The sequence below is a fragment of the Pieris brassicae genome, unplaced genomic scaffold (genome assembly GCF_905147105.1).
Source record: "Pieris brassicae unplaced genomic scaffold, ilPieBrab1.1, whole genome shotgun sequence".
NCBI lineage: Eukaryota > Metazoa > Arthropoda > Insecta > Lepidoptera > Pieridae > Pieris > Pieris brassicae.
This window is the reverse complement of record NW_025576172.1, coordinates 7882-79970: the sequence shown is the minus strand read 5'-3', so window position 1 is coordinate 79970 and position 72089 is coordinate 7882. Positions and strand designations below refer to the sequence as shown.

The 72089-nt window shown below is 36.6% G+C and overlaps 3 long non-coding RNA genes across 8 annotated transcripts; 2 read left to right on the top strand and 1 right to left on the bottom strand.

The window, feature by feature from the left end:
- The first annotated feature begins 44298 nt into the window (after positions 1-44298).
- On the top strand, positions 44299-45221 carry LOC123719665. Its single transcript, XR_006755735.1, has 3 exons — positions 44299-44479; positions 44560-44934; positions 45162-45221. It is a non-coding gene; the product is annotated as an uncharacterized LOC123719665 (long non-coding RNA).
- A 406-nt stretch (positions 45222-45627) lies between these two features.
- LOC123719664 lies at positions 45628-48770 on the bottom strand. Of its 3 annotated transcripts, none has more exons than XR_006755732.1 (4): positions 48404-48770; positions 47877-48013; positions 47603-47727; positions 45628-45732 (listed from the first exon to the last, which is right to left on the bottom strand). It is a non-coding gene; the product is annotated as an uncharacterized LOC123719664 (long non-coding RNA). The 3 variants fall into 3 exon arrangements; XR_006755733.1 differs by having other exon boundaries at positions 47629-47727; XR_006755734.1 differs by lacking the exon at positions 47603-47727 and having other exon boundaries at positions 48404-48769.
- Positions 48771-48919: 149 nt separating this feature from the next.
- On the top strand, positions 48920-51576 carry LOC123719663. 4 transcript variants are annotated; one of them, XR_006755731.1, is made up of 6 exons: positions 48920-49003; positions 49156-49390; positions 49599-49737; positions 50115-50429; positions 50875-51057; positions 51495-51576. It is a non-coding gene; the product is annotated as an uncharacterized LOC123719663 (long non-coding RNA). The 4 variants fall into 4 exon arrangements; XR_006755730.1 differs by having other exon boundaries at positions 50102-50429; XR_006755728.1 differs by having other exon boundaries at positions 49599-50429.
- The last annotated feature ends 20513 nt before the right edge of the window (positions 51577-72089 follow it).

Here is a 72089-nt window from a genome sequence, read left to right as displayed (position 1 = left end):
CTACCCTATTCGCCATTCAATTTCCTATCTAATGGTGTAATTTGTTTCGAGTTATCGATGTAAATGTTCCAACATTATAAACGCTCATATCGCAGTCAAATGTTAACCAATCTTCAATATTGATATAGTTTTAGATTTGCTGTTCAATTTTCTATCTAACGGTGTAATTATTCTTAAATAAATCGACTAGTTTTTGAGAAATCGATGTAAACGTTCCAACATTATAAACGCTCATATCACATTAAAAAAAAAAAAAAAAAAAGTTCACCTAACCTAACCGAACCAAACCTACCCTATTCGCCATTCAATTTCCTATCTAATGGTGTAATTTGTTTCGAGTTATCGATGTAAATGTTCCAACATTATAAACGCTCATATCGCAGTCAAATGTTAACCAATCTTCAATATTGATATAGTTTTAGATTTGCTGTTCAATTTTCTATCTAACGGTGTAATTATTCTTAAATAAATCGACTAGTTTTTGAGAAATCGATGTAAACGTTCCAACATTATAAACGCTCATATCTCAGTCAAATGTTAACCAATCTTCAATATTGATATAGTTTTAGATTCGCCGTTCAATTTTCTATCTAACGGTGTAATTATTCTTAAATAAATCGACTAGTTTTTGAGAAATCGATGTAAACGTTCCAACATTATAAACGCTCATATCTCAGTCAAATGTTAACCAATCTTCAATATTTATATAGTTTTAGATTTGCCGTTCAATTTTCTATCTAACGGTGTAATTATTCGTAAATAAATCGACTAGTTTTTGAGAAATCGATGTAAACGTACCAACATTATAAACGCTCATATCTCAGTCAAATGTTAACCAATCTTCAATATTTATATAGTTTTAGATTTGCCGTTCAATTTTCTATCTAACGGTGTAATTATTCGTAAATAAATCGACTAGTTTTTGAGAAATCGATGTAAACGTACCAACATTATAAACGCTCATATCTCAGTCAAATGTTAACCAATCTTCAATATTGATATAGTTTTAGATTTGCCGTTCAATTTTCTATCTAACAGTGTAATTATTCTTAAATAAATCGACTAGTTTTTGAGAAATCGATGTAAACGTTCCAACATTATAAACGCTCATATCACATAAAAAAAAAAAAAAAAAGTTCACCTAACCTAACCGAACCAAACCTACCCTATTCGCCATTCAATTTCCTATCTAATGGTGTAATTTGTTTCGAGTTATCGATGTTAATGTTCCAACATTATAAACGCTCATATCTCAGTCAAATGTTAACCAATCTTCAATATTGATATAGTTTTAGATTTGCCGTTCAATTTTCTATCTAACGGTGTAATTATTCTTTAATAAATCGACTAGTTTTTGAGAAATCGATGTAAACGTTCCAACATTATAAACGCTCATATCTCAGTCAAATGTTAACCAATCTTCAATATTGATATAGTTTTAGATTCGCCGTTTAATTTTCTATCTAACGGTGTAATTATTCTTTAATAAATCGACTAGTTTTTGAGAAATCGATGTAAACGTTCCAACATTATAAACGCTCATATCACATAAAAAAAAAAAAAAAAAAGTTCACCTAACCTAACCGAACCAAACCTACCCTATTCGCCATTCAATTTCCTATCTAATGGTGTAATTTGTTTCGAGTTATCGATGTTAATGTTCCAACATTATAAACGCTCATATCTCAGTCAAATGTTAACCAATCTTCAATATTGATATAGTTTTAGATTTGCCGTTCAATTTTCTATCTAACGGTGTAATTATTCTTAAATAAATCGACTAGTTTTTAAGAAATCGATGTAAACGTTCCAACATTATAAACGCTCATATCTCAGTCAAATGTTAACCAATCTTCAATATTTATATAGTTTTAGATTTGCCGTTCAATTTTCTATCTAACGGTGTAATAATTCCTAAATAAATCGACTAGTTTTTGAGAAATCGATGTAAACGTTCCAACATTATAAACGCTCATATCTCAGTCAAATATTAACCAATCTTCAATATTGATATAGTTTTAGATTTGCCGTTCAATTTTCTATCTAACGGTGTAATTATTCTTTAATAAATCGACTAGTTTTTGAGAAATCGATGTAAACGTTCCAACATTATAAACGCTCATATCTCAGTCAAATGTTAACCAATCTTCAATATTGATATAGTTTTAGATTCGCCGTTTAATTTTCTATCTAACGGTGTAATTATTCTTTAATAAATCGACTAGTTTTTGAGAAATCGATGTAAACGTTCCAACATTATAAACGCTCATATCACATAAAAAAAAAAAAAAAAAAGTTCACCTAACCTAACCGAACCAAACCTACCCTATTCGCCATTCAATTTCCTATCTAATGGTGTAATTTGTTTCGAGTTATCGATGTTAATGTTCCAACATTATAAACGCTCATATCTCAGTCAAATGTTAACCAATCTTCAATATTGATATAGTTTTAGATTTGCCGTTCAATTTTCTATCTAACGGTGTAATTATTCTTAAATAAATCGACTAGTTTTTAAGAAATCGATGTAAACGTTCCAACATTATAAACGCTCATATCTCAGTCAAATGTTAACCAATCTTCAATATTTATATAGTTTTAGATTTGCCGTTCAATTTTCTATCTAACAGTGTAATTATTCTTAAATAAATCGACTAGTTTTTGAGAAATCGATGTAAACGTTCCAACATTATAAACGCTCATATCACATTAAAAAAAAAAAAAAAAAAAAAGTTCACCTAACCTAACCGAACCAAACCTACCCTATTCGCCATTCAATTTCCTATCTAATGGTGTAATTTGTTTCGAGTTATTGATTTAAATGTTCCAACATTATAAACGCTCATATCTCAGTCAAATGTTAACCAATCTTCAATATTGATATAGTTTTAGATTTGCCGTTCAATTTTCTATCTAACGGTGTAATTATTCCTAAATAAATCGACTAGTTTTTGAGAAATCGATGTAAACGTTCCAACATTATAAACGCTCATATCTCAGTCAAATATTAACCAATCTTCAATATTGATATAGTTTTAGATTTGCCGTTCAATTTTCTATCTAACGGTGTAATTATTCTTAAATAAATCGACTAGTTTTTGAGAAATCGATGTAAACGTTCCAACATTATAAACGCTCATATCTCAGTCAAATATTAACCAATCTTCAATATTGATATAGTTTTAGATTTGCCGTTTAATTTTCTATCTAACAGTGTAATTATTCTTTAATAAATCGACTAGTTTTTGAGAAATCGATGTAAACGTTCCAACATTATAAACGCTCATATCTCAGTCAAATGTTAACCAATCTTCAATATTGATATAGTTTTAGATTTGCCGTTCAATTTTCTATCTAAAGGTGTAATTATTCGTAAATAAATCGACTAGTTTTTGAGAAATCGATGTAAACGTACCAACATTATAAACGCTCATATCTCAGTCAAATGTTAACCAATCTTCAATATTGATATAGTTTTAGATTTGCCGTTCAATTTTCTATCTAACAGTGTAATTATTCTTAAATAAATCGACTAGTTTTTGAGAAATCGATGTAAACGTTCCAACATTATAAACGCTCATATCACATTAAAAAAAAAAAAAAAAAAAAGTTCACCTAACCTAACCGAACCAAACCTACCCTATTCGCCATTCAATTTCCTATCTAATGGTGTAATTTGTTTCGAGTTATCGATGTAAATGTTCCAACATTATAAACGCTCATATCTCAGTCAAATGTTAACCAATCTTCAATATTGATATAGTTTTAGATTTGCCGTTCAATTTTCTATCTAACGGTGTAATTATTCGTAAATAAATCGACTAGTTTTTGAGAAATCGATGTAAACGTTCCAACATTATAAACGCTCATATCTCAGTCAAATGTTAACCAATCTTCAATATTGATATAGTTTTAGATTTGCCGTTCAATTTTCTATCTAACAGTGTAATTATTCTTAAATAAATCGACTAGTTTTTGAGAAATCGATGTAAACGTTCCAACATTATAAACGCTCATATCACATAAAAAAAAAAAAAAAAAGTTCACCTAACCTAACCGAACCAAACCTACCCTATTCGCCATTCAATTTCCTATCTAATGGTGTAATTTGTTTCGAGTTATCGATGTTAATGTTCCAACATTATAAACGCTCATATCTCAGTCAAATGTTAACCAATCTTCAATATTGATATAGTTTTAGATTTGCCGTTCAATTTTCTATCTAACGGTGTAATTATTCTTAAATAAATCGACTAATTTTTAAGAAATCGATGTAAACGTTCCAACATTATAAACGCTCATATCTCAGTCAAATGTTAACCAATCTTCAATATTTATATAGTTTTAGATTTGCCGTTCAATTTTCTATCTAACAGTGTAATTATTCTTAAATAAATCGACTAGTTTTTGAGAAATCGATGTAAACGTTCCAACATTATAAACGCTCATATCACATTAAAAAAAAAAAAAAAAAAAAAGTTCACCTAACCTAACCGAACCAAACCTACCCTATTCGCCATTCAATTTCCTATCTAATGGTGTAATTTGTTTCGAGTTATCGATGTAAATGTTCCAACATTATAAACGCTCATATCTCAGTCAAATGTTAACCAATCTTCAATATTGATATAGTTTTAGATTTGCCGTTCAATTTTCTATCTAACGGTGTAATTATTCGTAAATAAATCGACTAGTTTTTGAGAAATCGATGTAAACGTTCCAACATTATAAACGCTCATATCTCAGTCAAATGTTAACCAATCTTCAATATTGATATAGTTTTAGATTCGCCGTTCAATTTTCTATCTAACGGTGTAATTATTCTTAAATAAATCGACTAGTTTTTGAGAAATCGATGTAAACGTTCCAACATTATAAACGCTCATATCTCAGTCAAATGTTAACCAATCTTCAATATTGATATAGTTTTAGATTTGCCGTTCAATTTTCTATCTAACAGTGTAATTATTCTTAAATAAATCGACTAGTTTTTGAGAAATCGATGTAAACGTTCCAACATTATAAACGCTCATATCACATTAAAAAAAAAAAAAAAAAAAAGTTCACCTAACCTAACCGAACCAAACCTACCCTATTCGCCATTCAATTTCCTATCTAATGGTGTAATTTGTTTCGAGTTATCGATGTAAATGTTCCAACATTATAAACGCTCATATCTCAGTCAAATGTTAACCAATCTTCAATATTGATATAGTTTTAGATTTGCCGTTCAATTTTCTATCTAACGGTGTAATTATTCGTAAATAAATCGACTAGTTTTTGAGAAATCGATGTAAACGTACCAACATTATAAACGCTCATATCTCAGTCAAATGTTAACCAATCTTCAATATTGATATAGTTTTAGATTTGCCGTTCAATTTTCTATCTAACAGTGTAATTATTCTTAAATAAATCGACTAGTTTTTGAGAAATCGATGTAAACGTTCCAACATTATAAACGCTCATATCACATAAAAAAAAAAAAAAAAAGTTCACCTAACCTAACCGAACCAAACCTACCCTATTCGCCATTCAATTTCCTATCTAATGGTGTAATTTGTTTCGAGTTATCGATGTTAATGTTCCAACATTATAAACGCTCATATCTCAGTCAAATGTTAACCAATCTTCAATATTGATATAGTTTTAGATTTGCCGTTCAATTTTCTATCTAACGGTGTAATTATTCTTAAATAAATCGACTAGTTTTTAAGAAATCGATGTAAACGTTCCAACATTATAAACGCTCATATCTCAGTCAAATGTTAACCAATCTTCAATATTTATATAGTTTTAGATTTGCCGTTCAATTTTCTATCTAACAGTGTAATTATTCATAAATAAATCGACTAGTTTTTGAGAAATCGATGTAAACGTTCCAACATTATAAACGCTCATATCTCAGTCAAATGTTAACCAATCTTCAATATTGATATAGTTTTAGATTTGCCGTTCAATTTTCTATCTAACGGTGTAATTATTCCTAAATAAATCGACTAGTTTTTGAGAAATCGATGTAAACGTTCCAACATTATAAACGCTCATATCACATTAAAAAAAAAAAAAAAAAAGTTCACCTAACCTAACCGAACCAAACCTACCCTATTCGCCATTCAATTTCCTATCTAATGGTGTAATTTGTTTCGAGTTATTGATTTAAATGTTCCAACATTATAAACGCTCATATCTCAGTCAAATGTTAACCAATCTTCAATATTGATATAGTTTTAGATTTGCCGTTCAATTTTCTATCTAACGGTGTAATTATTCTTAAATAAATCGACTAGTTTTTGAGAAATCGATGTAAACGTTCCAACATTATAAACGCTCATATCTCAGTCAAATGTTAACCAATCTTCAATATTGATATAGTTTTAGATTCGCCGTTCAATTTTCTATCTAACGATGTAATTATTCTTAAATAAATCGACTAGTTTTTGAGAAATCGATGTAAACGTTCCAACATTATAAACGCTCATATCTCAGTCAAATGTTAACCAATCTTCAATATTTATATAGTTTTAGATTTGCCGTTCAATTTTCTATCTAACAGTGTAATTATTCTTAAATAAATCGACTAGTTTTTGAGAAATCGATGTAAACGTTCCAACATTATAAACGCTCATATCACATTAAAAAAAAAAAAAAAAAAAAGTTCACCTAACCTAACCGAACCAAACCTACCCTATTCGCCATTCAATTTCCTATCTAATGGTGTAATTTGTTTCGAGTTATCGATGTAAATGTTCCAACATTATAAACGCTCATATCTCAGTCAAATGCTAACCAATCTTCAATATTGATATAGTTTTAGATTTGCTGTTCAATTTTCTATCTAACGGTGTAATTATTCTTAAATAAATCGACTAGTTTTTGAGAAATCGATGTAAACGTTCCAACATTATAAACGCTCATATCTCAGTCAAATGTTAACCAATCTTCAATATTGATATAGTTTTAGATTCGCCGTTCAATTTTCTATCTAACGGTGTAATTATTCTTAAATAAATCGACTAGTTTTTGAGAAATCGATGTAAACGTTCCAACATTATAAACGCTCATATCTCAGTCAAATGTTAACCAATCTTCAATATTGATATAGTTTTAGATTTGCCGTTCAATTTTCTATCTAACGGTGTAATTATTCTTAAATAAATCGACTAGTTTTTGAGAAATCGATGTAAACGTTCCAACATTATAAACGCTCATATCACATTAAAAAAAAAAAAAAAAAAGTTCACCTAACCTAACCGAACCAAACCTACCCTATTCGCCATTCAATTTCCTATCTAATGGTGTAATTTGTTTCGAGTTATTGATTTAAATGTTCCAACATTATAAACGCTCATATCTCAGTCAAATGTTAACCAATCTTCAATATTGATATAGTTTTAGATTCGCCGTTCAATTTTCTATCTAACGGTGTAATTATTCTTAAATAAATCGACTAGTTTTTGAGAAATCGATGTAAACGTTCCAACATTATAAACGCTCATATCTCAGTCAAATGTTAACCAATCTTTAATATTGATATAGTTTTAGATTCGCCGTTCAATTTTCTATCTAACGGTGTAATTATTCTTAAATAAATCGACTAGTTTTTGAGAAATCGATGTAAACGTTCCAACATTATAAACGCTCATATCTCAGTCAAATGTTAACCAATCTTCAATATTGATATAGTTTTAAATTTGCCGTTCAATTTTCTATCTAACGGTGTAATAATTCGTAAATAAATCGACTAGTTTTTGAGAAATCGATGTAAACGTACCAACATTATAAACGCTCATATCTCATAAAAAAAAAAAAAAAAAAAAAGTTCACCTAACCTAACCGAACCAAACCTACCCTATTCGCCATTCAATTTCCTATCTAATGGTGTAATTTGTTTCGAGTTATCGATGTAAATGTTCCAACATTATAAACGCTCATATCTCAGTCAAATGCTAACCAATCTTCAATATTGATATAGTTTTAGATTTGCTGTTCAATTTTCTATCTAACGGTGTAATTATTCTTAAATAAATCGACTAGTTTTTGAGAAATCGATGTAAACGTTCCAACATTATAAACGCTCATATCTCAGTCAAATGTTAACCAATCTTCAATATTGGTATAGTTTTAGATTCGCCGTTCAATTTTCTATCTAACGGTGTAATTATTCTTAAATAAATCGACTAGTTTTTGAGAAATCGATGTAAACGTTCCAACATTATAAACGCTCATATCACATTAAAAAAAAAAAAAAAAAAAGTTCACCTAACCTAACCGAACCAAACCTACCCTATTCGCCATTCAATTTCCTATCTAATGGTGTAATTTGTTTCGAGTTATCGATGTAAATGTTCCAACATTATAAACGCTCATATCGCAGTCAAATGTTAACCAATCTTCAATATTGATATAGTTTTAGATTTGCTGTTCAATTTTCTATCTAACGGTGTAATTATTCTTAAATAAATCGACTAGTTTTTGAGAAATCGATGTAAACGTTCCAACATTATAAACGCTCATATCACATTAAAAAAAAAAAAAAAAAAAGTTCACCTAACCTAACCGAACCAAACCTACCCTGTTCGCCATTCAATTTCCTATCTAATGGTGTAATTTGTTTCGAGTTATCGATGTAAATGTTCCAACATTATAAACGCTCATATCGCAGTCAAATGTTAACCAATCTTCAATATTGATATAGTTTTAGATTTGCTGTTCAATTTTCTATCTAACGGTGTAATTATTCTTAAATAAATCGACTAGTTTTTGAGAAATCGATGTAAACGTTCCAACATTATAAACGCTCATATCTCAGTCAAATGTTAACCAATCTTCAATATTGATATAGTTTTAGATTCGCCGTTCAATTTTCTATCTAACGGTGTAATTATTCTTAAATAAATCGACTAGTTTTTGAGAAATCGATGTAAACGTTCCAACATTATAAACGCTCATATCTCAGTCAAATGTTAACCAATCTTCAATATTGATATAGTTTTAGATTTGCCGTTCAATTTTCTATCTAACGGTGTAATTATTCCTAAATAAATCGACTAGTTTTTGAGAAATCGATGTAAACGTTCCAACATTATAAACGCTCATATCACATTAAAAAAAAAAAAAAAAAAGTTCACCTAACCTAACCGAACCAAACCTACCCTATTCGCCATTCAATTTCCTATCTAATGGTGTAATTTGTTTCGAGTTATTGATTTAAATGTTCCAACATTATAAACGCTCATATCTCAGTCAAATGTTAACCAATCTTCAATATTGATATAGTTTTAGATTCGCCGTTCAATTTTCTATCTAACGGTGTAATTATTCTTAAATAAATCGACTAGTTTTTGAGAAATCGATGTAAACGTTCCAACATTATAAACGCTCATATCTCAGTCAAATGTTAACCAATCTTTAATATTGATATAGTTTTAGATTCGCCGTTCAATTTTCTATCTAACGGTGTAATTATTCTTAAATAAATCGACTAGTTTTTGAGAAATCGATGTAAACGTTCCAACATTATAAACGCTCATATCTCAGTCAAATGTTAACCAATCTTCAATATTGATATAGTTTTAAATTTGCCGTTCAATTTTCTATCTAACGGTGTAATAATTCGTAAATAAATCGACTAGTTTTTGAGAAATCGATGTAAACGTACCAACATTATAAACGCTCATATCTCATAAAAAAAAAATAAAAAAAAAAGTTCACCTAACCTAACCGAACCAAACCTACCCTATTCGCCATTCAATTTCCTATCTAATGGTGTAATTTGTTTCGAGTTATCGATGTAAATGTTCCAACATTATAAACGCTCATATCTCAGTCAAATGTTAACCAATCTTCAATATTGATATAGTTTTAGATTTGCTGTTCAATTTTCTATCTAACGGTGTAATTATTCTTAAATAAATCGACTAGTTTTTGAGAAATCGATGTAAACGTTCCAACATTATAAACGCTCATATCTCAGTCAAATGTTAACCAATCTTCAATATTGATATAGTTTTAGATTCGCCGTTCAATTTTCTATCTAACGGTGTAATTATTCTTAAATAAATCGACTAGTTTTTGAGAAATCGATGTAAACGTTCCAACATTATAAACGCTCATATCACATTAAAAAAAAAAAAAAAAAAAGTTCACCTAACCTAACCGAACCAAACCTACCCTATTCGCCATTCAATTTCCTATCTAATGGTGTAATTTGTTTCGAGTTATCGATGTAAATGTTCCAACATTATAAACGCTCATATCGCAGTCAAATGTTAACCAATCTTCAATATTGATATAGTTTTAGATTTGCTGTTCAATTTTCTATCTAACGGTGTAATTATTCTTAAATAAATCGACTAGTTTTTGAGAAATCGATGTAAACGTTCCAACATTATAAACGCTCATATCTCAGTCAAATGTTAACCAATCTTCAATATTGAAATAGTTTTAGATTCGCCGTTCAATTTTCTATCTAACGGTGTAATTATTCTTAAATAAATCGACTAGTTTTTGAGAAATCGATGTAAACGTTCCAACATTATAAACGCTCATATCTCAGTCAAATGTTAACCAATCTTCAATATTGATATAGTTTTAGATTTGCCGTTCAATTTTCTATCTAACGGTGTAATTATTCCTAAATAAATCGACTAGTTTTTGAGAAATCGATGTAAACGTTCCAACATTATAAACGCTCATATCACATTAAAAAAAAAAAAAAAAAAGTTCACCTAACCTAACCGAACCAAACCTACCCTATTCGCCATTCAATTTCCTATCTAATGGTGTAATTTGTTTCGAGTTATTGATTTAAATGTTCCAACATTATAAACGCTCATATCTCAGTCAAATGTTAACCAATCTTCAATATTGATATAGTTTTAGATTCGCCGTTCAATTTTCTATCTAACGGTGTAATTATTCTTAAATAAATCGACTAGTTTTTGAGAAATCGATGTAAACGTTCCAACATTATAAACGCTCATATCTCAGTCAAATGTTAACCAATCTTTAATATTGATATAGTTTTAGATTCGCCGTTCAATTTTCTATCTAACGGTGTAATTATTCTTAAATAAATCGACTAGTTTTTGAGAAATCGATGTAAACGTTCCAACATTATAAACGCTCATATCTCAGTCAAATGTTAACCAATCTTCAATATTGATATAGTTTTAAATTTGCCGTTCAATTTTCTATCTAACGGTGTAATAATTCGTAAATAAATCGACTAGTTTTTGAGAAATCGATGTAAACGTACCAACATTATAAACGCTCATATCTCATAAAAAAAAAATAAAAAAAAAAGTTCACCTAACCTAACCGAACCAAACCTACCCTATTCGCCATTCAATTTCCTATCTAATGGTGTAATTTGTTTCGAGTTATCGATGTAAATGTTCCAACATTATAAACGCTCATATCTCAGTCAAATGCTAACCAATCTTCAATATTGATATAGTTTTAGATTTGCTGTTCAATTTTCTATCTAACGGTGTAATTATTCTTAAATAAATCGACTAGTTTTTGAGAAATCGATGTAAACGTTCCAACATTATAAACGCTCATATCTCAGTCAAATGTTAACCAATCTTCAATATTGATATAGTTTTAGATTCGCCGTTCAATTTTCTATCTAACGGTGTAATTATTCTTAAATAAATCGACTAGTTTTTGAGAAATCGATGTAAACGTTCCAACATTATAAACGCTCATATCACATTAAAAAAAAAAAAAAAAAAAGTTCACCTAACCTAACCGAACCAAACCTTCCCTATTCGCCATTCAATTTCCTATCTAATGGTGTAATTTGTTTCGAGTTATCGATGTAAATGTTCCAACATTATAAACGCTCATATCTCAGTCAAATGTTAACCAATCTTCAATATTGATATAGTTTTAGATTTGCTGTTCAATTTTCTATCTAACGGTGTAATTATTCTTAAATAAATCGACTAGTTTTTGAGAAATCGATGTAAACGTTCCAACATTATAAACGCTCATATCACATTAAAAAAAAAAAAAAAAAAAGTTCACCTAACCTAACCGAACCAAACCTACCCTATTCGCCATTCAATTTCCTATCTAATGGTGTAATTTGTTTCGAGTTATCGATGTAAATGTTCCAACATTATAAACGCTCATATCGCAGTCAAATGTTAACCAATCTTCAATATTGATATAGTTTTAGATTTGCTGTTCAATTTTCTATCTAACGGTGTAATTATTCTTAAATAAATCGACTAGTTTTTGAGAAATCGATGTAAACGTTCCAACATTATAAACGCTCATATCTCAGTCAAATGTTAACCAATCTTCAATATTGATATAGTTTTAGATTCGCCGTTCAATTTTCTATCTAACGGTGTAATTATTCTTAAATAAATCGACTAGTTTTTGAGAAATCGATGTAAACGTTCCAACATTATAAACGCTCATATCTCAGTCAAATGTTAACCAATCTTCAATATTTATATAGTTTTAGATTTGCCGTTCAATTTTCTATCTAACAGTGTAATTATTCTTAAATAAATCGACTAGTTTTTGAGAAATCGATGTAAACGTTCCAACATTATAAACGCTCATATCACATTAAAAAAAAAAAAAAAAAAAAGTTCACCTAACCTAACCGAACCAAACCTACCCTATTCGCCATTCAATTTCCTATCTAATGGTGTAATTTGTTTCGAGTTATCGATGTAAATGTTCCAACATTATAAACGCTCATATCTCAGTCAAATGTTAACCAATCTTCAATATTGATATAGTTTTAGATTTGCCGTTCAATTTTCTATCTAACGGTGTAATTATTCTTAAATAAATCGACTAGTTTTTGAGAAATCGATGTAAACGTTCCAACATTATAAACGCTCATATCTCAGTCAAATGTTAACCAATCTTCAATATTGATATAGTTTTAGATTCGCCGTTCAATTTTCTATCTAACGGTGTAATTATTCTTAAATAAATCGACTAGTTTTTGAGAAATCGATGTAAACGTTCCAACATTATAAACGCTCATATCTCAGTCAAATGTTAACCAATCTTCAATATTGATATAGTTTTAGATTTGCCGTTCAATTTTCTATCTAACGGTGTAATTATTCCTAAATAAATCGACTAGTTTTTGAGAAATCGATGTAAACGTTCCAACATTATAAACGCTCATATCACATTAAAAAAAAAAAAAAAAAAGTTCACCTAACCTAACCGAACCAAACCTACCCTATTCGCCATTCAATTTCCTATCTAATGGTGTAATTTGTTTCGAGTTATTGATTTAAATGTTCCAACATTATAAACGCTCATATCTCAGTCAAATGTTAACCAATCTTCAATATTGATATAGTTTTAGATTCGCCGTTCAATTTTCTATCTAACGGTGTAATTATTCTTAAATAAATCGACTAGTTTTTGAGAAATCGATGTAAACGTTCCAACATTATAAACGCTCATATCTCAGTCAAATGTTAACCAATCTTCAATATTGATATAGTTTTAGATTCGCCGTTCAATTTTCTATCTAACGGTGTAATTATTCTTAAATAAATCGACTAGTTTTTGAGAAATCGATGTAAACGTTCCAACATTATAAACGCTCATATCTCAGTCAAATGTTAACCAATCTTCAATATTGATATAGTTTTAGATTTGCCGTTCAATTTTCTATCTAACGGTGTAATTATTCCTAAATAAATCGACTAGTTTTTGAGAAATCGATGTAAACGTTCCAACATTATAAACGCTCATATCACATTAAAAAAAAAAAAAAAAAAGTTCACCTAACCTAACCGAACCAAACCTACCCTATTCGCCATTCAATTTCCTATCTAATGGTGTAATTTGTTTCGAGTTATTGATTTAAATGTTCCAACATTATAAACGCTCATATCTCAGTCAAATGTTAACCAATCTTCAATATTGATATAGTTTTAGATTCGCCGTTCAATTTTCTATCTAACGGTGTAATTATTCTTAAATAAATCGACTAGTTTTTGAGAAATCGATGTAAACGTTCCAACATTATAAACGCTCATATCTCAGTCAAATGTTAACCAATCTTTAATATTGATATAGTTTTAGATTCGCCGTTCAATTTTCTATCTAACGGTGTAATTATTCTTAAATAAATCGACTAGTTTTTGAGAAATCGATGTAAACGTTCCAACATTATAAACGCTCATATCTCAGTCAAATGTTAACCAATCTTCAATATTGATATAGTTTTAAATTTGCCGTTCAATTTTCTATCTAACGGTGTAATAATTCGTAAATAAATCGACTAGTTTTTGAGAAATCGATGTAAACGTACCAACATTATAAACGCTCATATCTCATAAAAAAAAAATAAAAAAAAAAGTTCACCTAACCTAACCGAACCAAACCTACCCTATTCGCCATTCAATTTCCTATCTAATGGTGTAATTTGTTTCGAGTTATCGATGTAAATGTTCCAACATTATAAACGCTCATATCTCAGTCAAATGTTAACCAATCTTCAATATTGATATAGTTTTAGATTTGCTGTTCAATTTTCTATCTAACGGTGTAATTATTCTTAAATAAATCGACTAGTTTTTGAGAAATCGATGTAAACGTTCCAACATTATAAACGCTCATATCTCAGTCAAATGTTAACCAATCTTCAATATTGATATAGTTTTAAATTTGCCGTTCAATTTTCTATCTAACGGTGTAATAATTCGTAAATAAATCGACTAGTTTTTGAGAAATCGATGTAAACGTACCAACATTATAAACGCTCATATCTCATAAAAAAAAAATAAAAAAAAAAGTTCACCTAACCTAACCGAACCAAACCTACCCTATTCGCCATTCAATTTCCTATCTAATGGTGTAATTTGTTTCGAGTTATCGATGTAAATGTTCCAACATTATAAACGCTCATATCTCAGTCAAATGCTAACCAATCTTCAATATTGATATAGTTTTAGATTTGCTGTTCAATTTTCTATCTAACGGTGTAATTATTCTTAAATAAATCGACTAGTTTTTGAGAAATCGATGTAAACGTTCCAACATTATAAACGCTCATATCTCAGTCAAATGTTAACCAATCTTCAATATTGATATAGTTTTAGATTCGCCGTTCAATTTTCTATCTAACGGTGTAATTATTCTTAAATAAATCGACTAGTTTTTGAGAAATCGATGTAAACGTTCCAACATTATAAACGCTCATATCTCAGTCAAATGTTAACCAATCTTTAATATTGATATAGTTTTAGATTCGCCGTTCAATTTTCTATCTAACGGTGTAATTATTCTTAAATAAATCGACTAGTTTTTGAGAAATCGATGTAAACGTTCCAACATTATAAACGCTCATATCTCAGTCAAATGTTAACCAATCTTCAATATTGATATAGTTTTAAATTTGCCGTTCAATTTTCTATCTAACGGTGTAATAATTCGTAAATAAATCGACTAGTTTTTGAGAAATCGATGTAAACGTACCAACATTATAAACGCTCATATCTCATAAAAAAAAAATAAAAAAAAAAGTTCACCTAACCTAACCGAACCAAACCTACCCTATTCGCCATTCAATTTCCTATCTAATGGTGTAATTTGTTTCGAGTTATCGATGTAAATGTTCCAACATTATAAACGCTCATATCTCAGTCAAATGCTAACCAATCTTCAATATTGATATAGTTTTAGATTTGCTGTTCAATTTTCTATCTAACGGTGTAATTATTCTTAAATAAATCGACTAGTTTTTGAGAAATCGATGTAAACGTTCCAACATTATAAACGCTCATATCTCAGTCAAATGTTAACCAATCTTCAATATTGATATAGTTTTAGATTCGCCGTTCAATTTTCTATCTAACGGTGTAATTATTCTTAAATAAATCGACTAGTTTTTGAGAAATCGATGTAAACGTTCCAACATTATAAACGCTCATATCACATTAAAAAAAAAAAAAAAAAAAGTTCACCTAACCTAACCGAACCAAACCTACCCTATTCGCCATTCAATTTCCTATCTAATGGTGTAATTTGTTTCGAGTTATCGATGTAAATGTTCCAACATTATAAACGCTCATATCGCAGTCAAATGTTAACCAATCTTCAATATTGATATAGTTTTAGATTTGCTGTTCAATTTTCTATCTAACGGTGTAATTATTCTTAAATAAATCGACTAGTTTTTGAGAAATCGATGTAAACGTTCCAACATTATAAACGCTCATATCTCAGTCAAATGTTAACCAATCTTCAATATTGAAATAGTTTTAGATTCGCCGTTCAATTTTCTATCTAACGGTGTAATTATTCTTAAATAAATCGACTAGTTTTTGAGAAATCGATGTAAACGTTCCAACATTATAAACGCTCATATCTCAGTCAAATGTTAACCAATCTTCAATATTGATATAGTTTTAGATTTGCCGTTCAATTTTCTATCTAACGGTGTAATTATTCCTAAATAAATCGACTAGTTTTTGAGAAATCGATGTAAACGTTCCAACATTATAAACGCTCATATCACATTAAAAAAAAAAAAAAAAAAGTTCACCTAACCTAACCGAACCAAACCTACCCTATTCGCCATTCAATTTCCTATCTAATGGTGTAATTTGTTTCGAGTTATTGATTTAAATGTTCCAACATTATAAACGCTCATATCTCAGTCAAATGTTAACCAATCTTCAATATTGATATAGTTTTAGATTCGCCGTTCAATTTTCTATCTAACGGTGTAATTATTCTTAAATAAATCGACTAGTTTTTGAGAAATCGATGTAAACGTTCCAACATTATAAACGCTCATATCTCAGTCAAATGTTAACCAATCTTTAATATTGATATAGTTTTAGATTCGCCGTTCAATTTTCTATCTAACGGTGTAATTATTCTTAAATAAATCGACTAGTTTTTGAGAAATCGATGTAAACGTTCCAACATTATAAACGCTCATATCTCAGTCAAATGTTAACCAATCTTCAATATTGATATAGTTTTAAATTTGCCGTTCAATTTTCTATCTAACGGTGTAATAATTCGTAAATAAATCGACTAGTTTTTGAGAAATCGATGTAAACGTACCAACATTATAAACGCTCATATCTCATAAAAAAAAAATAAAAAAAAAAGTTCACCTAACCTAACCGAACCAAACCTACCCTATTCGCCATTCAATTTCCTATCTAATGGTGTAATTTGTTTCGAGTTATCGATGTAAATGTTCCAACATTATAAACGCTCATATCTCAGTCAAATGCTAACCAATCTTCAATATTGATATAGTTTTAGATTTGCTGTTCAATTTTCTATCTAACGGTGTAATTATTCTTAAATAAATCGACTAGTTTTTGAGAAATCGATGTAAACGTTCCAACATTATAAACGCTCATATCTCAGTCAAATGTTAACCAATCTTCAATATTGATATAGTTTTAGATTCGCCGTTCAATTTTCTATCTAACGGTGTAATTATTCTTAAATAAATCGACTAGTTTTTGAGAAATCGATGTAAACGTTCCAACATTATAAACGCTCATATCACATTAAAAAAAAAAAAAAAAAAAAGTTCACCTAACCTAACCGAACCAAACCTACCCTATTCGCCATTCAATTTCCTATCTAATGGTGTAATTTGTTTCGAGTTATCGATGTAAATGTTCCAACATTATAAACGCTCATATCGCAGTCAAATGTTAACCAATCTTCAATATTGATATAGTTTTAGATTTGCTGTTCAATTTTCTATCTAACGGTGTAATTATTCTTAAATAAATCGACTAGTTTTTGAGAAATCGATGTAAACGTTCCAACATTATAAACGCTCATATCACATTAAAAAAAAAAAAAAAAAAAGTTCACCTAACCTAACCGAACCAAACCTACCCTATTCGCCATTCAATTTCCTATCTAATGGTGTAATTTGTTTCGAGTTATCGATGTAAATGTTCCAACATTATAAACGCTCATATCGCAGTCAAATGTTAACCAATCTTCAATATTGATATAGTTTTAGATTTGCTGTTCAATTTTCTATCTAACGGTGTAATTATTCTTAAATAAATCGACTAGTTTTTGAGAAATCGATGTAAACGTTCCAACATTATAAACGCTCATATCTCAGTCAAATGTTAACCAATCTTCAATATTGATATAGTTTTAGATTCGCCGTTCAATTTTCTATCTAACGGTGTAATTATTCTTAAATAAATCGACTAGTTTTTGAGAAATCGATGTAAACGTTCCAACATTATAAACGCTCATATCTCAGTCAAATGTTAACCAATCTTCAATATTTATATAGTTTTAGATTTGCCGTTCAATTTTCTATCTAACAGTGTAATTATTCTTAAATAAATCGACTAGTTTTTGAGAAATCGATGTAAACGTTCCAACATTATAAACGCTCATATCACATTAAAAAAAAAAAAAAAAAAAAGTTCACCTAACCTAACCGAACCAAACCTACCCTATTCGCCATTCAATTTCCTATCTAATGGTGTAATTTGTTTCGAGTTATCGATGTAAATGTTCCAACATTATAAACGCTCATATCTCAGTCAAATGTTAACCAATCTTCAATATTGATATAGTTTTAGATTTGCCGTTCAATTTTCTATCTAACGGTGTAATTATTCTTAAATAAATCGACTAGTTTTTGAGAAATCGATGTAAACGTTCCAACATTATAAACGCTCATATCTCAGTCAAATGTTAACCAATCTTCAATATTGATATAGTTTTAGATTCGCCGTTCAATTTTCTATCTAACGGTGTAATTATTCTTAAATAAATCGACTAGTTTTTGAGAAATCGATGTAAACGTTCCAACATTATAAACGCTCATATCTCAGTCAAATGTTAACCAATCTTCAATATTGATATAGTTTTAGATTTGCCGTTCAATTTTCTATCTAACGGTGTAATTATTCTTAAATAAATCGACTAGTTTTTGAGAAATCGATGTAAACGTTCCAACATTATAAACGCTCATATCACATTAAAAAAAAAAAAAAAAAAGTTCACCTAACCTAACCGAACCAAACCTACCCTATTCGCCATTCAATTTCCTATCTAATGGTGTAATTTGTTTCGAGTTATTGATTTAAATGTTCCAACATTATAAACGCTCATATCTCAGTCAAATGTTAACCAATCTTCAATATTGATATAGTTTTAGATTCGCCGTTCAATTTTCTATCTAACGGTGTAATTATTCTTAAATAAATCGACTAGTTTTTGAGAAATCGATGTAAACGTTCCAACATTATAAACGCTCATATCTCAGTCAAATGTTAACCAATCTTTAATATTGATATAGTTTTAGATTCGCCGTTCAATTTTCTATCTAACGGTGTAATTATTCTTAAATAAATCGACTAGTTTTTGAGAAATCGATGTAAACGTTCCAACATTATAAACGCTCATATCTCAGTCAAATGTTAACCAATCTTCAATATTGATATAGTTTTAGATTCGCCGTTCAATTTTCTATCTAACGGTGTAATAATTCGTAAATAAATCGACTAGTTTTTGAGAAATCGATGTAAACGTACCAACATTATAAACGCTCATATCTCATAAAAAAAAAATAAAAAAAAAAGTTCACCTAACCTAACCGAACCAAACCTACCCTATTCGCCATTCAATTTCCTATCTAATGGTGTAATTTGTTTCGAGTTATCGATGTAAATGTTCCAACATTATAAACGCTCATATCTCAGTCAAATGCTAACCAATCTTCAATATTGATATAGTTTTAGATTTGCTGTTCAATTTTCTATCTAACGGTGTAATTATTCTTAAATAAATCGACTAGTTTTTGAGAAATCGATGTAAACGTTCCAACATTATAAACGCTCATATCTCAGTCAAATGTTAACCAATCTTCAATATTGATATAGTTTTAGATTCGCCGTTCAATTTTCTATCTAACGGTGTAATTATTCTTAAATAAATCGACTAGTTTTTGAGAAATCGATGTAAACGTTCCAACATTATAAACGCTCATATCACATTAAAAAAAAAAAAAAAAAAAGTTCACCTAACCTAACCGAACCAAACCTACCCTATTCGCCATTCAATTTCCTATCTAATGGTGTAATTTGTTTCGAGTTATCGATGTAAATGTTCCAACATTATAAACGCTCATATCGCAGTCAAATGTTAACCAATCTTCAATATTGATATAGTTTTAGATTTGCTGTTCAATTTTCTATCTAACGGTGTAATTATTCTTAAATAAATCGACTAGTTTTTGAGAAATCGATGTAAACGTTCCAACATTATAAACGCTCATATCTCAGTCAAATGTTAACCAATCTTCAATATTGAAATAGTTTTAGATTCGCCGTTCAATTTTCTATCTAACGGTGTAATTATTCTTAAATAAATCGACTAGTTTTTGAGAAATCGATGTAAACGTTCCAACATTATAAACGCTCATATCTCAGTCAAATGTTAACCAATCTTCAATATTGATATAGTTTTAAATTTGCCGTTCAATTTTCTATCTAACGGTGTAATAATTCGTAAATAAATCGACTAGTTTTTGAGAAATCGATGTAAACGTACCAACATTATAAACGCTCATATCTCATAAAAAAAAAATAAAAAAAAAAGTTCACCTAACCTAACCGAACCAAACCTACCCTATTCGCCATTCAATTTCCTATCTAATGGTGTAATTTGTTTCGAGTTATCGATGTAAATGTTCCAACATTATAAACGCTCATATCTCAGTCAAATGCTAACCAATCTTCAATATTGATATAGTTTTAGATTTGCTGTTCAATTTTCTATCTAACGGTGTAATTATTCTTAAATAAATCGACTAGTTTTTGAGAAATCGATGTAAACGTTCCAACATTATAAACGCTCATATCTCAGTCAAATGTTAACCAATCTTCAATATTGAAATAGTTTTAGATTCGCCGTTCAATTTTCTATCTAACGGTGTAATTATTCTTAAATAAATCGACTAGTTTTTGAGAAATCGATGTAAACGTTCCAACATTATAAACGCTCATATCTCAGTCAAATGTTAACCAATCTTCAATATTGATATAGTTTTAAATTTGCCGTTCAATTTTCTATCTAACGGTGTAATAATTCGTAAATAAATCGACTAGTTTTTGAGAAATCGATGTAAACGTACCAACATTATAAACGCTCATATCTCATAAAAAAAAAATAAAAAAAAAAGTTCACCTAACCTAACCGAACCAAACCTACCCTATTCGCCATTCAATTTCCTATCTAATGGTGTAATTTGTTTCGAGTTATCGATGTAAATGTTCCAACATTATAAACGCTCATATCTCAGTCAAATGCTAACCAATCTTCAATATTGATATAGTTTTAGATTTGCTGTTCAATTTTCTATCTAACGGTGTAATTTTTTTTAATTCAATCGACTAGTTTTTGAGTAACCGATAGTCCGTAGCAGGAAAGGGATGAATAAAATGAATCATTATTTTTTGACTTCTTCAGGGAAAGGGATAAAATTAAGTTGGTATTTTAAAAACAATTTATTTATATGATATATATAAACAATGTAAGTATTATATCACAATATTAATGTACACGTTTATACATTATACATGTACAAAACAAATTAAATTTACATAAAAATTTACAATTTGTTATATTTACAATAATGATTAACTTAATTACATACTATTGATTTGGTAATGACCTATAGGTAATGTATCGATTTTGTTTCGTAAAATGTACCGCTTAGTGTCATTAAAAGATAAACACACCTTATTTATTTCATGTGTAAAAATTGTATGTTTTAATGATCTAAACCGATACATTTTACAATGCTGTACGTTTTTATTAAACAAACACGACTTATAATTATCCAACGTTAATTTTTTAGTGACACATTTGTTAACACCCTTCGCCTTAGTAATAATTTTATCATCTACCTGTAATGCATACATTTTTGATCGCAAACCCACAAATTCTGTAAAGATATTACCACAATTTTCATCTTTAAAATAACCTAATTTTTTCTTATTTACTTGAGGAAAATTAAAAACATTGTTTGGATCATAATCTGATGTATCGAAATGTGTACAAATGTCTGGCTTTATATCATTATAAAAGTTACTAGTAAATATTTGATAAATGAGACTGTCAGTATCTGTATACAGTAGTTTCAGATTTGAAGTAAATTTCTCTTTCATGTAACTATAGTAGAAATCATACATCAGCGTTTTAGATATATCTAATATACAAAATCCGAGATAAATATGGGGATATATTCAATCAAGATAAATTCCTCATTAACGGGGTCGAATTATCTATAAAATTAGTTAGATCGAGAGAAACATTTAACCTCATGTCACAGAATGCAGATAATAAGTACAAAGTATGTATAACAGATGCAACTTTAATAATACGCAGGGCAAAAATTAATCCATCAATACTAATAGCTCATCAAAAGGTTCTTGCCACTACTACGGCTAAATATCCTATAACAAGAGGTGAAGTGAAAGTCCTGACCATACCATCTGGTGTGCAGGGTAAAACACTGGACAATATATTTTTAGGACAGGTTCCTAAGAGATGTATTATAGGTTTTGTGAATAATACAGCATTCAACGGTAGTTATGGTAAAAATCCTTTCAACTTTGAAAATTTTGGTATTTGCTCATTTAGCCTATATATAGATGGTCAACAGATACCTTCAAAAGCGTTACAACCATCATTTCCAAACGATGTATTTACTAGCGCATACCACACCCTGTACTCAGGCACCGGTATACATTTTCTTAACGAAGGTAATGGAATATCGAAGGAGCAATATTCAAATGGGTACTGTTTACTAGCTTTTGATTTAACACCTGACTTGTCGGCTAACTCTAATGTGCATTGGAATCTTGTACGCCATGGTAGTGTTAGAATTCAAGTAAGATTCGAGAGCGCATTGCCTGAAACAATTAACTGTGTAGTTTACGCAGAGTTTTCAAATATTATAGAAATAGATAAGAACAGAAATGTATGTGTGGATTATAGTAGTTAAGCAATCACTTATGTAATTATTATGATATTAAGAATAATAAAATATAATGTAATCGAATATGACATGGTTTTTATTTACCTTCATTACTTTTTTTACAAAGAGACTCATTACTTATGTTGAGATCATATTATGTGTGTTTAAATACATTGGTACAAATATGAATTGATAGTAATAAATGTAGTCAGTAAAAGAGTGAAAGAGTAGGGGAGTAAACGCATATTAAAGTATGAACACACTAGAAGTGCAAATGAGTCTTCGTAGAATACATCCCAGCCTCCAGAGCAACGTATATCCTTCAAATCGATTGCCGATGTATGCTCAGGTGCCAGCACTTATCATATGCAATCTTGACCCTGATTCACAGCCGGGGTCTCATTGGGTGGCTATTCATATAAACGTTGAAAGAGTTGGGGAATACTTTGATTCGTTTGGACGTAAACCTATTGAAGCAATAGAAGGATTTTTAAGAAGGAATTGTTGCATGTGGAGATACAATAGCCTTACGGTTCAGGATTACCTATCGGCGGTGTGCAGAGAGTACTGTTTGGTATACATATATTACAAGTTCAGGGGGATGAGATTACAAGACTTCCTTAGAAATTTTACGTGTGACTCAGAGATCAATGATACTGTTGAATGCCAACCTCCACGACACCTCAGAGACTCGAGCATGCACGGGATAATACGTTTATGTGTTCGTTTGAAAACACCCGTGCAGTAACCAAAGTTCCTCGGCGCGGCTTTGTATACCGGTGGGGATTGACTTCGTACGTACCGCTATTGTTGCCAATCCCTACGACACCTCAGGTACTCGGGCCTGCATGGGATATTATGTTTAAGTCGTCGTTACGTTTATGTCGTTTGAATACGCCCGTGCAGTAACCAAAGTTCCTCGGCGCGGTTTTGTATACCGGTGGGGATTGACTTCGTACGTTTTGTCAAGACGGTTTGACGTAGTGCTGGCACCGCCTTACCCCACGCACCCCTGCTAGTGCGTAATTGTTTGACGTTGTCTTGAAATGAAACTGCGCCTTGATCTTGTTTCTTGCTTCGCCGATTATTCGTGGGTCCCAGTTCGTAGTCAGAGGAAAGAGGAAAGAGAATTTTGCGTAGACCTCGCCGAGTTTAAGTACTCGAACAGTATACCGCGACGAGAGCTGCGCTTACAAACATCTGCGCCGGTATACCGCGACGAGAGCTATGCGACCCTTTTGTTCGGCGAAGCATTTTATTCGTTTATTTATTAACCATTTTTCATTCTTAAATTATTTACATATTTTAATTAACTTATAACTCATACTTAATTTTTACTTATGAGCTATCAACAATATTCTCATCAAACATAACTCATAGTTAATTTCTACTTATGAGTTCCAAAAATATTCTTATTTATCTTATAATTATAGAGTCGCTAAAACTAACGTATAATCTATCTCTATTTATATTTACGAGTCGCCATCATTCTCCCCCTCGTGCGTAGCACCGTCGTTCCTGCACGGCAACTTCGCAGGCACCAAGATCACTATCCTCGACGATGGTCTTCGTAGCACTCCACCTTTGGTTGTGACGTCCACGATCCTGGTTCTTCCGTCGGGCCCGGGGTACGTAATTTTGATAATGCCCCTCGGCCACGTGCATCGTGGTAGCGTGCGGTCCACGATAAGAACCACGTCGCCTGGTTGTAGCTGCTCACCTTCCCGTCGTCCTGTCATTTTCCTGGGCAGTAGCGTGGGCAAGTACTCTCGCAGCCATCTCCTCCAAAAGTGATCAGAGAGTCGTTGGACGGTCTTCCAATCTTCTCTGCCCACTAGCTTCGCATCAGGAAAATGCCCTACGCGCGCAGCTCCACTGGATCGTTCAATGAGGAAGTGATTTGGGGTTAGCGCCTCCTCTTCTAAATTGTCAGCGAGGTTAGTTATAGGAATAAATTTCCACTTTATGCCAACCTTCTCCGCTTCCGTGACGATTTCCTCTCTTTTAAGCCCTTCAATGGCGGTTTGGAGTTATTTATTAGCCTTAACGAAATTAGTTCCATTATCGGAATAAATTACTTTTGGCATTCCTCTTCGTGAGGCGAATCTCCTTAACGCCATTATTGTAGAGTCCGTCGTCAGGCTGGGCGCTATTTCGATGTGTACTGCCCTCGTGGTCAGGCAGGTAAACAAGGCTTCCCATCTCTTCTCTCTTCGTCTGCCAATCGCCACGAGCATTGGACCGAAGTAGTCTACACCTGTTCACGTGAAGGGGGGCTCACCATGTCGGAGTCTTTCTTGAGGTAAGTCGCCCGCCGGATATTCCGCTGGTTTACCTTTTTTTAGCTTACAATGTTGGCAGTTTTGCTATATACTGCGCAGTACTGATCTCAAACCCAACATCCAGTATTTTTGGCGGATTTCGTTCATTACCGTGGCTTGATTACCATGGTTGAACTTTTCATGATAGTGTTTGATAATCAATCGCCTGATAGCGCTCCTGCCATCCAGTACTATGGGCGTTAAATAGTTGTTGTCAACGCCCGCTACGTTCCTTACTCTGCCTTGAAGTCTTATGAATTGGTCTTTCATAGTGACATCTAGCCTGTTCAATTGGCTTCTATTATCTGTCTTGCGCCCTTGTTTAAGGTTTTTGATATCTTGGTCGAAACTGCGTTTCTGACACTGGGCGATTAGAACCTCCTCCGCTCTCAGTAGATGCGTTTCATCTAATGGAAGGAAGTGTCGCCTCATTTTTGCAGTTTTATTGCAGCGTTCGTGGTTCGACGGCCTCTTTTCTTTAGACAGATTGATGAATTGTAGTACCCTGGCAGTGGATCTCCACAATTTCGTCCACGATGAACAGTTTTCAGGAACCGGTGTTACTTCGCTGTCGTTCGTCGTTCTGTCTTCCTCGCATTTTTCCTTTTTAAAGCTTCGTGGAGCTGGCCATTCTGTTTCGCCTTTCGACAGGAAATCTGGACCCTTGAACCATCGATGTTCCGCATTAAACTCTTCGGGTGGACTTCTGGTTGCATCGTCGGCAGGATTCTCCGCTGTTGACACCCACCTCCAGTCCTGTGCATTCGTCAGATCCTCTATCTCCGCAATTCGATGCGCTACGAAGGTCTTAAATGTTCTGGGATCTGCCTTTATCCAGGACAGGACCACACTTGAATCCGACCAAAAGGTTTTCTTTGTAACTTGTAGGTCGAGCTCTCTTGCCACTGAATCTGCTAGTCTACTACCTAACAGAGCTGCCTGTAGTTCAAGTCTCGGCATAGAGACTGGTTTTAAAGGCGTTACTCGCGACTTGGCTGCGACGAGGTTTATTAAGTATTTTCCTTTATCTCCGGTTCGCCAGTATACTGCGGCTGCATACGCTGTCTCGCTCGCGTCAGTGAAAGTATGCAGCTCCCCCTCAGTGCAGAATAGTGACATGCATCGCGGCAGCCGGATGTCTTGTATTCTACTGATATGCTCTAGGTAGCTTTTCCAAGCCTCGGTATCATCTTCAGTTATTTGGTCATCCCATCCAACACCACTGCGCCATATCTTTTGGATGAGAATGGGTGACAGCAGTCCGAGTGGGTCGAAGGTAGACATCACAGCTCCCGTGACTTCTCGTTTTGTTGGAGTCTGCATGCCTCGTGCCACCTCGTCAGGGATTCTTCTAAACTGGCTTCTAAATCCAAGACAATCCTCTGACGTCAGCCATCTCAGTCCCAGGGTCTTTTCTTCGTTTTCCCCTAGGTGCACTTCCTGTTTGCCGCCGGCATCTACGATTTATTTTTTATTCGACGCCCATCCTCGTAGCTCGAAGTGCGCCTTCTTGTGAATGAAGTCAACTTGCTGCATTACTCGTTTGCAATCGTCAATACTATGGAAACTTTCCAAATAGTCATCCATATAGTGATATAGTGATATAGTGATAGCAAATAGTGATTTCGCTCTATTGCTTGCGCCGCTTCCGGATATTTATGTATGAAGGCCTTTGCATTCTTGTTTTTTTAATATAAATCGCGGTGCAAGGCGACGACGCAGCTCCAAAAATCACCGATGACATTCTATATTCCTTCACTGGCGCTTCCTTGTCTTTCCGCCATAGGAACCTGAGACTGTCTCTATCTTCTGCAGATATTTTCACCTGCAGAAACATTTCTTTTATATCGGCCGCTACCGCTACGGGACCTTGACGGAAGCGAAGTAGCACTCCAAATATTGACTGCAGTAAGTCCGGACCGGTCAGCAGAACGTCGTTGAGGCTGACTCCATTGTATTTAGCCGCGGCGTCGAAGACAATTCTCAGCTTCTTTTTAAGGGGGTGAACCACTGGAAAATGAGGCAGGTACCACTTTTTGTTGGATGTGCAGTCATCTGGTGCTTCTTCAGCGTAGTTACTTTTCAACAGATTCTCTATCTGCGCGCTATATTCATTTTTTAATTTAGCGTCCTTACGCAGTTTTTTTTCTATTCCTTGAAATCTGTTGAAAGCTGCTGCGTAATTGTTTGGAAGTTGTATGTCGTCCGTTTTCCACAATAGTCCGACCTCGTATCTGCCATCTTCCAATTGTCGACTGGTTCTATCCAATATTTCAAGCGCTCGCTGTTCTATATCCGTTGAAGGCCTCTTCGGCTGAACCCCCAAGGACTCAATACTAAAATGTTCCCTCACCAGCTGATCTGTTTTATCGACGACGCTTGCGTGTGCACATGTGTTCACATAATTGATCGGTGACACGCCGCTGCTGTCGGAACCGTGAAGAACCCATCCTAACTTTGTTCGTGACGCCACCGGCTGCCCTGGCTTCCCACGTCGTATTTGTAACGAGACAATGTATTCCCAATTGTCTTGGCCAATGAGCAGCTTCGGCGCCTCAGCTTCATAGCACACCTCTTGTAGTAAACCCCGCAAGTGATGATACTTCTTTAGCCGGGATTTATCTATGAGTTGTGGGGTCAATTTGAGCTCCTTGATAGTTCTTGCCCGTTTGAGTATGCACTTCTCGCTTTGCTTGATCCCTTTCACTTCGATATCTAAAATCATGGAGTTATGGTTTTGCATTTGCCCTCCGCCGATAGTTTCTATGTTAAGGATTTCGCGAGGGCCTTGGATGCCGATGCTCGAAGCCACGTTTTCATCAAGCAGTGTAACCGTTGAGCCTTCATCTAGCAGCGCCAGTACTTGTTTGCTCCCAGCCGGTCAATATATCTCCACCTTAAGCATCTTTAGAATAGCTTTCGGTGTGCTTATTGTGTTGACCGTCGCCGTCTCGGGCGCTACCTCATCGTGACATCGTTCGCTTTCCGACGTCACGTGTAATAGGCTATGGTGCCATCTTCGACAAATCTTGCACGGTGGTCTTCGGCATGTTTCCTTTCGGTGCTTCCCAGTGAGGCACTTGAAGCAGACCTTAAGCCTCTTAACTGTTTCCCATCTCTCGTTGACTGCCGCCTTCAGGAATCTTTCACAGTCTTTGAGTTTATGGGTGCCTTCACAGTCTGGGCACTTGATTTCTTCTGGTGTACTCCTTTCAGCGACATTATAAGTAGCTTGCTTCACTGGCCTTCTTATCACTGCGCTCGGTCGTACACTTTTGTTGTCTTCGAGTGCCGCGAATGCGCCGCATTTATCCGCTTCTGAATTGAGGAAGTTGCTTATTGTTTGGATATCAGAGAATGATTCCTCTTCCCTCGCAGCCGTGAAATCGTACCACCTGAATCTAAGTATTGGAGGCATCTTCTCTATTATAAGTTTCACGATTTCGGGTGAGTAGAGGTATTGCGGTCTCTTCAATCCCTTTATGGCGGCCACGCTATTGTTGATTTGGCTAGCGAATACGCATATGTCCCTCGGATTTTCCGTCGTTCTAGGAAGCGCCATTAATTTCTCCAGTTCAGCTAACACCAGCGCGTCCGGTCTACCAAATCTTCGGCGTAAAGCGTTAATTACTTCTTCTGGCATTGCCTCTGAGTACAAGAGGCTCTCTGCATGCTTTCTCTCGCCGTGCCTTAAATCGCTTTACGTAGCCGCGCCATATTCTGAATGCCAGTGAACATCGGAGAAGTGTCTTCGTATACGACCCGGAACGCCGTCCATTCGGAGCTGTCCCCTTCAAATATTGGCAGCTCTTGAATGTACTTCGGTTGCGGCGCTACATGTGTCGTCATGGCTTCCTTTATTGCGTCAGCTATTGCTTGAATGTCGCTTTTTGTTTCTAATTCTTCTGGCCTTTGTGCCGATGTGCGCATCCAGTTTTTAACCTTTTCATTATGGTTACACTGACATCTTCTATAACGGAGTCTTTCTCTTCCGTTGCTGCTTCTAACCGTATTCTGGCCAGGCATGCTGCTGCCTGCGCTTCCCGGAGCTCGCAGCGAGCCAGCTCTCTTCTCTGGCCTCGGCTTGTCTTCTTGAGCTGGCTTTGGATACGGCTCTCGATGCGGCCCGCCGGGTGGAACCCGCTGGTGCCAGAGTCAATGCTTGATCTGGCTGGCTGGCTGCGCTCGTCGACGTGGACTGCTCTATCGTTATCTCTCCGCTTGTAATCCGAGTGGCTTCGGACGTAGTAGCGGAGGTAGCAGTTAACGTCGATTCCCCTCGCTGCATCCCGTTCTGTGACCTTGTGACTGGCATTTTCTTTTCGCAATATTCACTTCTTGATGACAATCGGTGCAGAATCCGGCTCGAAGGACCACTTGTTGAATGCCAACCTCCACGACGCCTCAGAGACTCAAGCCTGCACGGGATAATACGTTTATGTGTTCGTTTGAAAACACCCGTGCAGTAACCAAAGTTCCTCGGCGCGGCTTTGAATACCGGTGGGGATTGACTTCGTACGTACCGCTATTGTTGCCAATCCCTACGACACCTCAGGTACTCGGGCCTGCACGGGATATTACGTTTAAGTCGTCGTTACGTTTATGTCGTTTGAATACGCCCGTGCAGTAACCAAAGTTCCTCGGCGCGGTTTTGTATACCGGTGGGGATTGACTTCGTACGTTTTGTCAAGACGGTTTGACGTAGTGCTGGCACCGCCTTAACCCACGCACCCCTGCTTCACACTTCGCTTCCGACCGTGTTGCGCGTAGCCATGACCGGCCATCAGCCGATTATTATCGCGTCGGTGTACCTCCCTCCCGCCAAGGACATACTAGAGAGCGATCTCAGAACCCTGTTTGCGATGGGCCCCTCGGTCTTATTAGTCGGGGATCTCAATAGCAAACACGGGGACTGGAATAGCTCAAAACAGAACCCTAATGGGTTAGCCCTCAATAGGCTTATAGACGTGCTCAATTTCAACGTCATTGCACCCATACAACCGACTCGCCGTGGCATAACAGGCAACGGCCTTCTCTCAACGGACGTCATAGACGTAGCGGTTTTACGTAACGTGGCACTACAGCCGCGAAGCGTAGAGACGTTACACGAGTTAGACTCGGATCACTTCCCGGTTCACTTTGAATTCGGCCCTAACACTCGAGAGAAGAGGTTCAAGTCCATTGTCGACTGGCAGAAGTTAGACGAGGCCCTCAAGCCCGCCGACACCTCTGCCCTCCCAAATGTCCCCGACAATTTAGTCTCGTCCGCTCACGCGTTAGACGCGATCTCCTCGGTCACTAATCACATTCAGACCAAGTTCGCCGAGTCGTAGAACGCGGCGACTCGCGCCTTCGCCAGAGCCCCGACCGACGAAAACCGCAGAGCACTCCGCGCCTCGCAGCGCCGAGTCAAAGAGCGCATGCGGGAAATTAGAAACGAACGCTGGGACCGTCTTACCAGCGCATTGTCACCTTCGCACACGGCCTATTGGTCTCTCGCGCGTTCCCTTAAAACCGACACGGTGGCGTCCATGCCCCCTCTCAAGCGTCCAAATCTGCCTGACGCATTCGACGACGACGAAAAAGCCGAGTGCTTAGCCGTCAACCTAGTGGAGCAGTGCACTCTTCTTCGACATAGCGAAAGCTTTCGACAAGGTCTGGCACAACGGCTTGGTTTACAAGCTCTACCACCTTAATGTGCCACTAAGACTCGTGCGTATCGTACACGACTTCTTGTCCGACCGCTCAATGCGCTATCGCGTAGAAGGAACGCTATCGTCTCCTCGCCCCATCATGGCCGGAGTCCCTCAGGGCTCGGTCCTCTCGCCCCTTCTGTTCACGCTGTATACCGGCGACATCCCTAGGGCTCCCAATGTGGAGCTAGCCCTCTATGCCGATGACACCGCTCTCTATACCACCCACAAAGATAGAGGTGTCATTGTGGACAGACTCCAGACCGCTACCACGTCGTTAGGCGAATGGTTTCGGAAATGGGGCTTCCAAATAAATCCCGAGAAAAGCGTAGCACTTCTCTTTGCCAGGGGCAACCCCGGTGCTATCGCTAGGGATAAATTTCACCTCAAGACAGAGGTAACCCTATACGGGCAAGCCATCCCTTGGCAAAAGTCCGTCAAATATCTAGGAGTCACGCTCGATAGCGGCATGTCTTTCCGTAAGCACATAGCCGCCGTTCGCAAGAAGGCCTATTTTGTCCTCTCTCGCCTCCATTTCCTCCTAAATAAAAGGAGTCAAATGTCTCTCAGACACAAGGTGACCCTGTACAAGGCATGCATCCGACCGTGCATGACATACGCTAGCGTAGTCTTTGCGCATTGTGCCCCCTCCTATATTCACCGGCTACAGGTGCTTCAGTCGCGATTCATGAGAATCGCGACCGGTGCGCCCTTCTATGTGAGAAACGTCGATCTCCACCACGACCTGGAGCTCCCTACCATAGCCCAATGGATGAAGTTGGCGTCCACACGCCACTTTGACAAGGCTAAACACCATCCCAATCCGCTGGTGCGTAATAGCATCAACTATTACCCCTTCCCGACAAAAAAGGCTCGTAGGAGGCCTCGACACATACTAACGGATCCGGATGATCCAATTACCGTAGCAAACGATAAATTAAAAGCCGCCCGCGCGGCCAAAAATAATAAAAATAGCCAATCACAGATTAGGGTAAAAAACCGCCTTCACCGGAAGGCGAGGACCTTTACTTCGCACTTCGCTCACTCCAGTGAGCTTCCGTCCTGCCCTTCAGGCGATTGACCGCCCCGCGACGGCCCAAGCCGAGGTTCGAGTCTCACAGGAGACGCCCTTGCGCTAGTCGCGGGACAAAACGCCATTCTGGCCGAGCTACGCTCGCCAAAACAGCCCGAACTGAGCTGTAAAGGCCCTTAAGGCCAACAGCGAGATTCCTTCTTCAAAAAAAAATAATAATAATAATTGTGCGTAATTGTTTGACGTTGTCTTGAAATGAAACTGCGCCTTGATCTTGTTTCTTGCTTCGCCGATTATTCGTGGGTCCCAGTTCGTAGTCAGAGGAAAGAGGAAAGAGAATTTTGCGTAGACCTCGCCGAGTTTAAGTACTCGAACAGTATACCGCGACGAGAGCTGCGCTTACAAACATCTGCGCCGGTATACCGCGACGAGAGCTATGCGACCCTTTTGTTCGGCGAAGCATTTTATTCGTTTATTTATTAACCATTTTTCATTCTTAAATTATTTACATATTTTAATTAACTTATAACTCATACTAAATTTTTACTTATGAGCTATCAACAATATTCTCATCAAACATAACTCAAAGAATAATACCTGGAATAAAAATATTTTATTTAAATATGTAACCCTTACATCTAATTTTATTATAGATAATGGTGTTAATGTAGGATAGGTATGTTTATTGTTGTTTGCTTAGACCCGTAGATTAGGTTAGGTTAGACATAGTTTATTCTATTTTTCTTTTAGAGCCATAGATCGGGTTAGTGAATGTAGGAAAGTAGATAACGACGCATTCGTAGCTGATAAGGTGGTGATTAGTAAGTAATTAGCAAGGGTTTTGGGAAAGCTATCTCTGGAACGGTTAGAGCTATCACTTCAGGAGTGAGTGCATTCGACTCCACACGGCCTGTTTAGTGGGGATAGAGTACAACCTTTTTTTTTAGGTTTGGCCAACCATGATTTTTACGTTTTTGGGGAACTTATACGTGAGGCAGTCGCCGATATGATCTTGAATTGTCCGATTTCCTTTTAACGCTAAGAACATTTTACGTTATTTTTTATTTTTAACAGCTGTAGAGGACTTATTTTTTCTTAATAATAATTTTACCATTTTAGAGCCTTTTAGGTGAGTTAAATATATATATATATGTATATAAATATTTTTATAAAGTTTATTTTTTTTACAGAATTAATTTATTATTAATTTTAACCATTATTGTATACTGACCTTAAGGTTATTATCGGACTAATTTCTTTTAAATTTTTTTATAATAATAATTTTACCATTTTTAGGGCTTCTCGGGTGAGTTGAAAAATTTTATAAAGTTTATTTTTATTACAGAAATAATTGATTTTAATTTTTTTTATGAATTTTAACCATTACCTTAATTAAATCTATAATATTTTATGTTTAGAAGTTACAAGTCTCTTTAATATTATAACAAGGTTCTTACAGAAGTAATTTATTTATATTTTTTGTGTATAATAATAATTTAACCATTTTTAGAGGTTTTTAGGCGAGGTAAATATTTATATAGTTTTTTTTTTTTAATATTAATTGTTATAATTTTTTTTTACAAATGAAAATATAGATACTTATTTGTGTGTGGGTTTTTCAAATAAGTTTAGCGATTGGTTTTAAAACATGTACAGAAATTAAGATAGAGCTAAGCGACAGGTTTTTACCCGTAATACGGCCTGAAAGAAGATCAAACTGGGAACGGTAAAACAAAAACCAAAAAAAAAATCCAGAACTGATGGCCTGGTAATTTGTGCACTGTCCTACTGTCTTAGGCTGTGCACTTTGCCCTCTACCGCGAATTAATAAGTGGACAATACTTCAGTCAAGGGTGTTGCATTACACTGGACCTTGCAAGAGGGTACTATTAGAAAGCTGATGCTATTTGTGGTTTTAAGTGAGCAAGGGTTGCAAAGGTGATGAATGGGAAATTAGTAAACGAAGTCTAATTTTACATACATATTGCTCCCAGCACTTAAAGTTGGCACTGCTGATAAACAAACTTGATTTACTTCAGATGAATTGGACTCTGCAGTATGTTAACATTCAGCAGAGCCTAGTCGTTCATGGCTTGTTTTTTGTGGGGGTCGTATTTGACTGTAATTCACTTTGGGTTTATTATATTACAAATGACAACAAAATTGCGTTTTGGCACAACATATACCGGAATCGGAACGGAAAAAAGTCTCAATTTAAGTAACAAATCTAAAACTTTGATGTTATTTCATGTCGACAATTTAGCTTGCTTGTTAAGACTGTTATAATTTTTATATTAAAACTAGTATGTTTATAGTAAAATTACATATGACTTTTCTACATATATATATTCCCTGTGCATAATCAATACTTGACTTACACTAACAATAGTTTTCTTTTTATTATTTGTCTTAGTAGTGGATATGAAATACTTTTATTTGTGTCTGATGATAAAAATATCGTTCAACAGAATTGATAAGATATTGTAATGAAATTGAATGTAAGGAAATTATTGTATCAATTTGATCGGTTACCAATGAGTTTATATTTGACAAATTATTTGATAAAGTAATGTCAAATTTACGTCATCTCCAGAAGTAATAGTATCCTAATAAAAGCGATGGCTGAATATAATAAGTAAGTTTTGAGTGAATTGAAATATGTTGTTGAAACATAATACTGAGAACAAGTAGGGTTGTAGAAGTAGTTGGTGTTATTCATATAATTAGGTATTTTGTGAGAAATGAAAGTGCTTCAAGTAATTGTTGTGCTTACGATAAGATTTTTTTTATGATTTTAATATATATTTTTGTTAAATTTATGTTTTGAACACGAGACTAGAATATCAATTTTACATGATAAAATCACTTTTGTATAAAGGATCATAAAGGGATCACAATAGATTTAGTTATGTAAACTTTATTGTGAATCTGCTGTGAATATGAAGAGGTTACAGCAGATTTTGTTATTTAAAACTATTGTGAATGTGAAGAGGTCACAATAGATTTGATTATGTAACACTATTGTGACTATGAAGAGGTCACAATAGATTTGGTTATGTAAGACTATTGTGAATGTGAAGAGGTCACAATAGATTTGGTTATGTAAGACTATTGTGAATGTGAAGAGGTCACAATAGATTTGGTTATGTAAGACTATTGTGAATGTGAAGAGGTCACAATAGATTTGGTTATGTAAGACTATTGTGAATGTGAAGAGGTCACAATAGATTTGATTATGTAACACTATTGTGACTATGAAGAGGTCACAATAGATTTGGTTATGTAAGACTATTGTGAATGTGAAGAGGTCACAATAGATTTGGTTATGTAAGACTATTGTGAATGTGAAGAGGTCACAATAGATTTGGTTATGTAAGACTATTGTGAATGTGAAGAGGTCACAATAGATTTGGTTATGTAAGACTATTGTGAATGTAAAGAGGTCACAATAGATTTGGTTATGTAACACTATTGTGAATGTAAAGAGGTCACAAGAGATTTGGTTATGTAACACTATTGTGAATGTGAAGAGGTCACAATATATTTGGTTATGTAAAACTATTGTGAATATTAAGAGGTCACAAGAGATTTGGTTATGTAAGACTATTGTGAATGTAAAGAGGTCACAAGAGATTTGGTTATGTAACACTATTGTGAATGTGAAGAGGTCACAATAGATTTGGTTATGTAAAACTATTGTGAATGTGAAGAGGTCACAATAGATTTGGTTATGTAAGACTATTGTGAATGTGAAGAGGTCACAATAGATTTGGTTATGTGAATGTGAAGAGGTCACAATAGATTTAGTTAGTAAGACTATTGTAAATTATTGATAAAATTGATGACTTGATATTTTAAAAGAGTACCGAGAGTTTTTTACGCCGGCTTTTTCTCTCGGCCTACACCCTGTGTCTTCTTTGCCGATGAGTAGGGATGTCTACCGAGACAAATTCATATATTCCTTAATAAATGAACATAAATAATTAGTAACGTCACAATGGATTAAATTTAACTCTCTGTAGTTATAGATGTAATTCAAAAGTTAAAGTTAAAATTTCGTTTCTAATTTGAGTTGTATGTTACAAAGCATTCGATTGTTTACGAGTTGTTACGAATTGACTCGACCATTTTCGCGAAGTGGGATGGTCGCGTCGGAGGAGGGAGTTGTGATGATAAAAGAGGTTGTGACACATGCGCACGGGCCTTTTCTTCGTACAAGTTTGAAGTTATACAGTTCACGTAAAATCAGTGAAGTAAATTATAGTGAATTAGGTCATCATTGAAGTGTTTAATTTCCTACCCTAAGAACTAAATCAACTACCGCTAACACTTGTTAATATTTCAGTTTTCTATAAATTAAATTTTAATTTCAAAAATTCTTAAAAGGCCGGCAACACACTCGCGAACATTGAGTTCTATAAAAAATACTTATAAATAATATTCTTGTTTGTATTTAACTTCAACAAAGTCATAAAAATTCTTAATAGGCCGGCAACGCACTCGCAAAGCTGACATTGAGATTGTCCATGGACAATCTGTTCGTTTACCACCTATTCCATAAAAAACAGTAATTGGTAATAATCTTGTTTGTATTTAAATTTTCTTAAAATTTCAATACATAAGTCATAAAAATTCTTAAAAGGCCGGCAACACACTCGCGAATACTTCGACATTAAGCGTGTACGTTAACGGGGGTATCAGTTAACATCAGAAAAGGCTCCTGCCCGTTAAAACCTGTTCTACCCCTGTTCTATAAGAAATACTAATAAATAATATTCTTGTTTGTATTTAACTTCAAATAAGTCATACAAATTCTTAATAGGCCGGCAACGCACTCGCGAATTTGACATTGAGATTGTCCACGGACAATCTGTTCGTTTACTACCTGTTCCATGAAAAACAGTAATAAGTAATAATCTTGTTTGTATTTAAATTTTCTTAAAATTTCAATACATAAGTCATAAAAATTCTTAAAAGGCCGGCAACACACTCGCGAATACTTCGACATTAAGCGTGTACGTTAACGGGGGTATCAGTTAACATCAGAAAAGGCTCCTGCCCGCTAACACCTGTTCTATAAGAAATACTAATAAATAATATTCTTATTTGTATTTATTGTAATAAAACAACGTGACTGAGCGAGTACCGGAAAAGAACTGAACTTTATTTTCTAAAGACAAAAGTAAAGAATCTCATAGACAACATTTGATGACACTCTGGTACAAGATGTCGCTAGTAGTAGGTACATCTATATTTTGCTATTTATAATACTCCCACTCAAAATATAGATACTATATAAACAAAAGAAACAATTACACTTTAACAATACCTAAAGTATTCAAATGTTTATAATGTTTTACAGCAGCGAGACTTTTTGTAAACAAATCTGCAGGCATATTTGATGTACATAGATAATTAACACTTATAATGTTTTCATTAATTAATTCTCTACAATAATGATATCTGACATCAATATGCTTCGTTTTATTATGGAATACAGGGTTTAACAACAATTTCTGTGCGCTCATACTATCATTATATAAAATGATCTTATACATACTTTTAGTAAGTTCAAATTGTAAATTTCTCAAATAAACTGCCTCTTTGCAGGCTTCTGATATGGATACATATTCAGATTCGGTACTAGAAAGTGTAATACATTTTTGCTTACTACAACTCTACTAGATATAACAGACCCAGACAAAGTATAACAAATTCCTGAATATGATTTCCTATCATTAACATCACTGCACCAGTCTGCATCAACATAACCTTCAATGTTTGCATTTTTGCCCTTACTATATTTTAAACCTAAATCTTTTGTCCCTTTCAAATACCTTAAAATTCTTTTGGCATAAACCCATTGTTGTTCAGTATTACAATTATTGAATTGACTTAAATATGACACTGCATAAGCTATATCGGGTCGTGTGAGCACAACCAAATACATTAGGCTCCCGATAAGCTGCTGATAGGGATTTTGATTACTACAATCATTTTCCTTCTTACATTTTAAGTTGACCTCCATTGGAGTATTCACAGTGTTACAATCAACCATATTGAACTTAGTCAACAATCTATCAATATATTTTTCTTGACTTAAAGTCACAGTACAATTATTATTTTGTTTATCAAAAACAACTGACATGCCAAGACATTCCTTTACAATTCCCAAGTCTTTTAATACAAAAATCTTATTCAACATATCCTTAAGATTACTAGTTTCATTTCTATCATTTGAGAATACAAAGAAATCATCGACATATAATGTCACGATGGTTTTACTGCTGCCAGCAAATTTTGTATATAAACATGACTCTATTTGGGACTTAATATAACCATTAGCTAACATGCAACCATCCACTTTCTTATGCCATGCACGAGATGCCTGTTTGAGACCATATATAGCTTTGGTCAATTTTAAAACTTTATTATTTGGACAGACATAACCTAAAGGCTTTTGCATATATATTGTCTCAGACAGATCTCCATTTAAGAAAGCAGTTTTCACATCAAGATGTGTTACTTCTAAGTTGAACTGCACTGATAATGCGAATAATAACCTAAGTGTTGTATGCCGTACTACTGGAGAAAATGTTTCACTATAGTCCACACCATATTTTTGACTACACCCTTTAGCCACAAGTCTGGCTCGATAGCGGACATTATTTTCACTATGACACTTTTTTTTTAGAACCCACTTGCACTTAACTATATTGCCACTTGCAGGAATATCAACAACTTCCCATGCTTTGTTGTCTTCAAAGCTTTTCAGCTCTTCTTTCACTGCCTGTTCCCATTGCTCCTTCTCTGGTCCCCTTAGTGCTTCTTCTAATGTCAGTTCATCACTAAAATATTCATTACACTGTTCTGTGCACATATATCCAAACCTTTCTGGTTTTTGTCTCACCCGTTGTGACTTTGATGTGGTTTCTGGTTGCTGTTCTTCCTCAGATGTCATGGACTCCTCCTCTGGTACATAGGTTTCATCCATGTCATTCGTTAAAATGAATGAATCCTCTCCATCATGGTCTGACACCTCTCCCACTGAAGATGTATGTGGACTATTTTCTGCTGGTTTGTCTTCTACCACTTCCATTTCAATCATATTTTCTTGATGAGATAACTTTTCATTTATGAAGACAACATCTCGACTGGTTATAATAGCCTTTGTTGAAGGATTGTATAACCTATACCCTTTGACATCCTCAGGGTAACCAACCAGTATGCATTGTTCTGATTTCTTGTCCCACTTACGTCTTCTCTCCTTGGGTATATGTCTCATGACAGTACTACCAAAAATCCTTAAATGACTGAGGTTGGGTTTGCCTCCTGTCCACAACTTGTACGGTGTACAGTGGTTCAATCCACCTTTTACAATTCTATTTTGTAAATAGACTGCTGTGTCTATTGTCTCTGTGTGCTGAAGCCATTAGGCTTCAGCCCAAAATTCCTTGCCTAATCTTGCATCAAATAAAAGGCATCTTGCTTTCTCGATCAGAGTCCTATTCATACATTCACAAAGCCCGTTTTGCTCAGGAGTATAGGGATTGGTTCTTTGATGAATTATACCCAGTTTCTTCAAATAATTATCAAAATCTCTGTTACAGAACTCTGTGCCATTATCACTTTTTATTTTACAAGTATTTTTATTTTATTTGACGTTGAATTCTCAACTCTTGCTTTATATTCTTTAAAATATTGTAAAGTCTCATTTTTACCTTTTAAAAAATAAACATATGTCATGCTGCTGTGATCATCAACAAAAATGAGAAAGTACCTTGATCCTCCTAGCGATACATTCTCCATAGGGCCACATATATCACTGTGTACTATTTCCAATAGCTTAGTACTCCTGTTCCCTTTATTATCGAAGGGCAACCGACTTTGTTTTCCTTCACAGCACACTATACAGTTGGACTTGTTGATGTCGGCCTTCTCAGTTAATTTGACCCCCTCCACAGCATCCTGCATTTTATTCATGTTATCACTGTTGACATGTCCCAATCTACGATGCCAAACTTCTGGAGACTCTGCTGTTGCTGCCACCAAACAAGATGAAGTATTTAGTTTATAAACTCCATTTATAAGTGATGCAGTCGCTACTAGAGTGTCCTGTTTATTAAATATCTCGCATCCATCGCTTGTAAAATACACCTTGTTACCCTGCCATATCAGTTGGCTTACTGACAATAAGTTGGTAGATAATTTGGGCACACACAACACTTTTTCAACAGTTATGTTAAAGTCACATCCTTCAGTTGATGTTGTTATGTTTACTTTTCCACAACACAACACTGGGATTTTATTCTGGTTAGCAACCATGATTTCCTTGGTGAACCCAGAATAACATTCGTCGACCATCCAATCTTTATTGCTTGTCAAATGCGAACTTGACCCAGAGTCGACATACCAGTCACTCTTGTCAAATATTCTGCTAAAAAACACGGCACTGAATGCATTACTTGTTTTTGACGATTTATTTTCAGAATTCTTATAAGATTTATCTTTATAAGTGCATTGATTACGGTAGTGGCCATGTTGTTTACAATTATAACATTTGACGTATTGTTTTTCTTTGACAGATGTCGACATTCGTTCATTCTCACCATTTTTTTTTTTTTTTTTTAATAATTTTATGGCCTGGTAACGAGACCTTTAAGCCCATTCTCACCATCTTTCTTGTACATAGACTGTGTACTCTTTACACTCTTTGATTTTTGATTCTTGCGGAAACAAGCAAACGCATTGTTGGCATCACTGTCTTCCGGTCCAATGTCCATCAATTTCCCTTTAATGGCGTCGGTTGTGATTATCATGCCCGAATGCTCGATTGCCATTATCATGGGCATATATTTTTCAGATAATCCAGCCAACATGATAGATCCGATCCACTCATCACTTATGCCAAAACCCGTACCTTGTAATTTCTGACCAGCTTCAACAATTTGTGTTACATATGACGTCATCGAAGTGCAATTTTCTAATCGAATAGAAATTAAATTCCTCAGAAGACTTATTTTTCTTGTAAATCCCGAGTCATCGAATAACATCTTCAATTTATCCCACAATTCTTTCGATGTTGCTACATTCTTTATATGAATATAAAGAGCCGGGTCAATTGTTAGAATCAACTTCGCTTTTGTTCTCGCATCGTCTGCAGCTGCTGGAGCAACGTTGGGCTCAGGTTTGATACACCCAACCATTCCCTCTAAGACAAGGAAATTTTCTGCTGCGAAACACCATTCACTGTAATTTTCACGCCCTTGCAGTTTCGGCACACTAATGTGATAGTTCGAACTGGACGCCATTACTGATGCCTGACGCGACACAATAAATCTGCACAACTCAACACACTTAGTCCTATTCTGCCACGAATTATTATTATCGATAATGTCCTGATAATCAATAATTATACTGTCGCGAGAACTAAGTACTTTTTATGAGCCAGGAGCGGCCTGGGCCCATAACCTGTAATAAAACAACGTGACTGAGCGAGTACCGGAAAAGAACTGAACTTTATTTTCTAAATACAAAAGTAAAGAATCTCATAGACAACATTTGATGACACTCTGGTACAAAATGTCGCTAGTAGTAGGTACATCTATATTTTGCTATTTATAATATTTATCTTCAAATAAGTCATACAAATTCTTAATAGGCCGGCAACGCACTCGCGAACTTGACATTAAGATTGTCCACGGACAATCTGTTCGTTTACCACCTGTTCCAAGAAAAACAGTAATAAGTAATAATCTTTTTAATATTTCAGTTTACTATAAATTACAATTTTTAAGTTTAAAAATTCTTAAAAGGCCTGCAACACACTCGCGAACATTGCGAGTGTGCAGTAACGGCGGTATCAGTTAAGAACTGTTGTAATTCTTGTTAGGGCACGATAATTATACACACAGTATCCGTAATAAAGAAATATATTTACTGTTTAACTTGGAAGTGATATGTCTGCTTCCTACCACGATACACATTGGAATGAAACAGAAATGACCTGGAGCAGAGTGAGGTAAAGACAATTTGGCGCCTCGACAAGATGGCGGCTCGATCGCTCATTCAAATGACAGGAAAAAGTCAATACAATGATTAATTTTTGCAATATTACTCAAATAAATCAACATGCCCCCTCAAAAATTAATTCTTGTACAAATCAAATGCCTAAACAGAACTATATAACTTCCAAGCGAGTCTGGGAAAATACAAAAATAATGATCCAACATTTGTTGCTCGGATAAGGGAAAACCCAGAAAAACCTTATCAGATCATTTCATCATCTTAAATTCGATACATTATTTACATTACATATAATTATCAGAACACAATGAATATAACAGAATAATTAAATTAATAACAAATAATAGCCAACTCATTAAATATTATAATTGTAAACAGATGTTTCTCCTCATTTCATGAAACGTAACCGCTGGTAATGGTTTTGTTAACGCATCTGCAGGTTATTGACCTGTGGGAATGTATTTTAGCTTTATTACATTTTTCTCTATTTGTTCCCTAGAAAAATGTCTGTCTGTCAGTTAATTGTCTTCATATATTACAATAGGAGTGGATATATCAATATGAATACTCCTTACCAAAGATTTAAGCCATAAAGGCTTCATATAAGGCCATATACTCAGCCGCTGTGGAGGAGGCTGCTACTGACTATTGTTTCTTTGTTGTCCAGGTTATTGAACAATGTTCAAACAATTTAAATATATACCCGGTTGTACTCTTTACATCATTACCTCCCCAATCGGAGTCCACATACCCAGTTAAGATGTTATTATATTCACACCTTTTATAACATAATTTAAAATCAGTTGTGCCTTTTAAATATCTAAGCACTTTTTTGAGGCATTGCCACAATTCTTTATTATTTTAATTTGTGTACCTACTTAATATATTAACGCTAGTGCTTAAGTCAGGTCGAGTACATAGCATTATATACATTAGACAACCAATTAAATTGCGACATGGAGCAGTGTAATTTTTTCTGAGTTTAGTGCTTCATAATTGAGTTTACTATCCATAGGAGTAGTTGCAGGTTTTTGTTGCAATCCTGCATGCAAAATTTATTTAAAACTGTTTTAATATAAGCACTTTGATCTAACATTATCATATCATCGCAACGAGTTATTTTAATTCCAAGAAATAATTTAATTTCATGTAAATCTGTCATTTTAAATTTACTCATTAAATATATTTTAAAACTGTTTATTGTATTTACATTAGCACTCACTATTACCAAATCATCAACATAAAGTACCACATAAATATTTTTCTGTATATCTCCTTTATTTAGTATATAAATACATCTATCTACTGATGAATTCTGAAAACCCTCCCGCCTAAGAGACTGTTCAAAAATTTCAAACCAGTATCTAGCGGCTTGCTTTAGCCCATATAATGCTTTATTTAATTTACACACATAACCATTTTTGCAAGACTGGAACTTTTTTCTGGAACTTTCATATATATTTCTTCCTGTAGTACCCCATTTAGAAATGCAGTTTTTACGTCCATGTGATGTACAAGTAAATTATATTGATTAGCAAAAGCAATAATAAATCTAAAACTAGCTATTCTTGCAACAGGTGCAAAAGTCTCATTATAGTCTATGAGATATTCCTGGCTAAAAGCCCTAGCAACGAGTCGAGCTTTATAGCGTAAAGGCTTTCCGAATTCATCATTTTTTATATTAAACATCCATTTGCAATCTATAATATTTTTGTTATCTGGCCGTGGTACTAAAGTCCATGTTTTATTTAAAAATAGAGAATTTAATTGCACCTTCCCAATGAACTCTATCGTCTCGTGTTTTAATCTCTTGAAACGAATTTGGTATTTTACACAAAATTGAACTAGCACACATAAGGTTATCATCGATTTCTTTATAAGAAATAGGGGGACGACTTTAAGCCTATCACTCCTACGTGGTTCAATACAACTGGTTGTGTCCTCATTATTTACGACCACTGAAAGATCATCAGAATGTGCATTTGGTTGTTCAAATTCGACGATGTCATGGTTAGTTTTGCGAATTTTCTGAGGAACTTCATAATCATCAGATTTACAGGTATCTGATTTATATCTGTCAGTTTTTTGAGACTTTATTGACTTTGAAATGTTGTCAATGTTAACATTATCATGAGAATTTACTATATTCTCTTCAGGTCGCAACGCAGGCCTGGATTGAAGTAATTTGTCTCATCTACTATGACATCTCTGACAGTAATAAATTTTTTCGCATTTAGGATTCCAAACTTTATAACCGTTTGGTTCGTATCCCACAAGAATACCTTTCCATGACTTAACATCGAATTTTGTCTTATATAACTTATCATGCACATAAACTGTTGAACCAAAAAAATTTAAATATTTTATTTGTGGTTTTTTGTTATGCCACATTTACGAATTCAATCATCATGTAAGTAATTTATATATTATTTAACATTGTACATTATAGTATGAAGTTGTAATAATTTTAAGCAGCATTATTTTCTTTAGGTGACGTAATTGGTGAATAATATTGTAATTGAAAAGGATATTTCTCTTTAAATGTACAAGCTGTGTGTGATGCAGAAATAAAATATATTAATGTTGTTCCCCATGGCCTGGTGCCGCTCATGATGCAACAACTTTTGTAAACTCAGTTCTACAAGTTAATTCAAATTTATTGATAAGAAGGTAGAACTTGATAAATGTGCCAACTAAATTAACAGGTATATTTGTTTATAGCTTAATATCGTACAGGTCTACTGAGAAATCACTGGATGGTTGTTAATAGTGCTTACTCAAATATACCTTATTCATTAACACCATTTCTCTGACTGACCAGAGATATGATGAAGTACACATTAAGAATAGGAATACTATAGAGAGGTAAATATATAGTATAATTTAGAGTATTAATAATTATACTATGTCAAAAAGTTGCAAGATATGTGACCCAAATGAAACATGATGTAAGGTTAAAATATTTGTCTTTTTCGGAAAATTTGGAGTATGGAAATGTCGCTTTAACATTGTATTTATTACTAGCTTAAGTTCAAGCTATTGTTATTGCCACAGCTGTTATGCAAAATATTTGTAAGGATTATAATTTGTAGATATACCGGCAGAAGTTTTAGTTCCAACACTTGATACAGTTTCAAGTCAAGAAGTTAATGAAGGAAATCAAGACGTAACTGAAAGAACAAGCTTTATTTATTATTTTGGAAAATTAATATATTCTTCTTAATTCTAGCAGAAACAAACATGTTGTATTTAAATGTCCTTTTGTACATATAAAATACTAGTACTTATTTTTCTTAGAAGAAAGTTAGTTAAAATTTTAATAAGTTATGTCGTTAATCTACCTATAAAATTAAATTATTATTTATCATAACCATGTAATGTAATGAAATATTAGGAAAAATAAATAAAACATAACATAATATAAAATTTATTTCATTATACTCTTATATATTACTAATATGTAATCCAATGTTATAAACAAATGTTATAAATGTAAACCAATGAAAATGTTAAAACCATCAACTTCAACTTCAACGAACATTAAAAAAACAGAACTGGTACAATTGGTTCAGGCTTTGTATAGTTATGCGCTTACCTACACATTCTGCGATTCATTTTTTATATTATAGATGACACTGATGACAAAGGCACTCTTCTCGGTTGCTGGAATGAGAGATAAGTTTCATTAGGTTAGAAAATTATGGTTCCCGAAACTAAGAGCCTTCTGAAAAGCGGTCACCACGTTCGAGTAGTCCACAGGAAAACAAATATGATGCCAAACTCATTGCCGTTAATAATTTTTCCTAACGTTTTAAATATGATAGCAAACGATGGAAAGCCATTAAATAAATTGACCAGGAAACCGTGTAAGCCTTCGCCCCATCGCCAAAGTTCTTTAGTAATTTTAGTAAGATGAGGAAATTGAATTGAATCACTATACATTTCTTAACAAAAGTCAACCGATTTAATTTAATTTATAGGTTGGTCTGACGCACGATACCATTGTAAGTCCGGTAAAACTATCGATGGTTAAAATATTTACTCTCTAGACCCTTCGTGTAAAACCAGCCATATTCTGCTGCTGGACAGGCAGAGGTAGGCACGTAAGCCATCTAATTGTGCGAGATTTTGAAAAATTTGTTTATTATTATCATATTAACAGATTTAAGTTCTACATTTTATTATATACCCAAGAATTTACAAGAATTTCATTACTCTTTTCAGTATTTACAATAAATCCTTTAGCTTCAAGAAGTGTTCTAGCGTCCTGAATATTTTGTAAACATTCAGTGTAGCTGGAGGACATAAACTTAATATTTCTTGTGTTAGCTTCTAATATTAATTTAATTATTCTAAATTCTAAACATTTTTATGAAACATATTCTTAAGAATCTTGCTACAAGTGCGCATGTGCAATAGTTACTCATTTGACTCGTTCGGTTGTTTACGAGTTGTTACGAATTGACTCGACCATTTTCCCGAAGTGGGATGGTCGAGTCGGAGGAGGGAGTTGTGATTATAAAAGAGGTTGTGACACATGCGCAGGGGCCACTTTCGCTTCCGACCGCCGACCCGTGCGGATGTCTGCTCCAGTGCTCTCTCCGTGTGAGTCATCAGTGCTGTAGTGCCATCTCGCTCGCTCCGTGTGAGTCATCGCCGCTTGCCAGTGCGCACGCGCTGTCCGACCGCTGCCTTGCTGCCTGCTGCCCTCTCATTGGTCAGTCCGATCGCTGCCTTGCTGCCTGCCGCCCTCTCATTGGTCGCTTCGCTTCAATTTATGAACGCGGGTTTACCTGCGGCCCTCAGATAGCCACCTAACGGTGCCAAACGGTTATCTGTCGGTTAACGCCTTGTGCGGGAGTGTTTTTGTTGTAATTTATAGATTGTTCGAATTTGCTTTGTTCAGTCTCTGAATATAGTTTACTTTTAGGAACATCGCTGACCAAGAAAAAGGTATTTTATAACCTTTTATCCACGATAATAGAGTTGTATCACAAGTAATAAGTGAATAACATTCTTTGATAAACTACCAGTGAGCGCGAGGTGGCGCGCGCGGCGCTGGACGCGACTGCCTATAGTAGGCTGTGAGCAAGCTCCTTCATCCTGGATTCCCCTTTTGCCTATGATTAAATTCTTTTTGACCTTCTTTGTCCTTTTCTGATTTTGATGCGAGCTTGTAGTCAACTAATCTCTTACTGAATAGGTACTTGTATACCTATGTTCCTTGAAGTTGTTCTTTTAGATCTTTTAAGGCTATATAGAATAAAGTTGTGTCGTGTGACTGAGTCTTGGTATTGTGTGTCACATTGGAATCCGTATCCATAAGTAATTTTAATAGGTACATATTTCTTGTTTCCGCAGACAAGAACACTGTGAGTGGCCTCTGCTAAACAAGAAGTAGCTGTAGCATTTGGTTTCATTTGAAACCTGCGTCCTATATTAATCCTGTTTGAGATTGCGGTCTTTTCCTCTGGGTTCAAATTGGGTGCATTGATTAGAATACTTAGATAAAAGTTGTAAAGTGTAAGCTTACTGCAAGATCAAACTGTATGTCTTCACCTGGAGTATTAGACTTTGATGGATCTTCTCCCGATACCTGCAGCAGTTCATTGTCTCATCCAGCGACAAGTGGTCGTTAGGGCGGCGGCCGTGCGTTACCTGTTACGCGACGCTTTTGGTTATGTACGCCTTCGTTCGAGGATACATTACAACTGGATTTACACACGTGTAGTTACAATTTCAATCAAATGAAAACTGAGGGTAGTATTAAAGTCTCAAAGCTCAATGTATAATAAAACTTCACTTACAGGTAAGTCATATTGACGATTTTGTGTTGTACTTTGCCAAAACATGGTAGGGAAAATACTCAAAATGCGGTATACCATCAAAAGAAGATTCTTCCTTATCCTTGCATAGGTTCCCTCTTCCGTCCGAGAATGGGCCTCTGAAGTAAGTAGATCGGTTAATCTTTCCAATATGGACCGTCGATATTTGAGGTTTTAGAGGGGCGGGGAGGGGGTTGACGGCTACTTCGGAGCTTTTATATATACTCTAGGAGTAGGGCAGACAAGACCATGTGGATAGTGGGGTGCTCTGATTCGGTTTTGGGTACTTTTTTGATATTAAAAAAGTACAGGATAATACAGAATTAAATAATACAGAAAGTTACAAACAATGAAAAAAATATTTTCAGCTATAAATTTCATTTTAAAATCCACAACAGACCTTATGCAATCCAACTTTTTCAAAATTCCAGTAAGCAATTTTTTTTTTTTTTTTACTAATGATTTATTATTTTATAACCTGACCTGAAATAACATAAATCAAAACTTACTTTAACTCATCCGAGTAAGGATTAAGCCTTCTGCCAGATGACCTAGTAAGTCTGGGCATCGCAGCAAATTCCTCGCCAGGACTAGTCAGCCCACTAGGACCAGCAACCGGTTCGTCAAGGATCGGCGCAGAAGAGGAGGCCGTGACAAGCGGCTAATTTGAGTCCAACACTTGCACTTCACTTAACTCTTCAAACAATGGGCTTCGGAGACGCCATGGTAGTCAAACGTTGTAAGTTTATAGGAGTACGTAAAACGATTTCTACTGCAAGGGTGACAAACGATGACTGGACGCCATTAAACAAAATGAATGGCTTAAAAACAAATTTAGTGATCACCAAAAAGTATCGATACCCGAGTAATATCGATATTTTCAATAACTTTTGTACTATCTACAAAACAAATATGGGCATTTAAACCGATGATCCATATTAGAAAGTTTAATGTCGATACCAGAGTAGTATCGATACTTTGAAAATTTTCGGAACCCTACACTAAGTGATTGACGTTTGACATCAATTATTTGTCAAATATATTTTGTAATTGCGTGTTGTTACTTACCAATTTGTGTGAAAAGTTTTAATAAATGTATCTCATGAACCGTAAGTTTGCGCAACCTAAATCTTTGCAAAACTCTTTCTTTTAGTGAGTACTATCTACAAAAAAATGGTCATTTAAATCGACGGTCCATATTGGAAAGATTATCCAAAACAGCTTCACTATTAACTATGTCTAATGAAAACTTTATTTTTAGTGTTAAAGTTTGGGCTAAATTTTGTTTTCCTAATGGTGATGGGACATCCATTGAATCATTAAAAACAGTGAATGCCCAGCATAGGATACTATGTGAAAATCATTTGAATGAATCTTCATTTACCAGCAGCGATAGGAAAAGACTTAACAAGTTAGATTAAGAGTGAATAGAGGAGGATATAGACCAATTAAAAAACAAACATTGTAGTCCATATAGAGCAAGTTATGACATCCAAGTGAGTATTTACATTCATATTCTACCTAAGTCAAATAGACAAATTTTTATAGTCATGCTTTTTTACATAGAGGTAGGTAGGCAGTACATTTCTGACACACATCTAGGTGATATATGGATGATTAAAAGTTTTCTATTTTCTCCATCCACTTATTGGATTTGTTATCTTTTTCGAATTTTTTATTCAATTATTTTTGTATATTTTCCAGGAACCATCAACTAGCAAAGGTATTTTGTAGGACTTGGACGTGAAAAAGTTCAGTGAACTTACAGCTCAAAAGCAAACGCTGTCTAAGAGATGCAGAAAAAATCTATCTGAAATAGTGAGGCTCTGAAAAAAGTTTCAAGGTGATAAAAACTCCAAAAGATCTATATTAAGTGTACTAACATCAAACGAACCTAGCAATGAAATATTAAAAAGCACATTAAATAATTCATTTTCTTTACTATTACAAAGCCAACTGAAAAACTTTATAAGAAAATTAACTGGAATGAGATGGACACTGGATGATAAAGTGAACGTCTTGAGCATCTATAAGAAATCAAACTTTTGTTTTATATTATTGATTAGGTTATTTTGAAAGAAAATATTTTTTTAACTGGATTATTATACATAATTATAAGTTTATAATAATACAAATAGTTTTAATCCGGTATAAAAAATTGGTTTCTTTCAATGTGTAAAAGCTATGTTAACCAAAGACAATACTAGGTTATTTTGTCAGCTCTCTCAAGGCATTATTGAACAAAATTCCAATGGTATGTGGAATCAACAGCCCAGTAATACAGACAGTAAAAGAAATCACAAAAGACCAAGATGTCAATGATAATTTATGTAAAATGGCTTTTGATGAAATGTCAATAAGAAAAAATCTGACATATAACGTAAAACTCAATGCTAAGGCCGTACTACTGTGATAGCAAACCATAGTCGAACTTTCATGGTTATCGGTGTTCGAAAATGCTGGAAACAGCCAATAGCATTTTACTTCTCAGGAGATTGTGACACAGCAGACAAGTCAGCAGCTCTTGTCGAGGAGGTAACCACTTCTTTAGAATATTATACAAAATGTGGTTGAATATTAATTTTTACAAATTTACATTGGCTTGTTTGCTTGAGTGCATGTTTAAAGATTTAATTTTTTTTTAAACGGTATTTCCAATTTACACTAGATATACAAATAAACAGAAAACTAAACATAGGTTGGTATAATAATTTAATTAATTGAACAGCGGAAAGATATTAAAACTTTTTTATGACTTATTTATCCATTGAACCATGACCATCCATTGACTTATTTATCCGCTAGTGGCCTTTGGCAATTATTTCCCTGCATCAAGTAGTTGTTAGTATTGCCTTATTGCCTAATTAAAATAACTAATAATTGATGTACCTCTGCTGTACCATATTTATTTTCTTATTGCCGCTTGACCTGTGATTGGTTAAAATTGTTTTGAGAATAAGATCATAACCTTCCATTGCAGGTACAGTAAAGTGGAGCCACATAGAGGAGTTTTATAATAAAGATCGCGAGAATCCCAACCGTGTTTGCTCCAGCTTTAACCCAGCACCACTTACAACCAGTACAGAATGGCAAACAGAAAATCAAAGAGCGCCTAGCAGATCAAATTTTAAGCCATTCGGTTGCAGTTGGAATATTTGCCAAAGTAAGTTTCAAAATTTTATTGAAAAGTACTTCCGTCCGCGATGGCCTCCTAAACTACTTAACCGATTTTAAATTAAATTGGCACACCGTGAGCGGTCTGGTCCAACTTAAAGAGATAGGGTAGCTTAGATCTTTAATTATAGTCGCAATTTTATTTTATTGCAAATTATTTGTCTATAATTAATTGACAGTCACAATTATTCGACTGAATTGAGTAAGTGATCAATAGATGGCACTGCTATGGTAAACCGACAAACGTGTCATATAAGCTACAATTCAATATCATGATTACCACGTGTTATTGAGGCTAAAGTATGAACTTTTTTAATTTTTGGTGTTAGCCAACCACGTGTTACTTAGACCGAAGTGTAAATCAAATTCAAATCTAAAACCACATTCTATGGCAGCTAGTAATTATATAATTTATTTTACCTTCAGATGAATGATGACAAGACGCCCCTGGAACAACTGTCGCTGGACAAGCTTTTCGACTGAACGGAGATTCGACCGACAGGAAAGAGGTATAAACACTTATTGTAATAATACTTGACATCTGTAATTGTGGATGTGATCCAAACCCCACGTCGGTCCAATTAAAAACTAGCTTAGGCAATTAGTAGCAGCGTTTTTAATACGCTGAAATTATTATTCTTCGAAGACACTAAACCTAGCTGCGCAACTGAATATCCCTGTAACAGCCAGATGGAACCTCCAACCTCCCAGGGAATTTAAGTGGCATCGCCGACTCGGCTACGCCTACGTCTGGCTATGCTCTCGGGGTGTAACTCCCATGATTAAGTTAATCGTTATGAAACGAATAACTGTATGTTGAAGAGAGTGCCTGCGTCTGGCTATGCTCTCGGAGTGTAACTCCCATGATTTAGTTAATCGTTATGAAACGAATAACTGTATGTTGAAGAGAGTGCCTGCGTCTGGCTATGCTCTCGGGGTGTAACTCCCATGATTAAGTTAATCGTTATGAAACGAATAACTGTATGTTGAAGAGAGTGCCTGCGTCTGGCTATGCTCTCGGAGTGTAACTCCCATGATTTAGTTAATCGTTATGAAACGAATAACTGTATGTTGAAGAGAGTGCCTGCGTCTGGCTATGCTCTCGGAGTGTAACTCCCATGATTTAGTTAATCGTTATGAAACGAATAACTGTATGTAGAAGAGAGTGCCTGCGTCTGGCTATGCTCTCGGAGTGTAACTCCCATGATTTAGTTAATCGTTATGAAACGAATAACTGTATGTAGAAGAGAGTGCCTGCGTCTGGCTATGCTCTCGGAGTGTAACTCCCATGATTTAGTTAATCGTTATGAAACGAATAACTGTATGTAGAAGAGAGTGCCTGCGTCTGGCTATGCTCTCGGAGTGTAACTCCCATGATTTAGTTAATCGTTATGAAACGAATAACTGTATGTAGAAGAGAGTGCCTGCGTCTGGCTATGCTCTCGGAGTGTAACTCCCATGATTTAGTTAATCGTTATGAAACGAATAACTGTATGTTGAAGAGAGTGCCTGCGTCTGGCTTTGCTCTCGGAGTGTAACTCCCATGATTTAGTTAATCGTTATGAAACGAATAACTGTATGTAGAAGAGAGTGCCTGCGTCTGGCTATGCTCTCGGAGTGTAACTCCCATGATTTAGTTAATCGTTATGAAACGAATAACTGTATGTTGAAGAGAGTGCCTGCGTCTGGCTATGCTCTCGGAGTGTAACTCCCATGATTTAGTTAATCGTTATGAAACGAATAACTGTATGTTGAAGAGAGTGCCTGCGTCTGGCTATGCTCTCGGAGTGTAACTCCCATGATTTAGTTAATCGTTATGAAACGAATAACTGTATGTAGAAGAGAGTGCCTACGTCTGGCTATGTATGCTCTCGGAGTGTAACTACCATGATTTAGTTAATCGTTATGAAACGAATAACTGTATGTTGAAGAGTGCCTGCGTCTGGCTATGCTCTCGGAGTGTAACTCCCATGATTTAGTTAATCGTTATGAAACGAATAACTGTATGTTGAAGAGAGTGCCTGCGTCTGGCTATGCTCTCGGAGTGTAACTCCCATGATTTAGTTAATCGTTATGAAACGAATAACTGTATGTAGAAGAGAGTGCCTGCGTGTGGCTATGCTCTCGGAGTGTAACTCCCATGATTTAGTTAATCGTTATGAAACGAATAACTGTATGTTGAAGAGAGTGCCTGCGTCTGGCTATGCTCTCGGAGTGTAACTCCCATGATTTAGTTAATCGTTATGAAACGAATAACTGTATGTTGAAGAGAGTGCCTGCGTCTGGCTATGCTCTCGGAGTGTAACTCCCATGATTTAGTTAATCGTTATGAAACGAATAACTGTATGTTGACGAGAGTGCCTGCATCTGGCTATGCTCTCGGAGTGTAACTCCCATGATTTAGTTAATCGTTATGAAACGAATAACTGTATGTAGAAGAGAGTGCCTGCGTCTGGCTATGCTCTCGGAGTGTAACTCCCATGATTTAGTTAATCGTTATGAAACGAATAACTGTATGTTGAAGAGAGTGCCTGCGTCTGGCTATGCTCTCGGAGTGTAACTCCCATGATTTAGTTAATCGTTATGAAACGAATAACTGTATGTTGAAGAGAGTGCCTGCGTCTGGCTATGCTCTCGGAGTGTAACTCCCATGATTTAGTTAATCGTTATGAAACGAATAACTGTATGTAGAAGAGAGTGCCTGCGTCTGGCTATGCTCTCGGAGTGTAACTCCCATGATTTAGTTAATCGTTATGAAACGAATAACTGTATGTTGAAGAGAGTGCCTGCGTCTGGCTATGCTCTCGGAGTGTAACTCCCATGATTTAGTTAATCGTTATGAAACGAATAACTGTATGTTGAAGAGAGTGCCTGCGTCTGGCTATGCTCTCGGAGTGTAACTCCCATGATTTAGTTAATCGTTATGAAACGAATAACTGTATGTTGAAGAGAGTGCCTGCGTCTGGCTATGCTCTCGGAGTGTAACTCCCATGATTTAGTTAATCGTTATGAAACGAATAACTGTATGTAGAAGAGAGTGCCTGCGTCTGGCTATGCTCTCGGAGTGTAACTCCCATGATTTAGTTAATCGTTATGAAACGAATAACTGTATGTAGAAGAGAGTGCCTGCGTCTGGCTATGCTCTCGGAGTGTAACTCCCATGATTTAGTTAATCGTTATGAAACGAATAACTGTATGTAGAAGAGAGTGCCTACGTCTGGCTATGTATGCTCTCGGAGTGTAACTCCCATGATTTAGTTAATCGTTATGAAACGAATAACTGTATGTTGAAGAGAGTGCCTGCGTCTGGCTATGCTCTCGGAGTGTAACTCCCATGATTTAGTTAATCGTTATGAAACGAATAACTGTATGTAGAAGAGAGTGCCTACGTCTGGCTATGTATGCTCTCGGAGTGTAACTCCCATGATTTAGTTAATCGTTATGAAACGAATAACTGTATGTTGAAGAGAGTGCCTGCGTCTGGCTATGCTCTCGGAGTGTAACTCCCATGATTTAGTTAATCGTTATGAAACGAATAACTGTATGTAGAAGAGAGTGCCTGCGTCTGGCTATGCTCTCGGAGTGTAACTCCCATGATTTAGTTAATCGTTATGAAACGAATAACTGTATGTAGAAGAGAGTGCCTGCGTCTGGCTATGCTCTCGGAGTGTAACTCCCATGATTTAGTTAATCGTTATGAAACGAATAACTGTATGTTGAAGAGAGTGCCTGCGTCTGGCTATGCTCTCGGAGTGTAACTCCCATGATTTAGTTAATCGTTATGAAACGAATAACTGTATGTAGAAGAGAGTGCCTACGTCTGGCTATGTATGCTCTCGGAGTGTAACTCCCATGATTTAGTTAATCGTTATGAAACGAATAACTGTATGTTGAAGAGAGTGCCTGCGTCTGGCTATGCTCTCGGAGTGTAACTCCCATGATTTAGTTAATCGTTATGAAACGAATAACTGTATGTTGAAGAGAGTGCCTGCGTCTGGCTATGCTCTCGGAGTGTAACTCCCATGATTTAGTTAATCGTTATGAAACGAATAACTGTATGTTGAAGAGAGTGCCTGCGTCTGGCTATGCTCTCGGAGTGTAACTCCCATGATTTAGTTAATCGTTATGAAACGAATAACTGTATGTTGAAGAGAGTGCCTGCGTCTGGCTATGCTCTCGGAGTGTAACTCCCATGATTTAGTTAATCGTTATGAAACGAATAACTGTATGTTGAAGAGAGTGCCTGCGTCTGGCTATGCTCTCGGAGTGTAACTCCCATGATTTAGTTAATCGTTATGAAACGAATAACTGTATGTAGAAGAGAGTGCCTGCGTCTGGCTATGCTCTCGGAGTGTAACTCCCATGATTTAGTTAATCGTTATGAAACGAATAACTGTATGTAGAAGAGAGTGCCTGCGTCTGGCTATGCTCTCGGAGTGTAACTCCCATGATTTAGTTAATCGTTATGAAACGAATAACTGTATGTTGAAGAGAGTGCCTGCGTCTGGCTATGCTCTCGGAGTGTAACTCCCATGATTTAGTTAATCGTTATGAAACGAATAACTGTATGTAGAAGAGAGTGCCTACGTCTGGCTATGTATGCTCTCGGAGTGTAACTCCCATGATTTAGTTAATCGTTATGAAACGAATAACTGTATGTTGAAGAGAGTGCCTGCGTCTGGCTATGCTCTCGGAGTGTAACTCCCATGATTTAGTTAATCGTTATGAAACGAATAACTGTATGTAGAAGAGAGTGCCTGCGTCTGGCTATGCTCTCGGAGTGTAACTCCCATGATTTAGTTAATCGTTATGAAACGAATAACTGTATGTAGAAGAGAGTGCCTGCGTCTGGCTATGCTCTCGGAGTGTAACTCCCATGATTTAGTTAATCGTTATGAAACGAATAACTGTATGTTGAAGAGAGTGCCTGCGTCTGGCTTTGCTCTCGGAGTGTAACTCCCATGATTTAGTTAATCGTTATGAAACGAATAACTGTATGTAGAAGAGAGTGCCTGCGTCTGGCTATGCTCTCGGAGTGTAACTCCCATGATTTAGTTAATCGTTATGAAACGAATAACTGTATGTTGAAGAGAGTGCCTGCGTCTGGCTATGCTCTCGGAGTGTAACTCCCATGATTTAGTTAATCGTTATGAAACGAATAACTGTATGTTGAAGAGAGTGCCTGCGTCTGGCTATGCTCTCGGAGTGTAACTCCCATGATTTAGTTAATCGTTATGAAACGAATAACTGTATGTAGAAGAGAGTGCCTACGTCTGGCTATGTATGCTCTCGGAGTGTAACTACCATGATTTAGTTAATCGTTATGAAACGAATAACTGTATGTTGAAGAGTGCCTGCGTCTGGCTATGCTCTCGGAGTGTAACTCCCATGATTTAGTTAATCGTTATGAAACGAATAACTGTATGTTGAAGAGAGTGCCTGCGTCTGGCTATGCTCTCGGAGTGTAACTCCCATGATTTAGTTAATCGTTATGAAACGAATAACTGTATGTAGAAGAGAGTGCCTGCGTGTGGCTATGCTCTCGGAGTGTAACTCCCATGATTTAGTTAATCGTTATGAAACGAATAACTGTATGTTGAAGAGAGTGCCTGCGTCTGGCTATGCTCTCGGAGTGTAACTCCCATGATTTAGTTAATCGTTATGAAACGAATAACTGTATGTTGAAGAGAGTGCCTGCGTCTGGCTATGCTCTCGGAGTGTAACTCCCATGATTTAGTTAATCGTTATGAAACGAATAACTGTATGTTGACGAGAGTGCCTGCATCTGGCTATGCTCTCGGAGTGTAACTCCCATGATTTAGTTAATCGTTATGAAACGAATAACTGTATGTAGAAGAGAGTGCCTGCGTCTGGCTATGCTCTCGGAGTGTAACTCCCATGATTTAGTTAATCGTTATGAAACGAATAACTGTATGTTGAAGAGAGTGCCTGCGTCTGGCTATGCTCTCGGAGTGTAACTCCCATGATTTAGTTAATCGTTATGAAACGAATAACTGTATGTTGAAGAGAGTGCCTGCGTCTGGCTATGCTCTCGGAGTGTAACTCCCATGATTTAGTTAATCGTTATGAAACGAATAACTGTATGTAGAAGAGAGTGCCTGCGTCTGGCTATGCTCTCGGAGTGTAACTCCCATGATTTAGTTAATCGTTATGAAACGAATAACTGTATGTTGAAGAGAGTGCCTGCGTCTGGCTATGCTCTCGGAGTGTAACTCCCATGATTTAGTTAATCGTTATGAAACGAATAACTGTATGTTGAAGAGAGTGCCTGCGTCTGGCTATGCTCTCGGAGTGTAACTCCCATGATTTAGTTAATCGTTATGAAACGAATAACTGTATGTTGAAGAGAGTGCCTGCGTCTGGCTATGCTCTCGGAGTGTAACTCCCATGATTTAGTTAATCGTTATGAAACGAATAACTGTATGTAGAAGAGAGTGCCTGCGTCTGGCTATGCTCTCGGAGTGTAACTCCCATGATTTAGTTAATCGTTATGAAACGAATAACTGTATGTAGAAGAGAGTGCCTGCGTCTGGCTATGCTCTCGGAGTGTAACTCCCATGATTTAGTTAATCGTTATGAAACGAATAACTGTATGTAGAAGAGAGTGCCTACGTCTGGCTATGTATGCTCTCGGAGTGTAACTCCCATGATTTAGTTAATCGTTATGAAACGAATAACTGTATGTTGAAGAGAGTGCCTGCGTCTGGCTATGCTCTCGGAGTGTAACTCCCATGATTTAGTTAATCGTTATGAAACGAATAACTGTATGTAGAAGAGAGTGCCTACGTCTGGCTATGTATGCTCTCGGAGTGTAACTCCCATGATTTAGTTAATCGTTATGAAACGAATAACTGTATGTTGAAGAGAGTGCCTGCGTCTGGCTATGCTCTCGGAGTGTAACTCCCATGATTTAGTTAATCGTTATGAAACGAATAACTGTATGTAGAAGAGAGTGCCTGCGTCTGGCTATGCTCTCGGAGTGTAACTCCCATGATTTAGTTAATCGTTATGAAACGAATAACTGTATGTAGAAGAGAGTGCCTGCGTCTGGCTATGCTCTCGGAGTGTAACTCCCATGATTTAGTTAATCGTTATGAAACGAATAACTGTATGTTGAAGAGAGTGCCTGCGTCTGGCTATGCTCTCGGAGTGTAACTCCCATGATTTAGTTAATCGTTATGAAACGAATAACTGTATGTAGAAGAGAGTGCCTACGTCTGGCTATGTATGCTCTCGGAGTGTAACTCCCATGATTTAGTTAATCGTTATGAAACGAATAACTGTATGTTGAAGAGAGTGCCTGCGTCTGGCTATGCTCTCGGAGTGTAACTCCCATGATTTAGTTAATCGTTATGAAACGAATAACTGTATGTTGAAGAGAGTGCCTGCGTCTGGCTATGCTCTCGGAGTGTAACTCCCATGATTTAGTTAATCGTTATGAAACGAATAACTGTATGTTGAAGAGAGTGCCTGCGTCTGGCTATGCTCTCGGAGTGTAACTCCCATGATTTAGTTAATCGTTATGAAACGAATAACTGTATGTTGAAGAGAGTGCCTGCGTCTGGCTATGCTCTCGGAGTGTAACTCCCATGATTTAGTTAATCGTTATGAAACGAATAACTGTATGTTGAAGAGAGTGCCTGCGTCTGGCTATGCTCTCGGAGTGTAACTCCCATGATTTAGTTAATCGTTATGAAACGAATAACTGTATGTAGAAGAGAGTGCCTGCGTCTGGCTATGCTCTCGGAGTGTAACTCCCATGATTTAGTTAATCGTTATGAAACGAATAACTGTATGTAGAAGAGAGTGCCTGCGTCTGGCTATGCTCTCGGAGTGTAACTCCCATGATTTAGTTAATCGTTATGAAACGAATAACTGTATGTTGAAGAGAGTGCCTGCGTCTGGCTATGCTCTCGGAGTGTAACTCCCATGATTTAGTTAATCGTTATGAAACGAATAACTGTATGTAGAAGAGAGTGCCTACGTCTGGCTATGTATGCTCTCGGAGTGTAACTCCCATGATTTAGTTAATCGTTATGAAACGAATAACTGTATGTTGAAGAGAGTGCCTGCGTCTGGCTATGCTCTCGGAGTGTAACTCCCATGATTTAGTTAATCGTTATGAAACGAATAACTGTATGTTGAAGAGAGTGCCTGCGTCTGGCTATGCTCTCGGGGTGTAACTCCCATGATTAAGTTAATCGTTATGAAACGAATAACTGTATGTTGAAGAGAGTGCCTGCGTCTGGCTATGCTCTCGGAGTGTAACTCCCATGATTTAGTTAATCGTTATGAAACGAATAACTGTATGTTGAAGAGAGTGCCTGCGTCTGGCTATGTATGCTCTCGGAGTGTAACTCCCATGATTTAGTTAATCGTTATGAAACGAATAACTGTATGTTGAAGAGAGTGCCTGCGTCTGGCTATGCTCTCGGAGTGTAACTCCCATGATTTAGTTAATCGTTATGAAACGAATAACTGTATGTTGAAGAGAGTGCCTGCGTCTGGCTATGCTCTCGGAGTGTAACTCCCATGATTTAGTTAATCGTTATGAAACGAATAACTGTATGTAGAAGAGAGTGCCTGCGTCTGGCTATGCTCTCGGAGTGTAACTACCATGATTTAGTTAATCGTTATGAAACGAATAACTGTATGTTGAAGAGAGTGCCTGCGTCTGGCTATGCTCTCGGAGTGTAACTCCCATGATTTAGTTAATCGTTATGAAACGAATAACTGTATGTTGAAGAGAGTGCCTGCGTCTGGCTATGCTCTCGGAGTGTAACTCCCATGATTTAGTTAATCGTTATGAAACGAATAACTGTATGTAGAAGAGAGTGCCTACGTCTGGCTATGTATGCTCTCGGAGTGTAACTCCCATGATTTAGTTAATCGTTATGAAACGAATAACTGTATGTTGAAGAGAGTGCCTGCGTCTGGCTATGCTCTCGGAGTGTAACTCCCATGATTTAGTTAATCGTTATGAAACGAATAACTGTATGTAGAAGAGAGTGCCTGCGTCTGGCTATGCTCTCGGAGTGTAACTCCCATGATTTAGTTAATCGTTATGAAACGAATAACTGTATGTAGAAGAGAGTGCCTGCGTCTGGCTATGCTCTCGGAGTGTAACTCCCATGATTTAGTTAATCGTTATGAAACGAATAACTGTATGTTGAAGAGAGTGCCTGCGTCTGGCTATGCTCTCGGAGTGTAACTCCCATGATTTAGTTAATCGTTATGAAACGAATAACTGTATGTTGAAGAGAGTGCCTGCGTCTGGCTATGCTCTCGGAGTGTAACTCCCATGATTTAGTTAATCGTTATGAAACGAATAACTGTATGTAGAAGAGAGTGCCTGCGTCTGGCTATGCTCTCGGAGTGTAACTCCCATGATTTAGTTAATCGTTATGAAACGAATAACTGTATGTTGAAGAGAGTGCCTGCGTCTGGCTATGCTCTCGGAGTGTAACTCCCATGATTTAGTTAATCGTTATGAAACGAATAACTGTATGTTGAAGAGAGTGCCTGCGTCTGGCTATGCTCTCGGAGTGTAACTCCCATGATTTAGTTAATCGTTATGAAACGAATAACTGTATGTAGAAGAGAGTGCCTACGTCTGGCTATGTATGCTCTCGGAGTGTAACTCCCATGATTTAGTTAATCGTTATGAAACGAATAACTGTATGTTGAAGAGAGTGCCTGCGTCTGGCTATGCTCTCGGAGTGTAACTCCCATGATTTAGTTAATCGTTATGAAACGAATAACTGTATGTAGAAGAGAGTGCCTGCGTCTGGCTATGCTCTCGGAGTGTAACTCCCATGATTTAGTTAATCGTTATGAAACGAATAACTGTATGTAGAAGAGAGTGCCTGCGTCTGGCTATGCTCTCGGAGTGTAACTCCCATGATTTAGTTAATCGTTATGAAACGAATAACTGTATGTTGAAGAGAGTGCCTGCGTCTGGCTATGCTCTCGGAGTGTAACTCCCATGATTTAGTTAATCGTTATGAAACGAATAACTGTATGTTGAAGAGAGTGCCTGCGTCTGGCTATGCTCTCGGAGTGTAACTCCCATGATTTAGTTAATCGTTATGAAACGAATAACTGTATGTAGAAGAGAGTGCCTGCGTCTGGCTATGCTCTCGGAGTGTAACTCCCATGATTTAGTTAATCGTTATGAAACGAATAACTGTATGTTGAAGAGAGTGCCTGCGTCTGGCTATGCTCTCGGAGTGTAACTCCCATGATTTAGTTAATCGTTATGAAACGAATAACTGTATGTTGAAGAGAGTGCCTGCGTCTGGCTATGCTCTCGGAGTGTAACTCCCATGATTTAGTTAATCGTTATGAAACGAATTACTGTATGTAGAAGAGAGTGCCTACGTCTGGCTATGTATGCTCTCGGAGTGTAACTCCCATGATTTAGTTAATCGTTATGAAACGAATAACTGTATGTTGAAGAGAGTGCCTGCGTCTGGCTATGCTCTCGGAGTGTAACTCCCATGATTTAGTTAATCGTTATGAAACGAATAACTGTATGTTGAAGAGAGTGCCTGCGTCTGGCTATGCTCTCGGAGTGTAACTCCCATGATTTAGTTAATCGTTATGAAACGAATAACTGTATGTAGAAGAGAGTGCCTGCGTCTGGCTATGCTCTCGGAGTGTAACTCCCATGATTTAGTTAATCGTTATGAAACGAATAACTGTATGTTGAAGAGAGTGCCTGCGTCTGGCTATGCTCTCGGAGTGTAACTCCCATGATTTAGTTAATCGTTATGAAACGAATAACTGTATGTTGAAGAGAGTGCCTGCGTCTGGCTATGCTCTCGGAGTGTAACTCCCATGATTTAGTTAATCGTTATGAAACGAATAACTGTATGTAGAAGAGAGTGCCTACGTCTGGCTATGTATGCTCTCGGAGTGTAACTCCCATGATTTAGTTAATCGTTATGAAACGAATAACTGTATGTTGAAGAGAGTGCCTGCGTCTGGCTATGCTCTCGGAGTGTAACTCCCATGATTTAGTTAATCGTTATGAAACGAATAACTGTATGTTGAAGAGAGTGCCTGCGTCTGGCTATGCTCTCGGAGTGTAACTCCCATGATTTAGTTAATCGTTATGAAACGAATAACTGTATGTTGAAGAGAGTGCCTGTGTCTGGCTATGCTCTCGGAGTGTAACTCCCATGATTTAGTTAATCGTTATGAAACGAATAACTGTATGTTGAAGAGAGTGCCTGCGTCTGGCTATGTATGCTCTCGGAGTGTAACTCCCATGATTTAGTTAATCGTTATGAAACGAATAACTGTATGTTGAAGAGAGTGCCTGCGTCTGGCTATGCTCTCGGAGTGTAACTCCCATGATTTAGTTAATCGTTATGAAACGAATAACTGTATGTTGAAGAGAGTGCCTGCGTCTGGCTATGCTCTCGGAGTGTAACTCCCATGATTTAGTTAATCGTTATGAAACGAATAACTGTATGTTGAAGAGAGTGCCTGTGTCTGGCTATGCTCTCGGAGTGTAACTCCCATGATTTAGTTAATCGTTATGAAACGAATAACTGTATGTTGAAGAGAGTGCCTGCGTCTGGCTATGCTCTCGGAGTGTAACTCCCATGATTTAGTTAATCGTTATGAAACGAATAACTGTATGTAGAAGAGAGTGCCTACGTCTGGCTATGTATGCTCTCGGAGTGTAACTCCCATGATTTAGTTAATCGTTATGAAACGAATAACTGTATGTAGAAGAGAGTGCCTACGTCTGGCTATGTATGCTCTCGGAGTGTAACTCCCATGATTTAGTTAATCGTTATGAAACGAATAACTGTATGTAGAAGAGAGTGCCTGCGTCTGGCTATGCTCTCGGAGTGTAACTCCCATGATTTAGTTAATCGTTATGAAACGAATAACTGTATGTTGAAGAGAGTGCCTGCGTCTGGCTATGCTCTCGGAGTGTAACTCCCATGATTTAGTTAATCGTTATGAAACGAATAACTGTATGTTGAAGAGAGTGCCTGCGTCTGGCTATGCGTCGGAGTGTAACTCCCATGATTTAGTTAATCGTTATGAAACGAATAACTGTATGTAGAAGAGAGTGCCTGCGTCTGGCTATGCTCTCGGAGTGTAACTCCCATGATTTAGTTAATCGTTATGAAACGAATAACTGTATGTTGAAGAGAGTGCCTGCGTCTGGCTATGCTCTCGGAGTGTAACTCCCATGATTTAGTTAATCGTTATGAAACGAATAACTGTATGTTGAAGAGAGTGCCTGCGTCTGGCTATGCTCTCGGAGTGTAACTCCCATGATTTAGTTAATCGTTATGAAACGAATAACTGTATGTTGAAGAGAGTGCCTGCGTCTGGCTATGCTCTCGGAGTGTAACTCCCATGATTTAGTTAATCGTTATGAAACGAATTACTGTATGTAGAAGAGAGTGCCTACGTCTGGCTATGTATGCTCTCGGAGTGTAACTCCCATGATTTAGTTAATCGTTATGAAACGAATAACTGTATGTTGAAGAGAGTGCCTGCGTCTGGCTATGCTCTCGGAGTGTAACTCCCATGATTTAGTTAATCGTTATGAAACGAATAACTGTATGTTGAAGAGAGTGCCTGCGTCTGGCTATGCTCTCGGAGTGTAACTCCCATGATTTAGTTAATCGTTATGAAACGAATAACTGTATGTAGAAGAGAGTGCCTGCGTGTGGCTATGCTCTCGGAGTGTAACTCCCATGATTTAGTTAATCGTTATGAAACGAATAACTGTATGTTGAAGAGAGTGCCTGCGTCTGGCTATGCTCTCGGAGTGTAACTCCCATGATTAAGTTAATCGTTATGAAACGAATAACTGTATGTAGAAGAGAGTGCCTGCGTCTGGCTATGCTCTCGGAGTGTAACTCCCATGATTTAGTTAATCGTTATGAAACGAATAACTGTATGTAGAAGAGAGTGCCTACGTCTGGCTATGTATGCTCTCGGAGTGTAACTCCCATGATTTAGTTAATCGTTATGAAACGAATAACTGTATGTAGAAGAGAGTGCCTACGTCTGGCTATGTATGCTCTCGGAGTGTAACTCCCATGATTTAGTTAATCGTTATGAAACGAATAACTGTATGTTGAAGAGAGTGCCTGCGTCTGGCTATGCTCTCGGAGTGTAACTCCCATGATTTAGTTAATCGTTATGAAACGAATAACTGTATGTTGAAGAGAGTGCCTGCGTCTGGCTATGCTCTCGGAGTGTAACTCCCATGATTTAGTTAATCGTTATGAAACGAATAACTGTATGTAGAAGAGAGTGCCTGCGTGTGGCTATGCTCTCGGAGTGTAACTCCCATGATTTAGTTAATCGTTATGAAACGAATAACTGTATGTTGAAGAGAGTGCCTGCGTCTGGCTATGCTCTCGGAGTGTAACTCCCATGATTAAGTTAATCGTTATGAAACGAATAACTGTATGTAGAAGAGAGTGCCTGCGTCTGGCTATGCTCTCGGAGTGTAACTCCCATGATTTAGTTAATCGTTATGAAACGAATAACTGTATGTTGAAGAGAGTGCCTGCGTCTGGCTATGCTCTCGGAGTGTAACTCCCATGATTTAGTTAATCGTTATGAAACGAATAACTGTATGTTGAAGAGAGTGCCTGCGTCTGGCTATGCTCTCGGAGTGTAACTCCCATGATTTAGTTAATCGTTATGAAACGAATAACTGTATGTTGAAGAGAGTGCCTGTGTCTGGCTATGCTCTCGGAGTGTAACTCCCATGATTTAGTTAATCGTTATGAAACGAATAACTGTATGTTGAAGAGAGTGCCTGCGTCTGGCTATGTATGCTCTCGGAGTGTAACTCCCATGATTTAGTTAATCGTTATGAAACGAATAACTGTATGTTGAAGAGAGTGCCTGCGTCTGGCTATGCTCTCGGAGTGTAACTCCCATGATTTAGTTAATCGTTATGAAACGAATAACTGTATGTTGAAGAGAGTGCCTGCGTCTGGCTATGCTCTCGGAGTGTAACTCCCATGATTTAGTTAATCGTTATGAAACGAATAACTGTATGTTGAAGAGAGTGCCTGTGTCTGGCTATGCTCTCGGAGTGTAACTCCCATGATTTAGTTAATCGTTATGAAACGAATAACTGTATGTTGAAGAGAGTGCCTGCGTCTGGCTATGCTCTCGGAGTGTAACTCCCATGATTTAGTTAATCGTTATGAAACGAATAACTGTATGTTGAAGAGAGTGCCTGCGTCTGGCTATGCTCTCGGAGTGTAACTCCCATGATTTAGTTAATCGTTATGAAACGAATAACTGTATGTAGAAGAGAGTGCCTACGTCTGGCTATGTATGCTCTCGGAGTGTAACTCCCATGATTTAGTTAATCGTTATGAAACGAATAACTGTATGTAGAAGAGAGTGCCTACGTCTGGCTATGTATGCTCTCGGAGTGTAACTCCCATGATTTAGTTAATCGTTATGAAACGAATAACTGTATGTTGAAGAGAGTGCCTGCGTCTGGCTATGCTCTCGGAGTGTAACTCCCATGATTTAGTTAATCGTTATGAAACGAATATCTGTATGTTGAAGAGAGTGCCTGTGTCTGGCTATGCTCTCGGAGTGTAACTCCCATGATTTAGTTAATCGTTATGAAACGAATAACTGTATGTTGAAGAGAGTGCCTGCGTCTGGCTATGTATGCTCTCGGAGTGTAACTCCCATGATTTAGTTAATCGTTATGAAACGAATAACTGTATGTTGAAGAGAGTGCCTGCGTCTGGCTATGCTCTCGGAGTGTAACTCCCATGATTTAGTTAATCGTTATGAAACGAATAACTGTATGTTGAAGAGAGTGCCTGCGTCTGGCTATGCTCTCGGAGTGTAACTCCCATGATTTAGTTAATCGTTATGAAACGAATAACTGTATGTTGAAGAGAGTGCCTGTGTCTGGCTATGCTCTCGGAGTGTAACTCCCATGATTTAGTTAATCGTTATGAAACGAATAACTGTATGTTGAAGAGAGTGCCTGCGTCTGGCTATGCTCTCGGAGTGTAACTCCCATGTTTTAGTTAATCGTTATGAAACGAATAACTGTATGTAGAAGAGAGTGCCTACGTCTGGCTATGTATGCTCTCGGAGTGTAACTCCCATGATTTAGTTAATCGTTATGAAACGAATAACTGTATGTTGAAGAGAGTGCCTGCGTCTGGCTATGCTCTCGGAGTGTAACTCCCAAGATTTAGTTAATCGTTATGAAACGAATAACTGTATGTTGAAGAGAGTGCCTGCGTCTGGCTATGCTCTCGGAGTGTAACTCCCATGATTTAGTTAATCGTTATGAAACGAATAACTGTATGTTGAAGAGAGTGCCTGCGTCTGGCTATGCTCTCGGAGTGTAACTCCCATGATTTAGTTAATCGTTATGAAACGAATAACTGTATGTTGAAGAGAGTGCCTGCGTCTGGCTATGCTCTCGGAGTGTAACTCCCATGATTTAGTTAATCGTTATGAAACGAATAACTGTATGTAGAAGAGAGTGCCTGCGTCTGGCTATGCTCTCGGAGTGTAACTCCCATGATTTAGTTAATCGTTATGAAACGAATAACTGTATGTTGAAGAGAGTGCCTGCGTCTGGCTATGCTCTCGGAGTGTAACTCCCATGATTTAGTTAATCGTTATGAAACGAATAACTGTATGTTGAAGAGAGTGCCTGCGTCTGGCTATGCTCTCGGAGTGTAACTCCCATGATTTAGTTAATCGTTATGAAACGAATAACTGTATGTAGAAGAGAGTGCCTACGTCTGGCTATGTATGCTCTCGGAGTGTAACTCCCATGATTTAGTTAATCGTTATGAAACGAATAACTGTATGTTGAAGAGAGTGCCTGCGTCTGGCTATGCTCTCGGAGTGTAACTCCCATGATTTAGTTAATCGTTATGAAACGAATAACTGTATGTTGAAGAGAGTGCCTGCGTCTGGCTATGCTCTCGGAGTGTAACTCCCATGATTTAGTTAATCGTTATGAAACGAATAACTGTATGTAGAAGAGAGTGCCTGCGTGTGGCTATGCTCTCGGAGTGTAACTCCCATGATTTAGTTAATCGTTATGAAACGAATAACTGTATGTTGAAGAGAGTGCCTGCGTCTGGCTATGCTCTCGGAGTGTAACTCCCATGATTAAGTTAATCGTTATGAAACGAATAACTGTATGTAGAAGAGAGTGCCTGCGTCTGGCTATGCTCTCGGAGTGTAACTCCCATGATTTAGTTAATCGTTATGAAACGAATAACTGTATGTAGAAGAGAGTGCCTACGTCTGGCTATGTATGCTCTCGGAGTGTAACTCCCATGATTTAGTTAATCGTTATGAAACGAATAACTGTATGTAGAAGAGAGTGCCTACGTCTGGCTATGTATGCTCTCGGAGTGTAACTCCCATGATTTAGTTAATCGTTATGAAACGAATAACTGTATGTTGAAGAGAGTGCCTGCGTCTGGCTATGCTCTCGGAGTGTAACTCCCATGATTTAGTTAATCGTTATGAAACGAATAACTGTATGTTGAAGAGAGTGCCTGCGTCTGGCTATGCTCTCGGAGTGTAACTCCCATGATTTAGTTAATCGTTATGAAACGAATAACTGTATGTTGAAGAGAGTGCCTGCGTCTGGCTATGCTCTCGGAGTGTAACTCCCATGATTTAGTTAATCGTTATGAAACGAATAACTGTATGTTGAAGAGAGTGCCTGCGTCTGGCTATGCTCTCGGAGTGTAACTCCCATGATTTAGTTAATCGTTATGAAACGAATAACTGTATGTAGAAGAGAGTGCCTACGTCTGGCTATGTATGCTCTCGGAGTGTAACTCCCATGATTTAGTTAATCGTTATGAAACGAATAACTGTATGTTGAAGAGAGTGCCTGCGTCTGGCTATGCTCTCGGAGTGTAACTACCATGATTTAGTTAATCGTTATGAAACGAATAACTGTATGTTGAAGAGAGTGCCTGCGTCTGGCTATGCTCTCGGAGTGTAACTCCCATGATTTAGTTAATCGTTATGAAACGAATAACTGTATGTTGAAGAGAGTGCCTGCGTCTGGCTATGCTCTCGGAGTGTAACTCCCATGATTTAGTTCATTGTTATGAAACGAATAACTGTATGTAGAAGAGAGTGCCTACGTCTGGCTATGTATGCTCTCGGAGTGTAACTCCCATGATTTAGTTAATCGTTATGAAACGAATAACTGTATGTTGAAGAGAGTGCCTGCGTCTGGCTATGCTCTCGGAGTGTAACTCCCATGATTTAGTTAATCGTTATGAAACGAATAACTGTATGTTGAAGAGAGTGCCTGCGTCTGGCTATGCTCTCGGAGTGTAACTCCCATGATTTAGTTCATTGTTATGAAACGAATAACTGTATGTAGAAGAGAGTGCCTGCGTCTGGCTATGCTCTCGGAGTGTAACTCCCATGATTTAGTTAATCGTTATGAAACGAATAACTGTATGTAGAAGAGAGTGCCTACGTCTGGCTATGTATGCTCTCGGAGTGTAACTCCCATGATTTAGTTAATCGTTATGAAACGAATAACTGTATGTGTAAGAGAGTGCCTGCGTCTGGCTATGCTCTCGGAGTGTAACTCCCATGATTTAGTTAATCGTTATGAAACGAATAACTGTATGTTGAAGAGAGTGCCTGCGTCTGGCTATGCTCTCGGAGTGTAACTCCCATGATTTAGTTAATCGTTATGAAACGAATAACTGTATGTAGAAGAGAGTGCCTGCGTCTGGCTATGCTCTCGGAGTGTAACTCCCATGATTTAGTTAATCGTTATGAAACGAATAACTGTATGTTGAAGAGAGTGCCTGCGTCTGGCTATGCTCTCGGAGTGTAACTCCCATGATTTAGTTAATCGTTATGAAACGAATAACTGTATGTAGAAGAGAGTGCCTGCGTCTGGCTATGCTCTCGGAGTGTAACTCCCATGATTTAGTTAATCGTTATGAAACGAATAACTGTATGTTGAAGAGAGTGCCTGCGTCTGGCTATGCTCTCGGAGTGTAACTCCCATGATTTAGTTAATCGTTATGAAACGAATAACTGTATGTTGAAGAGAGTGCCTGCGTCTGGCTATGCTCTCGGAGTGTAACTCCCATGATTTAGTTAATCGTTATGAAACGAATAACTGTATGTTGAAGAGAGTGCCTGCGTCTGGCTATGCTCTCGGAGTGTAACTCCCATGATTTAGTTAATCGTTATGAAACGAATAACTGTATGTTGAAGAGAGTGCCTGCGTCTGGCTATGCTCTCGGAGTGTAACTCCCATGATTTAGTTAATCGTTATGAAACGAATAACTGTATGTTGAAGAGAGTGCCTGCGTCTGGCTATGCTCTCGGAGTGTAACTCCCATGATTTAGTTAATCGTTATGAAACGAATAACTGTATGTAGAAGAGAGTGCCTGCGTCTGGCTATGCTCTCGGAGTGTAACTCCCATGATTTAGTTAATCGTTATGAAACGAATAACTGTATGTTGAAGAGAGTGCCTGCGTCTGGCTATGCTCTCGGAGTGTAACTCCCATGATTTAGTTAATCGTTGTGAAACGAATAACTGTATGTTGAAGAGAGTGCCTGCGTCTGGCTATGCTCTCGGAGTGTAACTCCCATGATTTAGTTAATCGTTATGAAACGAATAACTGTATGTAGAAGAGAGTGCCTGCATCTGGCTATGCTCTCGGAGTGTAACTCCCATGATTTAGTTAATCGTTATGAAACGAATAACTGTATGTTGAAGAGAGTGCCTGCGTCTGGCTATGCTCTCGGAGTGTAACTCCCATGATTTAGTTAATCGTTATGAAACGAATAACTGTATGTTGAAGAGAGTGCCTGCGTCTGGCTATGCTCTCGGAGTGTAACTCCCATGATTTAGTTAATCGTTATGAAACGAATAACTGTATGTAGAAGAGAGTGCCTACGTCTGGCTATGTATGCTCTCGGAGTGTAACTCCCATGATTTAGTTAATCGTTATGAAACGAATAACTGTATGTTGAAGAGAGTGCCTGCGTCTGGCTATGCTCTCGGAGTGTAACTCCCATGATTTAGTTAATCGTTATGAAACGAATAACTGTATGTTGAAGAGAGTGCCTGTGTCTGGCTATGCTCTCGGAGTGTAACTCCCATGATTTAGTTAATCGTTATGAAACGAATAACTGTATGTTGAAGAGAGTGCCTGCGTCTGGCTATGCTCTCGGAGTGTAACTCCCATGATTTAGTTAATCGTTATGAAACGAATAACTGTATGTAGAAGAGAGTGCCTGCGTCTGGCTATGCTCTCGGAGTGTAACTCCCATGATTTAGTTAATCGTTATGAAACGAATAACTGTATGTTGAAGAGAGTGCCTGCGTCTGGCTATGCTCTCGGAGTGTAACTCCCATGATTTAGTTCATTGTTATGAAACGAATAACTGTATGTAGAAGAGAGTGCCTACGTCTGGCTATGTATGCTCTCGGAGTGTAACTCCCATGATTTAGTTAATCGTTATGAAACGAATAACTGTATGTTGAAGAGAGTGCCTGCGTCTGGCTATGCTCTCGGAGTGTAACTCCCATGATTTAGTTAATCGTTATGAAACGAATAACTGTATGTAGAAGAGAGTGCCTACGTCTGGCTATGTATGCTCTCGGAGTGTAACTCCCATGATTTAGTTAATCGTTATGAAACGAATAACTGTATGTGTAAGAGAGTGCCTGCGTCTGGCTATGCTCTCGGAGTGTAACTCCCATGATTTAGTTAATCGTTATGAAACGAATAACTGTATGTTGAAGAGAGTGCCTGCGTCTGGCTATGCTCTCGGAGTGTAACTCCCATGATTTAGTTAATCGTTATGAAACGAATAACTGTATGTAGAAGAGAGTGCCTGCGTCTGGCTATGCTCTCGGAGTGTAACTCCCATGATTTAGTTAATCGTTATGAAACGAATAACTGTATGTTGAAGAGAGTGCCTGCGTCTGGCTATGCTCTCGGAGTGTAACTCCCATGATTTAGTTAATCGTTATGAAACGAATAACTGTATGTAGAAGAGAGTGCCTGCGTCTGGCTATGCTCTCGGAGTGTAACTCCCATGATTTAGTTAATCGTTATGAAACGAATAACTGTATGTAGAAGAGAGTGCCTACGTCTGGCTATGTATGCTCTCGGAGTGTAACTCCCATGATTTAGTTAATCGTTATGAAACGAATAACTGTATGTAGAAGAGAGTGCCTGCATCTGGCTATGCTCTCGGAGTGTAACTCCCATGATTTAGTTAATCGTTATGAAACGAATAACTGTATGAAGAAGAGAGTGCCTGCGTCTGGCTATGCTCTCGGAGTGTAACTCCCATGATTTAGTTAATCGTTATGAAACGAATAACTGTATGTAGAAGAGAGTGCCTACGTCTGGCTATGTATGCTCTCGGAGTGTAACTCCCATGATTTAGTTAATCGTTATGAAACGAATAACTGTATGTTGAAGAGAGTGCCTGCGTCTGGCTATGCTCTCGGAGTGTAACTCCCATGATTTAGTTAATCGTTATGAAACGAATAACTGTATGTAGAAGAGAGTGCCTGCGTCTGGCTATGCTCTCGGAGTGTAACTCCCATGATTTAGTTAATCGTTATGAAACGAATAACTGTATGTAGAAGAGAGTGCCTACGTCTGGCTATGTATGCTCTCGGAGTGTAACTCCCATGATTTAGTTAATCGTTGTGAAACGAATAACTGTATGTTGAAGAGAGTGCCTGCGTCTGGCTATGCTCTCGGAGTGTAACTCCCATGATTTAGTTAATCGTTATGAAACGAATAACTGTATGTAGAAGAGAGTGCCTGCATCTGGCTATGCTCTCGGAGTGTAACTCCCATGATTTAGTTAATCGTTATGAAACGAATAACTGTATGAAGAAGAGAGTGCCTGCGTCTGGCTATGCTCTCGGAGTGTAACTCCCATGATTTAGTTAATCGTTATGAAACGAATAACTGTA